This window comes from Cornus florida, unplaced genomic scaffold (genome assembly GCF_030987335.1).
Source record: "Cornus florida cultivar Cherokee Brave unplaced genomic scaffold, ASM3098733v1 CherokeeBrave_3.0.0_Hap2_Chr09, whole genome shotgun sequence".
Classification (NCBI taxonomy): Eukaryota; Viridiplantae; Streptophyta; class Magnoliopsida; order Cornales; family Cornaceae; genus Cornus; species Cornus florida.
The window spans coordinates 66,748,510-66,820,598 of record NW_026775579.1 but is presented as its reverse complement, the minus strand read 5'-3'; the positions used below and the strand labels follow the sequence as shown (position 1 = coordinate 66,820,598).

General features: G+C 33.8%; 3 protein-coding genes across 8 annotated transcripts in view; 2 read left to right on the top strand and 1 right to left on the bottom strand.

The window, feature by feature from the left end:
* LOC132274196 (uncharacterized WD repeat-containing protein C2A9.03) overlaps nucleotides 1–5,950 on the top strand; it is an 8,310-nt gene extending 2,360 nt beyond the window's left edge. For 2 of the 6 annotated variants that reach the window (XM_059775408.1, XM_059775407.1), the window contains exons 5-10: nucleotides 4,057–4,191; nucleotides 4,284–4,394; nucleotides 4,552–4,643; nucleotides 4,742–4,847; nucleotides 4,951–5,037; nucleotides 5,124–5,950. In XM_059775408.1, the coding sequence (XP_059631391.1) occupies nucleotides 4,057–4,191; nucleotides 4,284–4,394; nucleotides 4,552–4,643; nucleotides 4,742–4,847; nucleotides 4,951–5,037; nucleotides 5,124–5,537 (945 nt within the window). In that variant the 3' untranslated portion in view covers nucleotides 5,538–5,950. Of the gene's footprint in view, nucleotides 1–2; nucleotides 2,058–4,056; nucleotides 4,192–4,283; nucleotides 4,395–4,551; nucleotides 4,644–4,741; nucleotides 4,848–4,950; nucleotides 5,038–5,123 lie in introns of those variants that run through there. The other 4 variants (XM_059775409.1, XM_059775412.1, XM_059775411.1 and 1 more) reach the window with 4 other exon arrangements.
* Nucleotides 5,951–15,844: 9,894 nt separating this feature from the next.
* LOC132274195 (ethylene-responsive transcription factor RAP2-4) lies at nucleotides 15,845–17,844 on the top strand. The gene has a single exon (XM_059775405.1). It carries the CDS (start codon nucleotides 16,481–16,483, stop codon nucleotides 17,573–17,575), a length of 1,095 nt encoding a protein of 364 aa, XP_059631388.1. The 5' UTR covers nucleotides 15,845–16,480; the 3' UTR covers nucleotides 17,576–17,844.
* A 6,273-nt stretch (nucleotides 17,845–24,117) lies between these two features.
* LOC132274194 (uncharacterized) lies at nucleotides 24,118–38,697 on the bottom strand. Its single transcript, XM_059775404.1, has 13 exons — nucleotides 38,284–38,697; nucleotides 33,831–33,904; nucleotides 33,292–33,375; nucleotides 32,668–32,748; nucleotides 32,001–32,081; nucleotides 29,630–29,722; nucleotides 27,367–27,546; nucleotides 27,126–27,193; nucleotides 26,947–26,998; nucleotides 26,505–26,558; nucleotides 26,313–26,405; nucleotides 25,953–26,019; nucleotides 24,118–24,523 (listed from the first exon to the last, which is right to left on the bottom strand). Exons 1-13 carry the CDS (start codon nucleotides 38,423–38,425, stop codon nucleotides 24,432–24,434), a joined length of 1,161 nt encoding a protein of 386 aa, XP_059631387.1. The 5' UTR covers nucleotides 38,426–38,697; the 3' UTR covers nucleotides 24,118–24,431.
* Between the last annotated feature and the right edge of the window lie 33,392 nt (nucleotides 38,698–72,089).

The following is a 72,089-nucleotide window of genomic DNA, read 5'->3' as shown; positions in this document are numbered from 1 at the left end:
AACTCACATCTGATTTCAAATCTTAGTTTCCATTAAGAAAACTGCTTTGACTGTTACATAAACGTCGAAGCGCATCTCATTTGTTTTTAATTTCTTATATCTTTCATATGAATGAGAACAAAACAGATACATACGTCATATAATACTATTTTTCTTTTATGATTTAGACTGATAGATAGAGTGACAGTATTAGGAATCACCAATATACATCGATGAATGACCTTGCAAGGCTAACGTTTATTGAGGAGATCATTTCAAAGTGAGATTTTGTTTTGTCAAGTAAATCTAATAATGTCCATAAGGACTCATTTGTCTCCCCTATTCCCTGCAGTCTTTTTCTTCTTTTTTTATTTTCTTCGAAATTTTCAAATGGAGTTTTTGAGTAATTAATTGCGATTTAAGCTAAAGATTCTATAGAATTTTGTTGAATTATGCATCTAGTTCTTTTCCAGCTTTTCACATGGATCACAAATTACATTAATAGCTTTATCTTGGATATCAATTCCACTTGCATTCTCATTTTATAGTTTTCTAAAGTTCTGACTCCTGGTGTTAAGGAGTAGTTTTTTCTTTCAGAAATTTGGAGTTGGTTGTATGCATTCAAACTGTTGCAGCTCATATGCGTGTATTATTAATGTTTTATGAATATAGAGATTTTTGACTATACCTGAGTGCCCTAATCAATCTGCGGAAGGTATGAAGTTCATATATTCTGTCTTTATGTTAGGTCTTGAAAAGTTGATGTAATTAGTTATTTAACTACTATTTAGGTCTCAGCGGGATTCCAGATCGAATTGTGTCATGATGGTGATACTTGAACTTTTCTGGAAGCATCAAAACTGCTTTGTCAATAAGATTTAGCTGCTCTGTTAATTCATCGCAAATATATTTTTCTTGTTGCCCGGTTCAAGTAGAATTGAACTGGGTCTTGTATTCACTGTATCCTTTTTGTGCAGATTAGATACACTGGCCCAAGTGTCGCATGAATTTTAATAAAATTAGAACAACTTTATTTGGGAGGTACAGTCTTGAATTTGTGCGAGTTGGTTTGCAACACCTGAATTTTCTTTCTGATGCTAAGTTATGGGATCAAAGCTTTATGGTGAGGATGTAACTTGGTTATCCTGTGATCTACTACTTGTTAATGATGTAGATGTAGCACTTTCTGGAATTTTTTGAAATATTCATTTAAGAAATTATTTCTATTTCTGCTAGCAAACATATATAGATAGATGTATTTGTGTGTGTGGCGAATTGTTGTTACATCTACTAGAGAACATATAAAAAAAGTCAGTATACAAGTATCACAGTTCTGTAATATCTTCTTGGTTAGGCATATCTTTATAAATTAAGACTACTAAGTATTTGTATGTTAAATGTCTTCTGTTTTTCTCTCTCTCTTCCGGTTTGTGTGAGACTGCGCACATTTTTTATGCCCAAGGGAGAGCTTAACTATTAGTTTTTCAGTGAAAAGTTGAAAACATTAGTTTATATGTGCACATATGTGCAATTATGTCAACACATCAACTTTTAAAAGCGACAACCATAAAGTATGAATGTTCAAAATGTTTTTGACTGGTAGTATTAATCATTTTGTTCCAGCATTAGAGAACTATTTGTATGTGCCATGTAGATTCATGTTGAGTGCATTTTCACCCCGGAGTCTCCTGCTCGTCTTGAACTTAAAAATAGTGTAATATCAATTTAGCTTCGAGTATTTAGGAGTATGAAATTCTGGTGTTCTCCATGTTTTCATTTTTACCAATAAGAAATTTAGGTTCCTGTTTATTGTATCCCTAATGTTGTGCTGGTCATTGTAGGTCAAAAGCTAATCTTGTGGTTTGAATTATTTGTTTTACTACTCTCAGTGATGGTGCAAACATTTATCTGTTCATTGGAAGCTTCAATTTTGATAATGTTTTTCGTTTTAATTTTTTAAGTAGCTTTTGACCTAAACAATATGGCATGCGGGACTGCTATTTTATCTTTATTTCAGCTTTGAAAACAGGGTGGCAGAAATGTCTGAGCAGCTGGCGCAATAAGGCCTAACTCATATGGTATGGTAGGAAAATATCTGAATATTTAAGTGGCGTCTCAAGAAATTCCTGTATTTAGTATTTGATGTGCCCTGGTCATGGAGCTAACTAGAACTATCTTTATGTATGTTGGTTTATAGACCTAATAGTTTGATGCATTCGCGCGCATACAATTGTAGTATAGCTTAGATCCTCATCTTAATTTGTTTTTGGCATGTTTGGATTACAAAATCCCATAATCTCCTTTAGCCTATGATCTACTTTTAGTATCATTTTTTACATTCTCTCTAAAGTTACACAGAGCTTAATTTAATATGCCTCATATTTGTAAATATGCGTTACCATGCTTTTACTTTGAAAATGGATTATCTGCTATATGTTACAAGAGATCCTTCATTTTTTGTTTGAAAATTTTCTCTTAAATTCTAGTGATCTGATGTTTCACTTGAATTGTGGGACGTGGGCCATTTAACTTCTTGTACATAGTGAGAAAGAGGTGTTGTGGTTTGACAAAAGGATGATCTAACTTTCACCTTACAATTTACATCATTTGTGTGATTAGTGATGAATCAAAAGGTGGTTCAAAAATTTTCTATGGTATGAGAGGATTTGACAATTCAGGATGATCTAACTTTCACCTGACAATTTAGGATTTGACAAATTGTGTGATTAGTGATGATCTCATTTTCCTTGCTTCCTTGTATTCATTTGTCACCTATAATCAATTTTATTTATTTATTATTTCCTAGGTTTGTCAGATTCCCCGAGTATGAAATTTTGAGTATCTAGAATCTGACTATCTAATATTGAATACTTGGAACTTACAAACATGGCTTGCTTTCAAGCTCCAGTATTGGTTTGTCAACAAATTCAGCCAACACACTCTAGGATGGTCTCTGTAAATTTGCTGTTGCTGCACTAAGTTTTTGCCCATTTTGTAGGTTGTAGCCTTTGTTAAATCCTGTGGCTAAAGCAAAACTAACCCAGGCATATTCTAAATAGTTTTTTGTCTCTTAAAACTAACCTATTTGTTGGGTGCATGACTTCATCTTTCTTCTAAAAATCAACTTTCACTTCCACTTCATGTTTAATTGTCTAATAGGTGAATTTTTTTATTTTGTGTTAACAATTTTGCAATTTTTTATTTTATTTTTTATTTTATCATTTTTTATTTGTTTTGAATCTCTTAGTTGAATATAATTTACTTCAATTAATGATTGAATAGATATGTGATTTGTCCTATATTTGGCGGTGTTACTAATTATGGCTCATACATGGTTTCACTGTATAAATCTTTGAAATTTTCCCTTTTTTTTTTTTCTTCACTAATAACGTCTCCAGTGTAATAGCAATTTGCTGGTCAAAAAAGCTGCATATTTGTACTGTACTAATCCATTTTCATGACTAGACCATTAACAAACTTTTATGTCACCAGCAGGCCATATTCAAGTTAGTTACTACCAAATGGGCTGCATTTGATTGGATTATTTTGAGTGTCTTTTTTAACCTTAAGTGATGAACTACACATTGAAATACCACAGCTTTGTTTCGTATAAGAGGCATGGGCATTGGTTTTATTAGATCTTGTTGTTGTTTGTGTGGATTGTCAAGTTGTGATAGGGAATTAACAAATGGGGTTGATGTATTAACTTGTCAGGAGTTGTTCGAGGAGAGTTCACTGATTAGATTGGTAGTTTGGTCTTTTGAAGTTTTTGGTGGTTCCATCAATATTGAGCTTAGAGTTTTTTATTGATGACAATTAATTAATTGTCAACTGAACGGAAATCTAAATCAACTAGATCTTGAGGATCTTCATTAAAGTGTTTCAAGTATGAACAAGGAGAAATTTTGTGTTGCAAGGTTCTTGTTGGAATAGGTGCTTTTGGTCTTTCCTTATTTGAAGGAAATGAGTTCCCCTACTATGTTGATTTCTTTCCCGTTTGTATCCCCTATTTTGTTGAATGATTAAATATCATTTGGTAATATGTCTATGGACTGGTGGCTTTTTTTCCTTTTGCAGCTAAGAAATCTCCTATGGGCAACTTCAAAACATGATGTGTACCTTATGCAAAATTACTCGGTAGTGCACTGGTCGTCCCTTCTCAAAAGGGGCAAAGAAATACTTAATGTTGCCAAACCAGTTGTACCTACTTCTGTGAGTATCAACTTAGCTTGCCATCCTGACTTTTCTTGTTACTTCTCTTTTAGTACTTTGAAGCAGATTACTGACTGACCATTTTTCTGCAGAAATATCCTGGATCTTTGGCTCAGATACTCCCCAGGGTGCAGATAAGCACCATGACTGTTAAAGACAATCTTATGGTGGCAGGTGGTTTTCAGGGGGAGCTTGTATGCAAGGTACTGCAGTGGCATTGGGTCAGTAGCCCAGGTGGTATAACCTCTCCTCCCCAAAGGGGGAGGCGAGGTTCGATCCCCATAAGTGGGCATTTGTGGATGTGTGTGAGAACTTTTTTACTGCCCGGAATTTTATAATTTATGACCTGTCCTTGTGCAGTATCTAAACCAGTCTGGAGTTGCCTTCAGCACCAAAATAACCACGGGTGTAAATGCTATAACTAATGCAGTGGACGTTTACCGTAATCCAAGGTAAGAGTTTAATGTTAACTGAGAGCATGTACTATTGAAAACGATCGCTTTTCATGCGAGGTAACTAATGTGTCAGCTACATACCAAATTCCTTGCAGTGGTTCAATGAGGGTTATGAGTGCAAACAATGATGCTCAAGTCAGGGTTTTTGATACTGAGAATTTTGCTCGTCTCAGCTGTTACTCCTTTCCTTGGTCTGTAAATGTGAGTAAATTGTTGCAGGATTATTTTTGATAAATCATTTCTCGACAATGTCCCTTGTTTTATCAAATTTCTGATCTGTATAAATTTGTTGATCTTGCTGCAGAACACCTCGGTGAGTCCTGATGGCAAGTTAATAGCTGTTCTTGGGGACAGTACAGAGTGCTTGTTGGTCGATGCTCAATCTGGGAAGGTTTGTCACTGCTTCAGCTACCACTGGCTTGGTTCTTTAAAAACTATGCAACCTTGCTCAATTCTGATGCAAGGACTCTTGTGCAGGTCATAAGTAGTCTGAAGGGACACCTGGACTATTCATTTGCTTCAGATTGGCACCCAAATGGCCAAATTTTAGCAACCGGGAACCAGGACACTACTTGTAGACTGTGGGATATAAGGAACCTCTCGGAGTCTGCTGCTGTACTAAAGGGAAGGATGGGTGCAATCAGAGCCGTAAGGTTTTCATCAGATGGCCGCTTTATGGCCATGGCTGAGCCGGCGGACTTTGTTCATATCTTTGACACGTCGTCTGATTATGCCAAGGCGCAGGAGATTGATCTCTTCGGGGAGATTGCTGGAATCTCCTTCAGCCCTGACACTGAAGCTCTGTTTGTTGGGGTTGCAGATCGAAGGTATGGCAGCTTACTAGAGTATAACAGGAGGCATTATAACCGTTACATGGACTCTATCCTCTAGTGAACCAGAGAGTACTACTGCACTTGCTGGGATAGTTAGATGTTTGTGTATGCCGAGTATCTTGCTTGTGTTTAAGCTTTGGAGTTGATGCGACCTGTCAAAAATGGGTTCTAGATTTTTGAGGTGTGACCTAATACCGCCTTCCGAAGCCGGTGGAGTGGCGAGGAACAAAGTGGTGGCCTTGGTGGGAAATTTTGCCTATGTGAAGTTGTCTCCCTTTGTTTTGTCAAGTGGTTCTTTCATTATAATACTGTACTTATCAAGGGTTTTTTTTGTAAGTCCCGTCTCTCTCCATATGTATGCTGGATTAATATTTGGGTAGAGATTGTAATATATTAGTGTCTATAAATTTTTGGACTCCAGTCTACTTGTATATGCAAAACATGTTGAATGCCAGATAATAGTGGTTTATATATTCCATCGCAACAAAGTTGTAGACTTGAAGTACAGCAATTGGGGGTGCTTAAATCTTTTTATTTGGCTGCTTATGCAATTTGAGGTGTCCGAGAAATTATTAGATGGTCTGGTAGTTAAATTCACTCTCTCTTTGGATTGAAAAAGTGGCGAATGTATTATATATATTATTAAAAAAAAAAAAAAAAAATTAAACTCACTCTTAGGATTGTTATACCCTAGATTTTGAGTTACCATTTTTAAGTGTTATTTTAAGCTATTAGAATTATAATTTAGCGATTTATGTAATTAAGTAAAGTCTTTGTTGGTCTAAAAGAAGAGTCCATTTTATCATTTATTCTTGATAAGATGTGTTGGTGAATTGTTATATAAGTATAGATGTATATATTATATTGAATACCAACTTTGAGTTAAAAAAAGGATAGAAGTTATCATTACGAGCATTTGCCTAAGGAAAAGTTTTACTTCTGGCCATGGAAAGAAAGATAAGGAAGAAAGAAATATATATATATATATATATATATATATATATCTTAACTGGATTATTATAAATCTTGAAAAGCTAATTCGGATGTTTTTAATAAATGATAGTAAAATTATTCTTGATGATGGTTATGGTTATATTAGTATAGTTGTGCAATTGCTGTCCAAATTTATTTGGGTACTATTAAGAGAACTATTTATTTTAATGATTAAATAAAGTTAATCACGGAACTTATAATCATGAATTTTAGTTAGAATTGTTAAGATTGGGTATGTTATTATTATATTTGTAAATTGATTATTAAGTGATGCTTAATTTACACTGTTTCCATTCAAGGAAATTAACAACGAGTTAGTGTTATTGCTATGATTATGGGTTTAAATATAGGAGCATTCATTTATATATATATAGAGAGAGAGAGAGAGAGAGAGAGAGAGGTGACATGCATGTGGATGTATAATTATAGTGTCATTGAAATTGTTACATATTTATGATTTGTTAAGTATATATATGAATCCTATGTTATTATAGTTGAAACAATGGGATCGAGATTGGAATAGTGTGATAAACAGTGGTTGATTGAAAGTTGTTTTCGCTTACAATGATATAATTAATTATTATATATATTTTTTGTTGTATTTTTAAAGTTAGAGAAATTGAAGAAAAATATTATTAATATTTCAAAAATTATGATATTTTCCAAAAAAATTAGATTTAAATGTTATGAGCCTAATTGTGTTAATGTTTATGCGTATTGTAGTAGTCCAGAATTTATCTTATTGATATGGAGAACGTGCCAATTAGTATATGTTATGATGTGAGATCGTGTGATTATGGTGTTGTTTGGGAGCAATGTCATAGACGAGTTGTGGACTCATAGTATGAAAAATCAAGAGCAACATTAGTGATGGATTATTAAATGTTAAAAATATTTAATAGATTAGATCATTTAATGATTGGTATTATTTAGAATGGTAGTATGGACCAACCCCAAGGATGATTTTGTTTGGTGTGGTCAGGAATCTGTCTATTTAAGAGTGCACTACATCTTTGTTATGGCCATGGGTTTAAAAAAATGCTTAACTATTATGTAGACGTGATTCGAGACTATTCAAGTGAGTAGACGTACGAACTCAGTCACATATGTGTTTTCGAAATTATATGGATCACACCATTTAGAGAGGAGCCAGGGCCTCAGGTGAGGAAACGAAGGGGAGCCAAGGGTTCAAGTGAGGATCGAAGGGGAGCCAGGTGCTCATGAGAGGAAACGAAACAAGTTATGAAAGTGAATGATAATCAAGATAATTTTGCCGAATGATGATTGTGTTTAGTATTTCTTGTTGGACTTGTTAACTCACTTCTTTAATATTTTCAGGTACTCGTTGATTAAATACGAGATGGAGACATGTAAAAAAGTGGTCACTGGTAGCGATTCACACCTTGTTGATTATTTTATTATTTCCCAAAAAAAAAAAAAATTATTTATTTTTTTATTTATTGCCTTATGACATTTCGAATGAAATATGTATTTTTATTATAAAAAAAAAAAGTTTAATGTAATGATCGCATCAGTTCTAGTACAAGATTTTTATTTTTATTTTTTATTGTAGTGAAAATTTTTGGGTGCGACACTCTTAACATTAACTTTCATTCACAAGTGTGAAATGGATTTGGACCGTCTAATTTTCTCCAAGGTGAGTGGTTGATTAGACGGGGCTAAAGACAAAAATAAAGAGAGAAGCAGTCAAATTTATGACTAATTCAAGGGTTGCTTGGTGGAGTGGGAAATGAATAGGAGAGAAAAAGGGAAGAGTTTTCTCTTTATGTCTATCATTAGTCATCGCCATATCCTTTTCACTTTTTATTAATTAATTATCCAATTTTTTTCATTTTTGACTATGTCTTAATGTCCTTGTCTATATTTAGCATGAAGAAGTGAATTATTATTATTTTAATAATAATAATATTATTATTATTTATAAAATAGCATGAAGAAAAGGTTCATTTCTTTCTTCAAGTATTTCTCTTCCAACTTTGTTACCCTGACTTGTATATTGCTTAGTAATATCATATTTTCTTTCAAAATGAAGTTTAAATTTTTCCAAAAACGTTGTTGGAGTTATTTTCCATTGATCTTCCCTTCTTTTGAGTATTATAGGGTTATCATTGAATGTTGATTACACAATTGATCTTAGCAAAAAAAAAAAAAAAATTCCTTTTCAATGACAGTGCAAGAACAACTGGAATACAAGTAAAGTCAATTTGGAATTCATGCAAAATGTTGATGAAAAAGCCAAAATATTAAAGATCTTGAAATCAATTGCAATGTCCCACATATAGTGACATGAACCAAACTACTTTTAAGCTCAAAATAATTGAAACCCTAGAAAAATTCAATCGAAATCAATATCATGAAAGTGACTGCATTCACACCCCCCTTTCAGCCTCAAAATAATTGAACCCTAGAAAAAAAAATTCATTTCCCTTGAAATTCCAACAACAATAAAAAAAAGTGGGCACAACCAAACACAAAGTCCTTTAATTAATTTTGAGATGTTACCTACCAACAAAACAAACATGTACTATACACACAGTTTCACATGTCCACCATGAAAATTTTCAAAAATTACTTGTATTTGTGTCCAAGGACACTCACATGGGCTCTGAAGATGCTCCAAACCCTAATAATGTATTCTATATTTATTGGGTTGCAATGCCTCATGTGACTTGTCTAGCAACACCTAGGGCACACAAATATCTAATTAATGGAACACCCTTTTAAGCATATAAAAATCATGAAGTAGGAAGAACATAAGTGTAATAGAGACAATATAGAGATATTTCTCTAGAAATAACTAAGCATATTTTCTTAATAACATAGAGAAACAATTAAGGATTAGGTCTCATCAGTGATTAGAAATGAATTTGGGTTTGACTCGAACTTGTGACAAACTTTTCCCTTTTTCAATCGACACGAATTTGTCACGGATTACTTATTTTTATCACTATTATCGTAAATGTAATCACTAATTTCGAGCTTAGAATTAAATTGGGTTGCTTTTGTATTTTAAAAATGTATTATTATTATTTTTATTAGCTCAATATGTTTTAAAATTTGCTTTGAAACTCTTTTTTTAAAAAAAAAAAAAAAATTTAATCGCAAATTATCTTTTGTGTCCTGAAAGTGCCCGGAACACGTTTTATTATGTTTATGCGTGTTAGATTAGAAAAAAAAAACGTTTAAATTTCAAGACACTGACTAGTATTCAGATGAGTCCCACTAGCGCTCAATAGGTGTGTGGCGCTTTCACGTACGTTTAGATAAGTTTCTGTGTTTCCTAATGAGTGAGAGAGAATAAAATGTACACAAGAACCGGACAAAGAATGCAAAACCAAAACTTTATCCTACTGCAAAATGAAAACACTTTACTTTCTGGAAGAAAAAAAAATGAAAACACTTTGATATGTATCTCTCTTCATATGCAATTTAATTATTGAGGGAATATATATATATATATATATATATTTATGTGCAATTTAATTAAATTTAGAAAGATCTAGTACATATGATACAAGCCATGGCGTACTGAAAATCACTAGTCACCAAAATGGCTATTGATGTTGGAGAAGGGTCATTTATCATGCTCTAAGGTACACGTTTTGGCCATGAAAATAATGTATGTACCAAAGGGTTGGTTGGCCAACTTGGGTGATATTTTGATTGATTGATTTTAATTCCACTCATGTACAAAACTTGTTGATTCAACCACTCATCAAATAAAAAATTAAAAAAAAAAACACAATTGTCTTTGCTTTCACGACTTTCTAATGCATTGCCTAATTTTTACACTAAAGTAAATGTCTTCTTTGGGGTAATTTATTTTTATTTCAATACAAATCATTGAAAGTTGAAACAACTCTGAGTCGAAAATAATGATGTCGGGTTATATATGATGATGATTAACAATATGAACACGTAATTAATAAGAGGGCATGAGAAATATAAATTATGGACAACATTAGCGCTAAAAAGAAAAAAGTGAAAGAACAATAATTATGATGATTCGTTTGGAAGTAAATTTTGAAATAAGTTGGTTCATGATTCTAATTTCAGAATATACATGGCGATTGATTATATCAAATATACACTCACATGTTATATATAAGTAAAGCATTCGCTATTATTTGTAATGCAAAAAATGATAGTTTGAAAGGCCTTTTCACCATTGAAATTTCTCTACATGTAAGTGTATATTTAAAATAAAATCATTTAGAAGAATTAAAAGAGAAAAAATTATGCTATGTTTGAGAGTACTTAATGGACGTTTTGAAACTGCAAGAAATATGATTTAAATTTTTAATTAAATTTCTTCTGAATTTAATTTTTAATTAATTTTTTTCTAATTTCAAATTTAATGATGCAATACTCCGAAACACAATATTAATGTATTTAGTTGGCAGAAAAAGAAACGATTTTTTTTTTTTTTTCATCTCGTCTTGTGAATGATTTTCATCAGCTTCATATTGCACTAACAAAGATTTGATATCCTCAATCCCCACATAGAGAGAAAAAAGACATGAACTAAGTTGACTAATTGCATCCACAAGACCTTTAGCATCACATTCAAAAATCACATTTGGGTAACCCCATTCAATCGCAAAGGCACATGCTTGACGAATGACCAACGCTTCAGCTAACGATGGATGAGAGAGTTTATTATAATTATTTCATGTTATTCCATAAATCAATAAAATTGTTTCTCTTGTACTGACCATGTATCTAGACTTTGTATCAAGCTTGCAAATTGCAACGCAGCCCTCCGTGACTTCTTCATGTGGTCCTTTTGGGGTTCTGGATTCCGCCCGACATCCGCAGCAGTCAATACTAATACCACAGAGAAAAAACAATATTTTATATATTTATGTATATAATAATATGTATTACTATATTATTCTCTTCATTCAATTAAGCTGTGTGTGAATGAAAAAATAAATAGTTCATTATTTATACTAAAATTCTTCAAAAAGATGTTACTAGTGGTGTAGCTGAGGCGCTTGTTGGTCAACAACAATTAAACATGAAGAGACAATTGATTTAGGGTAGTAATATTTGCGCACCACAAAAAAATTTAAACGTTGCCATTTATATTTCTACCTAATTAAACGACAAAAATACATTTTTAAATTTCGTTGTTTTCTTCTTCCTCAGGTCTAATAGTTTAGAGAGGGCGGAGAGGTTGAAAATTTACTAAATTTTAAAGAGATACAAACTAAATTCAATATATTTCTTTAAAAAAAAAAAAAAATGGGGATCAATTGAAAATTTAAATTTTTTTTGGAATAATACATACAAAATAATTAATATTTAGGGATATAAATAGAGTGAAAGAAAGTTTGGGATCATCTCTCTACTGTCCACCCTTGGCTCCATCCCGACTATAGACAGGGTGGCTCCATCCCGACTATAGACTAATTTTCTTGGCAGTGCATGGATTTTTCTCAAGAGTGCTTATTGGATCTCAATCTCAAATGTATCATGTATGTATACGGGTTTATTCTGTTTTATTGATAGATATGCACATGAATATACGATTAAGAAAAACTTTTGTTCAGTTTCCTCCAATATCTGAAATTGCATTACAAACATACTGACTGCCAAAAAGGTTCCCTCCTCTCCAAATTAGCTTCCTTTGGACGGAATATTGTCAAAATTTTATAAATCAAAGTCATGCAAGCGTTCACACCATCAATATGAAAAACTAGTATTTAAATCATACACATTGAATGAATAAAGAATAAGGATTATACTTTTATGAACTTATAATTACAATGGAAGTTTTTCATACACCTTAATTTTGAGATTTAATTTGTAACTCACTTAAGTTTGCTATTGAGATATAAACTATTAAGGATTTGATGAGTTACACCAAGAGGCTATTTAAAAAATAATAATAATTTATCAGTGAAGGTGGTGAAAGAGAAAATCAAAAGATCAGTTTCTAGTAGTGCCAGGAAAAGGAAAAAATATAAAATGATATTTGTGTCCTTTTAATTAATTAAAAATATAAATGGAATTTGTAAGTATTTTTGTTGAGTATTAATATTATTGTTAAAAGTTTCAGCAAATCACACTATCAATCATTCTGTTTTTATTATTTTAATCTATTTGAAACACGTTAAAACTTTGAACGTGAAAAGTCAATAATATCTTCTTACATCATAACAATATATTATATTATACTTTATACACGAGAAGAGAAAATTTTAATTTTAATTTCAAATCAAAATAATAATCCCTAATAGCTAAATGGTCTATTTATATCTAATTTGTTCCAAATGTAAAAAATAATGTAAAATTAGAATAAATTTAATTTAAAATTTATACTAAATTTTTTGGGTGCATAAATTTAAAATTGTGCCGACAAAAAATTCATAAATGAAATTGTAACAATCTGAAATGAAGTCAAATTTAACTTATGTAATAAATAAGAGTGAGCCAACAACGCGGAAGATTTATTGAAAAGCAATAGTAGCGTTGAAGAGGGAAAGCGCGTGGGTCCCCCATATTCTTCAGTGTCCGGCGCCGCAAATTAAATGGCATGTCTCACGCGGACTCCACCTCCACTTCAGTCCCATGTGAATCTCCTCTCTTTCTCGATCACACTACCAAATCCTTTCACGCTTCTTATCCACTCTTCTTCTACGTTATTCTTCACTAATCTTCTACGTTATTTAATTCAATAATACAACAGTTAATAATATTATAATAATTTTAAATCAATAATAATACAATAAATACATAGAATATGTTAATGTTAATAAGTTAATAAGTTGTATAAGTGTTATATTATTCTTGTATTTGTAATCTATTGTTTTGTTTTAAAAGTAAAGAAAATATTGAAGAATGGATGGGACATATGGAAAAAAGGGAAACTATATTGCTACCTTAATTTAATATTCCCAATTTAATATTTTCTCTGTTTCGTCCATCCCATGACATATATTATGGGAGAGATGGAGTAAATATTTTATTTTTAATTTTATGAAATTGAGTAATATTACATTTATCAATTCAATTGCACACCAAAGCAAATTATACAAATAAAGCGAATCAAATTTACTTACCCATATATCTCACAATTAGTACTACTTTATATTCAATATTATGGCAAAAACTTTATCATGGTTTATTATTATAACTATTTTATTTTTAATAGATTTAAAACTTAATCGTGATTTCTTTTCTATTTTTGAAAATTCAACACAATATTATCTTTAATAGAGTTTGAACACTTAATCTGACTTTTGACGCAAAAAAAATATATATATATTACATTAACTTAATTGTGATTCATTTAAGAATTTAATTTAATTTATCATTCATGTCCAACCTATCTATCATCATTAGCAGCTCATAATAAATTATAAGTTATAAGATTTGAACAATTAAAAAAGCACGATATACTTAAAATGTGGTTACAAAAACATCTGACGACTTTCATTATCAGTGTATTGCACGCCATTCATTTAGAATCATAACCTAAGTGCCATCATGTTCCTAATTAATTTATTAATCCTGTTTAATAATCTAATTAAGTTAGATCGTGTAAGGGATTGGAATTAAAAACAAAAAAAAGCCAATTAGCTAAGGTCTCAATCTAAATGATGGATGTGGGAAGAAGATAACAAATTAAAAGTTAAGGTGTCAATGATGAATGTTGAAGGAAGAGGATAAGAATTGCAGCTAGTGCTATGAAATTGTTTTTATTGTCACACTAGTCCTCTTTTCTAGACTCTTCTATTGGTTTGTGGTCCCTGTCAAGATTAAAAGTTTTATCAAATATGGAGCATTATATTATTTTTCTCGATGATGATCAAAACTCTAATTAACTTTTAATTACAAACCCTATCTGAAATGGTCATGTCTAATAATCATATTATAATCATTAAACTTAAAATAGAGGAGGAAGAAGTTCGGAAGCCTTCAATTTGTCACAACCACTCAACTGCCGTCGCTGCACTATATAATCTTATCTTGTGAGATTAAAGTTCAAACATTTTAATTATTCTTTAATTATAGTATGCACTATACATATAAATATATATATATATATATATATATATATATATATAGTGCGCGCGCACGTCTATATAATAATAAAAATAAAAAGTATTAATTTAGAAACAATACAACCTGATAATTTTTTATAAGGATATGATTAGTTTGGATAGAATAATGGAAAAATTACATATAAATGGAATCAAAGTTCCATATTTATTTAGAGGCTGAGTCAAAGTTTCATATTTCTCTAAAATGGATTGATGAGGTGGCACATGGTTTTTTACTGTTTAGAAATTGTGGTGCCTAAAATACCCTTCCGCGAAGGTACTACTTTTTCTTCAAAAATACTACTTTTTTGAACTGAAGGTACTACTTTTTGGTGTCCAGGTACCATGTTTTTTAAACACCCGCGAAGGTACTACTTTTTCTCCAAAGGTACTACTTTTTTAAACTGAAGGTACTACTTTTTTGTTAGGGAAGGGCATTTTAGGCACCACAATTTTCTAAACAGTAAAAAACCATGTGCCACCTCAGTAATCCATTTTAAAGTAATATGGAACTTTGACTCAGTTTCTAAGTAAATATGGAATTTTAACTCCATTTATATGTAATTTTCTATAGAATAAATCTCTATTATAAAATTACGTCCTCGAAAAAGAGGGGAGACATTCGAAATCAGAAGGATTTAAAATATAAAAAAAAATTACGTATGTATGAATGAGATTGTGAGTATATTTTTTTGTTAATGTTAAAGAAAATAATAATAATAAATAAATAAATAAATGTTTTTGAAGAAAAAAGTTCAATTAGGGTGAAGATTCCTCTGTCTAAGAAATTAAAAAAAAATAAAGCAAAAAAGTATATATAAGGAAATTTGCAATTATAAGGAATTTATTTTTTATACGAGACTTCCAAGTTCTAAACCTTTGGATATGAATATGAATATGAATATGAATATGAATATGAAGATAAAAATAAAAAATATATTTTTATGTAACAATAAACTAACCCTTTTCACCGTAGAAATGCTGAAAAACAATCCGAGTGTGAACACATAAAAAATAGTCAAAAGCTTGCGGACAACCTAAGTCATGACGGATCCATTGCTACGGACACCTGGCAGTACCCAATTGATAGATGTCTATTACAAAAGACACGCGTAAGGACCTTAATGGCTAAAATTCATTGATACACGGAATATGACGTCACCAACAAAATAAAGTGACCGGGTAAGTTGATAATCCAAGAATTAAACTAACAAGTGAGAGGTTAGACAGAGAAAGTAGTGATTAACAAAAGTTAAACCAGGGGCCCCAAACCCCTATATAATGCAACCCAACCCACCTGCCTCCAGATATAGGTGAGGCTGTGAGAAAAACACACACAAGCACACACAAAAAGACACAGAGTGATTATTTGCGAGTGAGAGATCCGAGAGTCCATACACACTGATTTCTTCTTGATTTGCTCTTTTTCCCCCCTCTGTGACATCCCGCTTCTTCTGTATCCCTTTCTGTAAATCATCTGTCTTTCAAAGTTTACTGATTTTTTGGGTTTGTATTTTTGGGTGATTTTTTTAAATGAACAACAAAAAACAAACTTAGAAACGATTTCAAATTTTCAAGAGAGCCAGGTGTTTTCAGAACAGAGATCCAGTTTTTTAAATTTTTGTATATTCACTTCTTTTAATTAATCATTTTTTGTTAGTTGTTTTCATTTTGTATTTGTTTTTCAAATCAGAGGGTATTTTTTGTTGTCCCTCAAGTGTAGTGTTTTTTTTTCTCAGATCTAGAACTCAAGAGTTAGGTTTCTTTATTTCAAAAACCTCTTTTGATTTAGAAATTAAAGTAAAATAGTTGTTTTAGATTAAAATTTTATTTTCTGGGTTTTATTTGTTTTTATTTGAATATCTCACCTGTTCTTTAATTTTGGTAAGAAACAGGTCTGTTTGATATTTGTTTTATTGTTTTGATTGAAAAAAGAATGTTGGCTACAATGGATATGTGGAGTAATAGCACAGCATCTTTTCAGTCAGACCCTTTTATGGGTGGTGAGCTCATGGAAGCACTAGAGCCTTTTATGAAAAGTGCTTCCCCAACTTCAACACCTTCTTCCTCTTTAACAACCAACCAAACACTGTCTTACCCTTCTTCTAGCCCTTCTGCTGCTTCTACCTCCAATTCTTTTCCCTACAATTCTTGCTTTTTTTCTACCCAGCCCATGGAATACCCAGATGATTGCTCCACGTCCACAACCCATATGTTTTACCAAGGGTTGTCGACCCATGACCCATTGGGTCTCGAGCAACCGGGCTCTATTGGGCTGAACCACGTAACCCCATCTCAGATCCAGCAGATCCAACACCAGATCCGTGTCCAACCCCAACAAAATCCGACCCAGGCTCCTTTCTGGCCTCAAGATCATCAACATCAGCAGAGTTCGACCCTGAATTTCCTCAGCCCGAAGCCCGTCCCCATGAAGCAAGTGGGTTGTCCACCGAAGCCCACCAAGCTCTACAGAGGGGTGAGGCAGAGGCACTGGGGGAAGTGGGTCGCGGAGATCCGTTTACCCAAGAACCGAACCCGGCTCTGGCTCGGCACCTTCGACACCGCGGAGGAGGCGGCGCTGGCCTACGACAAGGCCGCCTACAAGCTGAGGGGCGACGGCGCGAGGCTCAATTTCCAGAATCTCCGCCACAATGGGTCCCACATCGGCGGCGATTTCGGCGAGTACAAGCCTCTACACTCCTACGTTGACGCCAAGCTCCAAGCCATTTGTAAGAGCTTGGCTGAGGGTAAGAGTATTGATGCTAAGAAGAAGCCCAAATCGCGGTCCTCGGCAAAGGCGGCGGCGGCGACGGAGCCGGACACGGTGGCTACAGCAGTGGCGGCGGAGGATGACGGGAAAGTGGAGACAGGATCACCGGCTACCGTGAGTGACGGGTCGGGTGGATCTTCTCCCTTATCGGATCTGACGTTTTCGGGTTTTGCAGAAGAGGATCCAGCATGGGAGGGGTCTTCGGAGAATTTCATGTTGCAAAAGTACCCCTCTTATGAGATTGATTGGTCTTCCATATAATCTAGTGTAGGTTTATATGTGTTGTAGTAGTTATATATATTAGTGTCTAATTGGTGTCTGCAATGGAATTTTTGACAATTGCAGAGCTACTACTATGTTTAGAGTAATTTGATGTATGTATGTAATCAGAGTAGTCGTCCGACATGGTCAGCTGGTTTTTTCTTTGCTAGACCAGGGGATGTAGATTTAATGATGTAATTTATTTATGTTAATGTTACCTATATTCTATTCGTATTACTATTTACCATTTGCTTTGTGATTTTGCTTAATTTTGGGTTTTGGTTATAATGCACTTTTTAAAAAAGAAAAAAGAAAAAAAGAATTGTTAATTTGATGTGGGGTCCTGTATGTTAAAAATGTTGGTGGTCCAGATTTTGGGGATAATGAAAATCGGGGATTCTGAACGGTTTAGAATCTCTTACCACTTGTATTGCGCAATGTATCTGGACATTTTTTGGTTTTTAAAGTTGAATTGTCGGTGCTTTGGATTAGATTGAAATACAATTCGGTAACTAGGATGTTCAGATTTTGACCCTCAAAAGGTGTAAAAATATTTGTATTTGGATTTAAATGACTTCTTATTTGATTGGAGGGGAGATAAATTTATATAGAAAGATTTTTTTATAATTTTAACGGGGCAATAGATATAAAAGGGATTTTTTTTTAAATAATTTTAAAGGGGGCAATAGGTATAAATGTAAAAAAATATATATATATAAATTTAAAGATATAAAATATAATAATAAAAAAATTCAGTGGGATACCTCAACATATTTGAAATTTGAGTAGTTTCTTTTATTATCTGGTTGACATTAATAATATATGATTGGACTTGAAGTAAACATTCATGCTCATCCTTTTGAACGCATGAGGCATTCATGTTGAACATCGATTATCGATACTCAATTATATGACGAGTTCGTAACTAAAAATTAAGTTATATTATTTTGGAGTGTCACTTTTACTATACTTTCTTAATGCTTGAGCAAAAGTTTTTAATATTTCCAACACTAAGTTTTTATTCTAATTATAATGTAGAGTAGTCATGTAATATAAATGCATTTTAAAGTGCTAATCTTTTCTTTTAAAAAAATTGACATTGTATTTATGAATTACATAAATGTAATATAATAATTATTTAATTAAAATAAAAAAAATTATAATGACAAATTAATTAAATAACTCTATATATAAGATGTAAATACCATTACAATAGTGGCAGAACTAATGCAACTATTACTATAAAAATTTAAAATGAATTAGTTCTATAATATTCTTGCTCAATAGATGTATCATTATGGTTATCATCATGCCTACCTTACTCAATTAATGTATATATATAACATTTTATATTTGTGTATAGTTGTGTTTACATATACCTGCATCATGTCAAATGGTAAGATCCCTTTGTCACCTCATAATAAAATGACAACTTCTTTAAAGATGTGTTATTAGGTGCTCTATTTATTTATTTTCATTGAGACCAAACTTAACAGTTTAATATTTATTTTTAACTAAGAAAAATAATATGTAGTTCATCGGTTATCATTATACTGTCAATTATCACTATGATGTTAATTTTACTTACATAAATGCAATTAAAGTACAATTAGTTAATTTCAATTTCAGTAAACTTTCACATAATTGTAATCTTCAGTTTAGATTACTATTTATGTATATTAACATATTAGGTGCTCTATTTATTTATTTATTTATTTTCATTGAGGCCAAACTTAAACTTGTACAGTTTAATATTCATTTTTAATTAAGAAAAATAATATGTAGTTCAACAGTTATAGTTATAATATCAACTATCGTGATAATGTTAATTTTATTTATATAAATGTAACTAAATGAGTACGTTTGAACGATCCCTTAAGTACAATTAGATACGTTTAATTTCAATAAACTTTCACATAATTGTAATCTAAATTTGGATAGAGTTAATCAAACTATGAATATATATATTTAGAAATCGGACATGTTTAGAGTATAATTCAAACATTTGATAACTAAGGATACAATTTTATTGGACTCTTTTCCGTGATTGACCCGACACATCCATGTGAACACCCTAAATCCGCCTTTTCAGGGTCAAGTCAATGATCTTTCCACATGGGGTTCTGTACTTGTCCACATGGGCACAACCCTTTACCCACTATCATGTGGGTATATTTACGCACACTATGTTGAAGAGTCCGCCTTTTGTATGAATGCACAATGCAGGAGTACAACAATTTTTTATTTAATTTTTTTTTTTTAATATATATATATAATTGATGATCGAGCACATTCAGTGTGGTGATCTTATAGGCGGGTGTTCGTCGGCAAGTGTGGGGCATTGACATGCTATCATGCTGACAAGCTACGGGTATACAATCACACATTGCCTACTAGATATGAAAAAGGAAAGTATTATATATATGTAGATTGATAACTCCAAATAATATGAGACTTTTTATGATAAAACATAGGGGCAAATTAAACTATGTGGGTTTGGACTTAAAATGAACAATATCATGGGATGAAATGAGCCAGTACAAATAATTTTAGTGTCCGTCCCAATCAAAAGTGTAGCTAATGAGAACGTTATCCCCTGTGGACGAGGGTGGGCCATTACGAATAGAACAGGAGGGTGGGAGACATTTTCGTTGTATTTTTGGTCATTAAGAGAGCTTTTTGGTTAAAAAAAAAAAAAAATCAAAAAAATCCACATGTAACACATTTTAGATATTGGTGCATGTGGGAAAGTTGTGGGGTGAATTGAGGGAAAAGGTTCAAAAATACACAAATGAAAAATTAGCAGATGAAACTAAGATTGCCTCTAAAGATGGGTTGCCAAAAATACCCAAAAAATGTGAAACTTGTGATAAACGTACAAGCAATTGATTACCTCACTTGAAGCAATTATTGTTGGGTCCACAGAGTTTTATTTCCTGTAATTTGTTTTGGTCTAGAGCTATATCCAGTTTGGAAGTTAACTGTAAATTAATTAAATTGCCTTGTATGCAACTATATAGATGTGTCTCTATAGGTCTAAAGTTTGTAGAAAATATTCGGCATCCAATACATCTACATAGTTTGAGAATTATTAAGTGGTCTAGTACAATTGGTATTCGAGTCTCCTATCCTCCCTCCCTCCCTCTAGTTTGTCAAAAAAAAAATTAAATAAATAAATAATGAGTTGACTTTGTATTTTCTGCATAAAATTGAGATTCTAATGCTAATGTGAAGCATGTTAAGAAGAGATTAAAAAATGAGCAAATGAAATAAGAACATAAATTATATTTTAGCGGAACAAACATTTTTCTTTGAACAATTTGTCCAACACACTAACTATATCACGTTGTGGATGTGATAAGAAAAAAAAGGAGTACAGTCATATCAATGAGGATCTAACCAGAATGCACATTACATTGTAGAATTCCCCCAATAATTTCTGATGTTGTCTTCTGTGTTATGGTCCTATGTATTATGTTGTTTGTTTGTATGCTTCTGTGGAACATGTGTTTGTTAAATGATACGTGCATGGACGGTACCTGCTCGCAGGGACGGAGCCAGAAAATTTTTTTAGGTGGGGCACAGTAAACCATATCATATATTTATACGTACATATATATAAGTCAATATTTATAAGTATATATATGTAGAAAGAGATAATGATATTTTTGGAATGAAATTAATTTATAGATATAGAATATAAAGATTTAGGAAACAATTTAGGATAAAATAATATGAAACATATATAGAATTTTAGGGAGAATGAGAAAATTCAGAGGGGGGGTCCATATTTTTATTAAAAATATATATATATTATTATAAAATATATATATAGAATATAAGAGAGGGAGAAAATCTAAGGGGGGCACGTGTCCCTCTTGGTCCTTAGTTGGCTCCGTCCCTGCCTACTCGTGAGTTGTGTGTGTGTTGGGGGCGGGGTGGGGTGGGGTGGAATCCGATTCTTTCTTGTGTTGTTTAAATCGCTTCCACAACAAATATATTACATGGTAATTACAAGAATAACATATATATATATATATATATATATATATATATATATATTTTGGATATCTGTCATACTACAATGTGTAGTAATGTGTTACACGAACAATTTAAATCATCATAGAACCAAGGCACGTGATTCCCTAAACAATCGTGTTCGGGAGTTAGGTAGCAATGCATTCACCCATTCATAACCACCTCCACCGCTACTGACTTCCACTGCCTTCCACCACCACTATCACCACCACCTTCCACCTCTGTCACCTCTATTGCCATCTTCCACCACCATCACCTCCACTACCTTTCATCACTGCCACCTTTTACCACTCCCGCCATTATCACTGCCTTCTGCCACTACTGCCATCGCCTTCCAACACTACCACCGCTAACCACCGTTGCCATTTCTTTTTAAAAAATTATAAAAGAATGTTAGTTTGTCAATTTAAATTATTTATCACTAATAAGGGTATTTTAGATAATTTAATTTAAAATTCATTATTTTTTAAACATTAGTCCATTATTGCAGATTTCATATTTGTAACTAAACAACAGAATGAGAATAATCATTCTATTCTATTTTTATTCTCATTTCATTACCACTCGCAGTGCGGTCCATTTCACAACATCAAAACCTTCAGCAATTTGAGAATTTAAAACTTTAATATTTAAATTTGTATCTTTGTGTAAGTTGACCTAAGCCTGTCAAATTAGGCCATATGTCAAACTACATACCTTCATATATGCCAGGTGTTTCTCGAGAAATGGTGTCGCTTTAATTCCAACTTGTTATATTAATTCCAATGTGATCAAGCAAAAGATAGCACTAGTTCAAATCTTGTGTTCATTTTGAAACTTTTTCCAAATCAAAAGAAAATCAAGCACAATTTTTTTTTTCCTGGGGTAAAATCAAGCACTTTTCCTTTCCCACTTGGATCATATTTTGAACAAATATATACCTATCATATCAAAAAATATATGTATCACTGTCAAATCTCCTCGGACAAGGACTTTTAGGCGAAACCACCTTACCTTTCTTTGTTCTTGATCTTTCTTGTCAAACATGTTAGGCACCAGTTCACACGGAAATGGCCAAAAGAAAGATAGAGACCCTGGGAAAAAAACGTTTGGGGTATTCTGATGGAGGAAGAAAACACTTTAACGTGTTTGTTTAATTCCCTTTCCACACAATTCCTTCTAAAGCATCCAATCAGGAGTAAAAAGACGCATAAATAGGAATTCTAAAGATTTAAAAGTTTCCACTGAGTTGAAAAAACATACTAGGTACTCAAGTGGGAGGTATAGAGATCTTTCTGTCAATTTCAGAGAAAGAATAATATATCTTTAAGCAATGGATTCTGCTCCACGCATTAGCTTCACAATTAAGGGTCTGCTTGATTCAATTTTCGGAAAACGGAAAATCAGAATACTGTACAAAAATGAGAATTGTTTTCAGAAAACTCAATTAAAAATTATTTGTTTTCTGAAGTGACAAATCAAGCAGATGCTAAATTTCAGACTTTGGGTTCGAATCGATTCGAAATTGATATCAAAATATCTAAATAAAATAGAAAGGGAGTTTTCAAATGATTCTGGAGATCAAGATAGTGCAGCTTGGCAATGTCTGTCTCCCAACTTGTTTACGTATGCAATGACAACACATTCATCTTCCCCACCAAACAAAACAGTCGACAAACATATCAAATTGAAACAAAAGAACATTGATCAAGTAGTCTAAAGTAGTTGGACAAACACACATCTTTCACAAAAATCATAAGTTTTCTAGGTGAGGGAGACGGAGGATTCAAAGGAAAAGAAAACTAAAATTTGGAGTGTGATGAACAAATCCTCCCTACACTATATAAAAATATATTGTATAAAACTTTCCAATAGAACCAAAAGCAAAATCAAAAGAATCATGAAACCCAATGCCATTTAACAGTGTTTGACAATCAATTTAATGAATTGCTAACATTGGCAATCTGTTTCCTGTATATATATATATATAAATCAATAACAAAATTATAGAGCACAATCACTAAAAGCAAGGAAACATTAAGGAAAATCAAACAGATCCTGTATATAAATAAATCAATAACAAAAATATAAAGCACAATCACTAAAAGCAAGGAAACATTTAAGGAAAGTCATACAGAATATAACATGATCCACTTAACCATCTCCAAGAATAGTGCAAATGCTACATATCAATAGCTGCTACTCATGTTAGTGCATATGTTCTACAAATAGATATAGATGTGAAATGATGTGGGAATGGCCTGAAAATCTCGAGAAAATACGATATATAGGTACTTTTAGGCAGTATGAGGCCTCATCTATTTGGTTCTAGGTATAGGTGCCATTCATACCAAAGATATGAACCTAAATTCTTTTAACTCATTTTCTAATAGTACTTCGTAGAAATACCTAAATAACGAAGTACTAAAAAATGCAGAATTAACTTGCATATTTAGAAACTCCGCAGTGGTAACCACAAAATTTACTGGTGTTGCCGACAGTTCTCTCTAAGAAATTTCCAGGGGTTTTCAGACGAAAAATGGGAAGGCCCTTTATATATTCTAAATATATATCCACATCAATATAGCAAATACAGATGACTGACAAATATTTGTAAATAAGGTAACTTAAAAGTATTAAAATGAACTATAAAATTAATCTAATTCATCGATGAAACAGAACATGACAAAAATTTAGAGGCCGTTCAAAGGCGGCTGTCAACCCTGCAGGGAGAGTCCATTCCACAGTTTCCTTCTCTGGAATTGGTTCTGTCCAGTAAATCATTTTTCTGGCAAGCCAACCAAAATACAGCAGCAGCGTATGTTGAATTGGTTAAATATTAACTAAATTTACCAATTTCCATCTTCTTCTTAATTGCCCTTTGACCATGGTATATGAACGAATCTAATATCCCCGACACAGTGAAAACACCTGAAATTGCCAGAATAAAATTTTCTTACACCAATGCAAACACTAGAAGGAACTCAGTTATCTATGGTAGAGAAAATCAGTGATGAGGTTTTTGAACTTTCAACAAATCCATATACGTCAAAGGAGAAGACAAAATTATATTCAAAGATTTCAATAAACCACAAATACGGTATGCTTATATTTAAAATGTACAAGTTCACTTATTTAATCAAGTTCACTGATATAATCAGGCTTCGAAGAAAGGGAATGTGGCATTCAGGCAATGCTAGTATGCCATGGCATCCCACATGCTAAGCAATGTGCCATTCACCCCTGAAGATACACATGCACAGGACATACCATGAAGAACAAAAAACAAACCAAAAATGTCCTCCCGTAAGTCACAAAGATCAGGAGCAAGAAAGCGGCAAAATAAAAAATTTAGACAGAGGGGGAGTCCCTTCAGAGCACTTCAACGCTTGTATGCTATTATTTACATAGCTAGATATAGTATATGCATGTTTAAAACAATTTCAATATTTGTATATATGCTGCTAAAGGCAATTACTTGGTGAAATAATATAATATAATCTCATAAATTATTTCTTCTATGTTAGGAGATACATAATATTAGCAATAAGTTAAAATACAAAAAATTATACTATATATATTAAAGGAATGCAAGTAAAAAATCTATACATTTTTGTTTAGATTCTTAAAGAGATGTTAAGAATTTTATAAACAAAAGATTTACTTCAAGGAATTCAAAAAAGAGTAAGCATCTTAACTAGAGAAAAAAAGACCACCAAAAGTTGTAGCCTCGTGGTACTTCCTCACCTTGCAAAGTAAAAAGTCGAGGGTTTAAGTCCCCATAGGGACCAAATGGTTGTATGAGTTTCAACTATTATATATACACACACTAAACACTTTCAGACTATTACATTCTTTTACGAACTAGTTTGGATATCTATTATAATTACCGACAACACGGCAAGGATTATTATCCTTGCTTAATGTTATAATCATTTTTAATTCAGCACCTTTCTGGCAGTTTTTATTTTGTACTAGGTACATTTTGTTTCATTGTTATATATAATAAATGTTACACATGGTTGTCTATCATTCAAGGAATGAGAAACTGTTATAAATTCAAAGAATTGAATTCACAAATTGTGCAACTTGAGTCCTCCCCCACCATTTTTTCCTTCCTTTCTGGTGGTGGTGAACTGCAAGCAGAGATCATTTGATTTAATGATTATGAGAAGTATGACAAAACTTGTTCTCAAAGGGAAAGATGGCCTAAATCTCTTTATTATAATCAACAAATGGAATACAAAGGGACTAGGAAATTTGTAGAAATAATAAAACAATATAAGACTGATCACAAAAGGCACAACCAGATTGTTTTCTATTTTTCATTTTATTGGAGAGAGAGAGAGAGAGGTCTTACCTCCAATTATAGCACAAACATTAGTAAGGAAGTGTAAGAATGAAACATGTTCCTCTGAGAAAGTCACCTGGGGAAAAAAGAAATGGTATAAAATAAGTATGATTATGCATTCCCAAGTTATGAAATAGCTATTTGTCAAAGATACAAAGAAAAATTATCAGCTTTAACCAATTGAATTTATAAGCATTTCTCATCATTAAATGAAGTAGCAAAAGAGAAACAAAAATCCTTTAAGAAACAATTTGTTGAAATGCATCAGATAGGAAAACATAACCAGTCAGACCAACATCAACAAAATTTTAAAGACTCGCAAGTTTAATAAGATATGGAACTTATGAGAAAAAATGACAAGGAACCCACCTTGATTGGTGAAAGGTCGTAAAAGAAGAAAACTCCAGGGAGGGACTGAAGGCGACCCACTTCTCCACTCCTAAAATGTTCAGTTACAGAAAACTGCACAGAACAAACGCTCGTGCATCTCATGTCATGTTTAAGAAAAATTAAGACAGGCCAAAGTGTGACAACTATGACGTTATGACGTGATAACCGAACCTGATTTGACTGGATAGTGTGTCCATTAACATCTGTGTATACAGTAGGTACCACCTGCAGAATACATAGTGAATTTTGTAAACATCAACAAGATCAGAGATTAAGGGTAAATCTTTAGTTCCATTCTCATTTCAGAACTGCAATTAGATAATGCATTGGTTTACAGGAAATGTTGCAGATAGTCTCATGCTCATGGGTCAAGCCATTCCCTTCCACCTAGCTACACAAAAGCATTTAAAATGTGCTTCATGCTTTTGTCATTCAAACCACTGGACCCTAAAACCTCCCACAAAAACTAATACATATACACACCTCTTCAAGCTGTACAAAAGATATACATTATCTTAGAGATAATATGATGCCTATGATTGCATTAGCAGATAAGAACATGCATAGGGAAAGTAAGAGAAAATTACTACAGGCATTCATCAAGAGTACCAACCTTGAGAAAATATTGATACATCCCACTTGGTGGTAGCTGTGTCCACTGCACACTGCAAATTGAAGCAATAAGAAATAAGATGTAAAAATATATATTTATATATGTACATATATAATCGCAAACAACTGAGGAGAAAGCTTAGCACTGAATGATTTGAGTCAAAATAGAAAAGAAAATACCCATCAAGGGGATTAACAACACCAGGGAAATAGTCTCCGAAAGTTAATCTATTGATCGAGTGACTCATCTGTATCACATAAATATTAGTTACTTAAAGGGCCTCTTCAAGACATCAGGAAAAGAAAAGGGAAATTAAAGAGATGGTCAAGAGTTTCATTTGTTAGAAAATCATACTATAATGCTACTACTGAATATTTTATGTCCACAGCCAGAAGAGAAGGCAGCAAAATCATATCTTACATTGAAACTATCCTTCTGAAATGCTAGTATGTCGTGCACATGAACATTTGATTGTTGAAAACTTTTCCCGGGCGCAAAATGAAAATTTCCAGCCACCTTATTAACTTCTAAAAACCCATATAAATTACATCCTTCACCTTCTTCTTCTTTAATCTTTTGTAGAAAACCTTCTCTTTTGCACTGAATGAACATGCCAAATCAATAAAAAAGTTGATAACATAATAAATACAAATCATGATGAAACGTTGCAAATATATGACCAACAAAAGCAAGAGATAAATCATACTCAGTCCATTTTATATAAGAACGAATAGCAGAAACATCATCTTCAAAACTGGTACAGCCAAGAATTAGCAAACCAAAACATAAAGTTCAATATAATAACAACAAAATTCATCAAAGTAGTCTATGCTTTAAGTCCAAAGCCAATTAGATGGCGATAGGTAATAAATAAAGAGGGCAAAGTTGTCATCGCATTGAGTGAAGCTCACGTTACACATGCAGATGTTCACATGCATTATATTACGTTTGTTTGATCATAAAAATAAATAAATAAAATAAATTTCTTTTTAACTTAAAACTTATCCCTTTTGGGTGTAGCTTAGCCTTTGCAGGGAACACCATGCATTACGCCTTTTCCTTAAGGAGAGGGGGTAAAAAAAACTGATAGCATAGAAATCATAAATTGGTGAGCTTTGATTTATAGTTCTTGCATATATATATATGTTACACAGAGAGAGAGAGAGAATATAACCAACGGGCCAGTAGCCTATCGGTATCAGGCCCTTACTTCCCAAAGGGAGGTCAGGGGTTCAAGCCTCAGTGTAGGCATGTGTGTCTGAGTACCAACTAAGAAAAAAATAATAATAAAAGAAATAACATACAATAAAAAAATTCTTAAATTTTGAAATCAAATTTTAAGATCCTGGTCCACGTAGACTTCCAATTTTAATGTTATATGACCAGGCATTCACCACTATTTGTTGCTCGTGTGCTTATAGCACATTTAAGCAGACAATAAGACCAACCTCAATTACTTAAACTGTATTTTTATTGTTCATATACGTTGGTGCAAGTATATTCCATAGAGTCATATGTCATCTTCCCTAAATATGACCAACTTGAGAAATAGAAGAACACACAATCCCTCCAGTTAGGAAAACATAAAGACAATAAGCTCAGCTCATCGTGCAGTAACTTATTATGGTTCATCGTACAAAATACAAATCTACTCTTAGGCAGTGCAAATTAGACACTGTTTGGTTTATGAGTCATCTGTTGGCAAATTCCAACCCAAACTTGTGTTGGGAGAATACCATGATAGGAGTGATTTAAGCCTTGATCTATGGGATTGATTTTAGAAATCCTCCATCAATGTATTTTCCTTATTTATCACTTGTATTCTTTCACCTATAAATAGAGGTGGTCATTGTAAAAAAAAACTGAGAGAGAATATAACTTTGGCCTTTGTGTGCCATGGATGTAGGCCATAGTGGTAGAACCACGTATACCCTTGTGTTGTTTCATTCTTAATTTCTCCTTTCAATCTTATTTTTTTATAAACAACTTGGATTGTAATAAGTTGTTCAGGGTCTTGTTTAATGAAGGTTAAGTATTCTTTTTATTTGCAAAAGGAGTCTAGATTTACAGAATGTGTAACACTAGTAAAACAGGAACATTTAAAAAAACAATAAAAACGACGACAAAACATTAGCTGACCTGGTCAATCAAATCCGGATTTGACACTGCCCAACCTTCTCTTAGGCAGTGCAAATTAGACACTGTTAGGTTTATGAATCATGTGTTGGCAAATTCCTACTCAAACTTTTGTTGGGAGAATACCATGATATGAGTGATTTAAGCCTTGATAGAATATTGATAGGAGTGATTTATGGGATTGATTTTAGAAATCCTCCATCAATGTATTTTCCATATTTATCACTTGTATTCTTTCACTTGTAAATAAAGGTGGTCATTGTAAACAAAACTAATAGAGTATAACTTTGGGCTTTGTGTGCGATGGATGTAGGCCATAGTGGCCGAACCACATATATCCTTGTGTTGTTTCATTCTTAATTTCTCTTTTCAATCTTTTATTTTTTTATGAACAACTTGGATTGTAACAAGTTGTTCAGGGTCTTGTTTAATGAAGGTTTAAGTATTCTTTTTATTTGCAAAACGGGTCTAAATTAACATAATGTGTTAACACTAGTCAAACAGGGACATTAAAAAAAAAAATAGAAACAATAAAACATTAGCTGACCTGGTCAAGCAAATCTGGATTTGACACTGCCCAACCTTTCTTTCGATATGCTTCACGAACTTCCTCACATGTGTTACAACAATCATCATCTGACTGCAAAATACAAGGAAAGGGAGGAATTCGTAAGCAAAAGTAGAATGATACCTCATTCCCTGAATAAGTTGAATCAGCAAAGCAGAATAATATAATGGATACTGCAAGAAGAGGAATAAGAAAAAATAAACTTGATCACAGATGCTTACTAATTAAATTAACAAGAATTGCACATACAGAAACAAAATAAACAAGGAGTGTTATCAACCTATCATAACATGGAGGAAAATTGAAGTTATTAAGTGCAGCAAGAGTAAATTCTTTTTATAACTTTTTTCGATCTTTAACAATAAGTGACCTCTAATGGTTATAGATCAACATGCCAACCACTCAAATGAAGAAGAAGAAGCTGAAGAATAAACAAGGAAATAGAATTGATCCTCAAGTTCCCAGGAATGTGGATCTTTAGGTATGTGAAATCAGAATGGGAACCTGGTACATCAAATAGTCTAAATGCGGTAGGCATTTTCAAATGCAAGAGTACCTTTTTCAGTCAGTGATGAATAATCATGCATACTATGGTTACAAGTGCACAAATAATATATTTATTTCCAAAATTTTGTTATACAGGATACAATTATGCAAGGTATCCCAAACATGGTAAGTAACTGAACTCATTGGCTCCGCATCCACTGAAAGTCCACAACTTTCGTCCTCATCAGCAATTGGTACTCCCTTCGTACAGAATCTCAATTCCTTCTTAATGTCGAAAATAAGTTAAGAAATAGAAAAGTGTCCTATGGTATATGGATTGTTAAATTTAATGTTCTAACATGATAATATACCATGTTCTGTAACATTCATTCTGAAACAGAAATCACTTGGGTATTAGCGTCTTCTGGTAATTGCAATCGCTCCTATTTTATCAATTTCCAGTAGATTATGAAGCCGCCAATGAAATCAGATAGATCAGGAGTGCTGCGTCTGAAAATAATGACTATTTTATCCCTTTTATTTTTATTTTTTTTTTGCATATCTGAGTCTGAAAATAATGATATGTAAAAATACTCTAAATTCGGATAACATCTCAGGCAAAATTTCTTGTCTAAAATCAAAAAAATTATGACATCAGACAGCACTAGTAATTACAATTCTGGTTCTTATTTTGATGTCTACTTATATATATTGTACATTTTAAAGATGAGTTATGAAGGATGTGTAGGATGCAAAAAATTAACAAATGGAAGGTTAATAAGTTCTTATGCGCATGGTGCTAGGTAAGGAACTAGGGATAGTTATAACCCTTCATTATGTTAATCCTTTTGAACAAAAGTTCCTTCTCTCATAAGCTTAGGCTTTCTTATTAGTTTATTAAGTTGCCAAAAGTACCCTTTTTGGCTTAGAAATAGAATAATCATTTAAAATTATAAAAGAAAACAGTGAGGAGCGCCTGACCGATAGGACGAGGCGCAACCGAGGCATGCGCCTAGTAAAGATCAGTCAGCCTGGGATGACAACAAGCGCTAGACCTGTGCCTCAAGCCTAGAAGATGGGCAGCCTTTAACAACACTGCCCATTAATTTCCTTGCAACAATACAATAAAGAAGATGATTATTTCCTTCCACTGTTACACAGACAATACTGATTAACAAATTTCCACTCTACAATACTGATTAACAATATGGTGGTTGGTGAAACATTTATTCCACATTATTGTCCGCGCAAAGCCACTTCAAAAGGTGGACAACAACTGCAATTCCCAGTAGAATCTATGTCCAGCATATGCTACACAGTAGACACTCCATAGCATCGACACAACCCAAGGATTTTTTTTTTATTGTTCAAGTTCCGCATAACAAGATTCAAGCCAAAACACAGTAGGCGAAAGTAGAGCACAATGACCTTGATAATAAATACACACTAGATTTATATTTTCTTTTCGTGAAATGAACTCTCAAAAAAAAAAAAAACCAACGGGCCAGTGGCCTAGCGGTATCAGTCTCTTACTTCCCAAAGGGAGGTCAGGGGTTCAAGTCTCAGAAGAGACAAGTATGTGTGAGAACCAACTAGTAAAAAAAAAAAAATTTGAACTCTCAAAAACCCATTACAGCACTAAAGCAGCAACAGGTCACTGAATCTTTAAGTTATTCAGCAACGGGTCACTGAATCTGTAAGTTATTCAAAAGTAAACAAGTGTCCTTCAGAAATTAATCGACACAAGAACCAGCAGAAGCCATCCAGCTCAACAAATAAAAAGATTTGGCCCCATGTTACATGTCAACTTTCTCTTTTATATATCTGACAATGCATCAAACTAGAATGTTTAAGAGAAGCATACCGCTTCTGCACCATAACAAGAACCACAGTATGTCTCATTGTGTTCAAGCCTCCCACCATGCCTTTGTAAAGGCTGATCAATCTGTCAGTTATAAGACATAATCAGTAAGATGAAAGATTCATAAATATCAAAGGTGACATATGGTTTTCAGGTCAAATTGTAGACGATGCATTTTTGCACATTAACTGCAATAATAGAGTGTATAAGCAAGATAAAACTGACCATAGCTGCAGCTCTGGTGGCCAAGAAGGGAGAAATTTAATAATTCAACATCACATTAGAACTAATCTAAAGCAGTCCAGCGAATAAACAATGCCACAGCAAAACAAGACCAAAAAGTTCTTTTTTAACATACTGTTGGACCAAAAGACATCCACTTTTCTGCCATCAGCACTTTTTTCATGTTCATGGAACTACAGAAATAGAGAGTGCTAATGTGGTCATATCTTATGTTGAGTGATAAGACTTCTTATATGCCAAAGCCATTGCAGCACATTGGTGCAATGCGTGCAATGCATATAGGAAGAGACGGATTCCTCCAACCCCCCACCCCCCCCCCACAAAACAATAAATAAAATAAAATAAAAACACACACACAAGCAGAGGACTCAAATCAGTATAGATATGTTAACAAATGTTGAACTTCAAGATCCATTTTATTACTAACCTTGGGAGAACCGATGGTATCCTGCCTTGCTTCTATTACATTACCATGAGCATCAATTCGTTTTTTGATAATGTCATGTTTCTGCAAGCAGAAATAGAATTAAATGTCACTCAACTTAATGGAGGTACAAGATCCAGATGTATTACGGTTGCCATTGGTACACATATTCCACCAGTCTTCTATGGGTACCTTATTAAATTCACCTTATTCTTGCCATTTACATTATTCTTCCTAGTTTGTTTGCTAGGTGAGTGGAACAGTAAAAATGCCTGGTGAGTATTGGAGTCATATATTCAAATATATTAAGCCAAGACTCAATGCAGTAAACCCAATTTGTCACATATTGGGAGCAAGATTATATGACAAGAAAGGTCACCAATGACAACTTCAATAATGAAAAAACTATATTATAGCATATAGTTTTTTGAAAGAGGGAAGATCTGCATGGCAAGATTAGAGCGAATTGGAAGACAACTAAGTTATAACTATATGCACACACACACACACACATATATATTATAAAAATAACTACATGCACATATATAGGAGAGGGAGATGATGACGTGTACAAAATGAGATTAGCAGCATTATCGTTGGCAATATAATGTCCTTGCAAATACATACAACATCAAGATGTTGCTCTCCGCTGATATCCATGGCATCCAGACTGAGTATGGAACAAGGAAGGGCAGGAAAAGTTACATCAAACTGCACTTCAAATACAACAGAAGAAATGCATCAATTAGCTAAATGAACAATTCATATAAATTGTTTAGATACTTCTCACAGAAGAAATCATCGTAAATACAACATGTACAACACCTTGATGATGAGATTACAGCAGCATAAAACCTAGGATTTACATATATAAATGTTGTTGAACGCCAACCAAAAGACGTGTGAATTGTTTCAAAAAATTAAAATATTCAAAATTCAAAATCATGAGCTCCTAAAAGGTATTTAAAATTCCAAAACCACAATTCTAAAATGGTTGCTGTAGTCTTTTTTTATTATTATTATTTTGCAAAGCTGACATCTAAAGAGAGGGTAAAAACTCATATCAAGATCTATTGATCAGTCAATAGACATTAGAAGAGCAAAGCGGTGACCTATAATCAAGAAAGTAATATTAAAATTTTCTACAAATAAGAGAACAATGTTACATTGATGCGAAGGGTTTCTCCTCTTGAAGTATCTACTACTAGCTTTGTCTCAGTTACAGCATGGAGATACAATCCTGAAAAAATATATATATATATGTAAGATCATGGATAGGAACAAATCAACAATTAAGTAAAAGCAACATTCACTTAATTAACTTTTTAAAAAAAAAAAAAAAAAATTCACTTAATTAAGTTAAAACAGTTTGAATAATTATTATTGGATAAATTAAATTAATAGTTCTATTAATTAATAAATTTGGTGCCTTTCAAGATAATTTTATTATTATTTGAACATTAATTTATTATTATTAGATAGTCGACTGTATATGTGATTTATCAAACTGCAGGAAAAAAGTCCACAAAATCTTCACAAACTTCTACCAATTACACAGCAATGAAATCCAGAACAAGATAGAATTGCTTTAAAATTAAGTTCTTTCAACCTCCACGCCTCCAACCACCATAAAGGATTATTTTTCACGTAAATATTATTCAACAATTCATTTAAGATGAAATCATGGCAAACCAAATAGATTTCCGCTATGATAAAGGGACTGTTTTATCATCTTCAACATGAACTAAAATCAGCACCACGAGCCTCTACATGTAATAGAATGGAAGGTTTCCTACTTTTGAGATAGATGGAAATCTAAAACTTTACTACATTCCATTAATTTAAATTCTAATGTAGTATTTTTTTTTTTTTTTTTTGATAAGTAAAAAATTCTAATTTAGTATTGTCCTTAAAATATAATGTATTTAATTGTAAAGGACGTGTCTACATACCACACCCAACTTTTGGATACATTTCAAGTTAAATCCCCTCAGAGACCTTCAGAAACAAATTTCTCGTCTAAAGGATCAAGGCTGGAAAGGAAGCTTCCCGTCTTTTGGTGGGAGAGAGGCCTTGCTGAAAGCGGTCCTCATGGTGGTGCCTGCATATGCCATGGCCTGTTTTATATTTCCCAAGAAGCTTTGTTATTTTCTCCAAAAGATTGTGTTGAATTTTTGGTGGGCTAGTTGGGGAGATCAGACTAAAAACTCATTGGGTGGCTTGAGACAAGCTGATGTGATCTAAAAAGGACAAGGGCTGGGCTTTCGTATTTGGAGGCATTCAATGGGGTATTCATGGAGGTCCCACATGGAAACACACACACAACATCCACACCCATTACACATACCCGAATCCATTTGATATTGGATTATAACAAATAGTAGGAAATAGATTGTCTGCATCCTCTTCATTGTTAATCACAATAATCAACATTTCAAATTTCTAAGTCCTTTTCAAGTAATTGACCCTTAAAAAATTAAGAAACTCAAAACTCCCGAAACGATATCGCTCTTCTTTTTTTTTTCCGCCAAGGACCGCAACGATGTTGTTCCATCACGGCATAAGCTAGGATTTCCCTTATGGGGATCATAATGATCATCATGTGTCACGTGGTCTACGACTCTACGTACTTATGATTTTACGATTTATTTTATTTTCTATTATTACTGATTTTTTTTCTTCAAGATTTAATTATTGGTAGTAGAGTTTGATGAGGGTCCAAACATTCTTAATTGTCATTAAATTCAAACTCAGGAAAACTCATCAAAGCACTCATAAACCAGAACCCCTTCAACCTTACTGTTCCACCATCCATCCAAAACCACCACCATAGCAACCACAACCCCTAAAACCCTCAACCCACTATGTTCTCAAAAACCAATCAGTCCAAAACCATTCAACAAACTCAAACCAACCAAAACCCCTGACACAACCTATACCATCAACTTTCACCACACTGCTTTGAAACTCTTTTTATACTAACTTTGGAGGCTTTCACTTCAGAATGGAGTCTAATATCTTTCACATTCATCGGGGTTCGTAGTTTTCATGGTTTGGCTATTTTTGGTAGGTGTTTCATCGAGGATTCAATTCCATTATACCACCTATCACGGATTGTATGGAAAAAGAGGAGTTCAAAAAGACTGAAACTGCAGCATGAGCCTTTAAGGAGATTGAACAAAAAATGGCCGAGGCACTTGTTTTACAAGATCCTATCTTGACTAGAGTCTTCGAGGTTGCTTGTGATGGTATGGAGTTGGAATTGGTGGTGTCCTAAGTCAAGAGGATCATCCCATTGCATCTTTCAGTGAAAATCTTAATGAAGCTAAACATAAATACTCTACTTACGAGAAAGAGTTTTACTTTGTCGTACAGGTACTCCGTCATTAACAATATTATTTGTTACTTCAAGAATTTGTTTCGTACTCCAATCACCAAGCCTTGAGGTACCTTCCGGCTCAAAGAAAATTGAGTGTCAGCCATACAAAATGGGTTGTTATTCTGCAAGAGTGGACTTTTGTGCTCAATCATCATGCTAGTATTGATAATAAGACAGCGAATGCTCTCAATCAAATTGTAGTCGTTCTTCAATTTATGAGTGAGTACTACAAGATTTGAGAGGAGGATGAAGGCTAGGTATTTCACTTGTCCTGATTCTGGTGAAATCTTCAACTTGTTCAGGATGATAACCGTCGAGAATATATTGACTTTGTTATCCATTACCATTATCTATTTTGTGAGTCTAGGCTAGGCATTCCTCGCATATTTGTTAGAGATGTTTTAGTCTAGGAATTACATGTAGGTTGACTTACTTATCAAAAAAAATGTAGGCTGAAGCTGAATTGCTGGTCCCTTTGGTAGATATATAAACAGTTATACTAGTAGAGGATAGATTTTAACCATGATGATTAAACTAGGCCTGGTGTTGCCCAATCCAAAGCTAGCATGGGCTACCAGCTTGTAAGAAAGTGATCAAGATATCCACAATTGTTGGAGGTGTCTATGTAGTAGGAAAATAAAAATAAAGATAATAATAATAATAATAATTTTCTTTTTAAAAGTTATCCAAAGCTAAGCAAGTTTTTTCTTTTTATTATTATTTAAAAAAAAGGGAGGTGTCTATGTAGCAGGAAATTGTGTACTGTCGTATATAACTAAATTAGACACAAACAAGATATGATGAAAGGGGTTTAATAGGGGAGGGCATGTCTCCTGCCTAAAATCCTCTCTTTATACTGGTCTACCAAGAAGACCAATTTGTGTTGCTACTTGAACCATCTTGAAAGTTCACACCACTATAACTATATGTTCTTCAGTAAAATCACTAATGTGCACTGCTGCAAGTACGAAAAGTTCCCATATATTAAACCTAAATTTCGCATGTAACCACAAACAACTTCCAAAACACCAAAGACAACAAAAGGCTTCAACAAAAAAGGCAAACTTCCGAACACATTCAGAAACCAAGTTCCTTGAATGTAATGAAACCCTTGCCCTATGTTTCACAGCCCAAAATGTTTTTCCATAATTAAACTTCCATCGAAATTTTTCTTACAAAATTGTCACCTCAGTCCAACTACAGTGTTCACCACTTAGATGATACTAGTTTTCAGTAGACAAAATAAAGAAAACCTTTGCACATCATACTTTCCACCTCCTATCCAGCTGACTAAGAGTCCAAGACTAAATCTCATCATCATCATCCTTTCCTTAATCCCATGTGAATGGGGTCGGTCACATGAATTCTCTTTTTTCACACTATTCTATTACATGCCATCTCTCCTCTAATATTATACTTTTTAAAATCATTTCTAATGATTTCATCCCATTTTAATTTCAGGAGCCCTATCTGCCACTACCCTCTAAGCAAATTAACCTCCCTATTCTCACCAGTGCATCTATAGGTCTTCTATGTATGTGTCCATACCACTTAAGTCTATTCTTTCTAATCTTATCACTAATAGGTGTCACACTTGATTTCTCTTTCACATATTGGTTTGTAACCCTATCTCTTCTAGTCTGTCACTCCTATCATCCATCTTAACGCCCTCATTTCCCTCACATGAAATCGTTGTTCAAGCCTCTTTTTTAAAGCCCAACACTCTGCGCCGTGTAAAATAGTAGGCCTAATGATTGTTTTATAAAATCTTCCTTCAGTTTATATGGCATTCGTTTATCACACAAAATGCCACTAGTTTGCCTCCATTTTGTCTAATTTGCACCAATTCAACTAGTTATATCACCATCTGTCTCACCATCCTTCTGACCCTTAAATTAACCTCGGCCTGAACATTACTCTCAAACGGCATAATCACTCAAACTAATGAACCCAAAAAAAATTCCCTAAGCATGCTTCTACTGACATCGCATACCAAGACAAATCACAAAATTGTCACGAAACTGAATTAAACATACAGATAACGAATAATAGCAATTCTCAAATACGAAAACAAAAAAGGTAAAAATCAAATAATCGAAGTCAAACAGATCAAAGGTGCATATAAAAATATATTAATTCAGATCCAATAGAACATCAGAACAGAAAATCAACCAGCCCTAATATACGCATATATATGTATATATTTGTAGAGAGAGAAAGTGGGTGGGTAAGAGACATACTGAGCTCAGTGATGAAAAGCAGGAGCATGAAGATGGAGGAGGTGAGGGTGATGAGTCCGCCGGAGAGCGTTCTGCTGTAGAAATCCTCATTGATCTTAGGGTAAGCGTCCAAATTCCGAAGCTTGTTGATGAAATTGTCCATTTTGCCTCCCTCCGATAGCTAAGATTGTTGGTCTCCTTCAATCTAAGCGAAGAAAGCAGCAGTGTAGGCTTAAACTCGCGTTGATAATGGTTGACCTATCTGATTATTTTGACGAGTTCTGAATATATATTTGTGTATATATATATATAGGCATGCACATCCCAGCCAGGTCTTTACTTCTTCTCTGCAATCTGATTCCGAAGAATCCAAATACGATAATGAGGAGAAGACAGATTCGCCGGAGGAGATCTACTGATTGTTATGCATACGTTTATATCTGTTCATTTGGACTTCCTTTTATGCCCTCGTATTTACATTTATTTTTTAAATACCACTTGCATAATTATGAATTAATTATTATAAATGTAGGATGAAGAGATCATTTGGGATTCTCTACTGTTAGAAAGTAAATTTTAAAAATTTCGGTGAAATGTGTTTGGTGACAAAATGCGCGTTTACTTGAAGCTACAAATTATAACTTAAAAAACTGTATTTTTTTTTTATAATTATATTGTTTTAGACAATTTAATTCTCTTTACTTTTTTTAAATACAATTTTGTCCATAGTATTAAAAGAATATACAAATATTATGCAAACCAAATTGTGTTGTCTAAAATTGGAAATTCAGTATCAAACCTATATATTAGACATTCAGTATCCTTCCTTTTAAGAAACCTATATATTAGAAATTCAAGTTATATTAAAAGTTTAGTTTAGTATGAGTTTAGTTCCATAATCATCCAATTTTTTTCATTTATCCAAAATCTATAATTATATTATTTCTTGTCCATATTTTTTTAGATCAACTTCCTAAATAGGGTAATTATTGCTTTTGATTAGAGTTGCCTTAGTAAATTTTTGAATTTCACTCTTAGGTTAACTTTATTTAAAATTAAACTCATAAAAAGCTACAATTAGTATAATCACGAAAAAATCAAGCTATAATTAGTAAAACTAAACTTCAATCTTGAATCTTATACAATTTGAATTTCATAAATATGAGTGATGATGTTCTTCATATTTTATTTTATTTTTGGGCAAACTACAATGACCTTCCTTAAGGTTTGGACTAATTGCAACTAAACCTGAGGTTTGTCATTTTGTCGCAATGTGACCCCCTGAGGTTTTCTCCATTTTGCAATGAACTCCCCTCCGTACAAAAAATAATATTTTTTATTAAAAAATTAGTTTGAAGTGACTAAAATACCCATCAATAACGTAAAAAGACGCTATTACCCTTGTAATGTAAACAAATGACAATAAAATTTATGTTAAATAGACCAAACTACCCTTAAACCACTCAACATTGTCTCTCTCTCTCTCGGCCTCCTTCACCACTTCATTTCCACCATCACTTCTGCTAAATCCATATGTAACACCCAAATTAAATAATGTATTTTGTGTGCAAAATTCACACACACACACACACACACATAATGCATATATGTTAACAAATTCATACAAATTCATCTGTATTCTCTCTCCTCTCCACCCACTGCCGCCACCATCTCGCTCCTCTCCACCTCATCTTCTCCACCCACCACCGTCACAAGCACCATCTCTCTTCTCTCCACCTCATTTTCCACCCTTCACTGCCGCCATGGCCATGATATTTTGTTGATCGGTATATATTCTTTTGGTGGTTTATTTTCTGGGTTTGGCTTTTTATGTTATGATATCGTTCTCTATCAATTTTTTATTTTTATTTTTTTCAATTTCTTACTTTGTTTTTGCAGTACTTTGAATTTCAAACCCTAATTTCTTTTACCTAACAATCTATAGATTGAAGCTAATCACAACCATAATTTTGAGACTGATCTGGTTTGGTTTTCTCTCTGTCGCCGGCTCCGGCATCTTCACCAATCACCATCTCCAGAAAATAAGCTCGTACCGTCAGTACGGTGGGTGTCCAAATCAATCAGCATCCCTCACCTTTTTGTTCTTCTCTTTCGCCGTACACTAGGTGTCCAATTCCGGCGACGGGGTGCGATACCAGGTTCGGGATTCTTCTCCAGCCACAGTCGATTGGGTCTGTCGGGTGTCGCAGGTAGCATTCTTCTCCGGGCACGGTTTGTTGGTCGCTGTATTGCATCGCTTGCGGGTTCGGTGCTGGAATTATGTTCTTCTCCGGCCGTGGGTTGCTGCGCCATCGACGGTTGGTGCGGTTGTCATCTTCTTTTCTTCCGGTGAAATGAGTGTCAAAATCCGGCTGGTTTGTGGGTTACGGTCAAATTCCGGCGCCATGGTTTGAGTCCAATTCCGATTGGGATTCGTCTCCGGCGGGGTTTGTTGGGTCTTGTTGGTCTCGGTGGCAACCATCGTTGCAGAGTATGCGTTTGTATATATACATATATGTGTATATATATGTTCTTATATATATATATATATATATATATATATATATTGATTAAGTATAGCAATTATTGGGGGTAAAAGAGTCATTTGATATACTCAAATATTTGACATTTTTAATAATATAATAATGAGAGTAAATAAGTAAATTTATACCAAATTCTGACATGGGGAGGTCTTTGCAAAAATTTGACAAACCTCAAGTTTAATTGCAATTATGTCAAACCTCATAGGAGATCATTGTAGTTTGCCATTTTTTTTTTTTTTCTCTTTGGTAAGCAAGAATTAATATTATATAGAACTAAAACAAAATATACGGAGGATAGGGATACTATTAGTAAATTTGGTAGTAAAAGTTCTTTTAAGTAACATTGTTACCAAACAAATTTTAAAATGTTTTAAATATAAAAAACGCTTTATAAAATATATTATCAAACATATAACATGTTTTTTTACCAACAACAATTTTATAACAACTAAAAACGCTTTTATGGTTTTAAAAGCAATCCCAAATGGGCACGAATTGGCAATACTTAATACGACACCCTAACGCTAATTTGAATTTAACTTAATCGAATTTGATTTATAATCGTTTATTAAACATGTTATATTCATATTTTGACCCATTAAATACTACTTGCATAATTATATTTCACAAGATAGATGAATTTGAATTTATTTGATTTAGTTGTGTTTGAGTCATAATCTTATTTGACTCAAACTCATACGTTTATTAAACCTGATATATTCATCATTTGACCCATTAATCTATGTATAATCCACTAGACCTTAAAGGTATTGATTAAATTTATAATATTAATGTTTGAAATAACCTTAATAGCATAAATTTATAACTAAACATAACTTATCGTGTCGTCACAATTTTTACTCTCTTATTAAACAAGTTACATAATCGTGTCATGTTACCCAATTAATAATTGAATCACATTTAAAATTATTTGATATAAAATAGTAATTATGTGAATTTATATAGTATGGTACACATATCAATGACGCGACATTAATACGCAACGGAGATATGAATTTCCTACTTTTCTGTACCGTATATTTGCAACGCTTTGTAAACACGAGAAATGGCAATGGGGACTCCACATCCCACATCCTCATTCAAAATGGAATAGCAATATGAAAATCAACATAAAAGAATCGAAAATTTTAATTATTATATTTGATAAGAAATTCAATTAATATAATTTTAATAAAATACTAAGGTATCATGGTAATTTCGTAACACAACCTAAAACTTGTGAGTTTCTACTCCCTCACCCCTGGTCCACCAGAACTCTATTAGACATCCCAAATTCAGTGGACATGACGGGACTTGATGGAGTGAGTCATTTTGCCATTCCTTCGAAGTAGTATATATATATATATATATATGTCTGTGTGTATATATATAATATCTTCCAACCACAAGCCAAATATTTCATCATGTATTGGTAATATGTGTAGGTTTTCAAAAAGAATCAGGAATGGCGTTACTATCAGAGGAGTCAAATGAATCCTACTGTATAGGTCGGCTACACTAAATTGAATTGCACCGTAATCATGGTTTGTGGGATTTGTCATTTAAAATGGGGTTAAGTGCAAAAAAAAAATTCTTTTACTATTGGTATAGTGTAAAACAGTCCATGTATGGTATAAACCCCCTATACTTTCAATTTGGTTCAATTAACCCCCGATTCGTATAAAAAGACATTAATACCTTCTCTAATATAAATGGAATAATAATAAATAAAAAAATTAAGCGATGTAAAATTACTATTTTAGATAAGAGGTAATTACAATGACACCCCCTGAAGTTTGTCATAATGACAACAATATACAAGTTAGTATTTTTTTTAACAATGACACCCCCCGTCAAAATTTTCAACCAAACAAGTCCTTAAAAGGTTGGAAAATACGATATTGCCCTTTAACATATAATTCATTTTAATAATAAAAAATCTCAACTTGTAAAATATTGTCCACACTTATTAGGGTTTTCAAGCCCAGTTGTCCACCCCTTCTCTTCCCCTCTTTCTGTCACCACTCTCTGTCTTCAACCATAATCACGACCACCATCTCTTTCACCTAACCCATGGCCACCATCTCATTGGATTACTTCACCTCTTGCCACCACTACTCATCACAGCCACTGTAACACCCCCACATTTTCCACGCATAAGTTGATCAGGCTTATACACGAAAAACGAGGGATATCAAAAACAATTGGCAATATACAAGCATGGAATACAAAATGATGGAAATAAAAGAATTTAGACAGGAAAGAAACATTAAATAATACAACATCCATCCATCCTTTATTTAATACAGTACTTCATTACAACTTGGAAATCCTACGTCAGGGATCCCTAAATATAACCCTGAGAGTTCAACGTCAAAAGTAAATAAAAACTGAAACTGAAGTATTACATAAAACTTCTACCCTGAACTGGATCGTAAGAATAGATGAGTTCGGATGGTGGTCCCACACTGCTAACCTCAGCCTTGAAACGGATACTGACCGTATCCTGAAATAACAACAATGGTGGGTCAACCCCACGAGCAAGTCCTCTCTACTATGACCCAAATCAGAGAATCAAATAAATTAATCATTAGGAATCGGTTGAGTACTATAGCTGTATACATCCTAAGGGAACTATCCTATGTATAACATGACCTCAACCAGAATAGACGGTGATCACTTAGACTCACACTAGGTGGTCAAGTGTCGCCTTTCCCTACCCGGGAAATCAGCTATTATACATGGTGCACGATACTGACATCACAGACTATAACGAACTACACAGTGATAACACCTCTCAAGGTACTGATGAATATACTAAGCATACAAATTAGGCAACACATGCCAATAATATTACTAAATAGACTGAGCATGTCCATTAGGCAACACATGCCAATAATATTAAACCACATACCCCGACAGCCACACATCTGTCTATAGCAACGAATGCATAAGGTATAAATGAGTCTAAACTTATTAGCCAGCTCACATGGTTCTATATGGCAACACATCCATACAATATAAATGCGACATAATAAACAATCCATTTATTCCCTGAAATGCACACAGCATATAATCATGGTTTATATATCAATTAACAGTATAAACATCCCATAAGATATCATGGATAATTTATCTGACTAAAATCCTGGCCTTATTTAATTTAACAGTAATGTTTGATACCATTTAATACGATAATAACACTATTTATATTTAACAATGTCGTTAAATAAATCACATTAGTATCCGTACTGTGAACGAGCCAATAAATGCTTAGAAAAGATTAATCGGTCATAAGAATAAGTAACGGGTGTTAAAATAATAATTTCGTGGCCCGTTAAACCCGTAAATACCAACATAGTACCTAAAAATCCAAGTTTAAGGTTCTGGAATTTACAAAACAGGCCCTAGGGGTATTCTGGTAATTTCCAGCAGCTGTAGGGACCCCACACGCGCCCTCACGCGCCTCCCAGAGCCTCCCCACGCGCAGCCCAACCTTCCCCACTCTCCTACGCGCCTCCACGCGCGCGCACGCGCTCCCACGCGCGTCTGGAGCGTTCCACGCGCGCGCACGCGCTGCCACGCGCGCACTAAGGGTACCTTGCTGACGCGGCGTGTGCTGGTTGGTCGGTTGTACCGTTTCTATGTGGGCGCGCTACACTGGATTGATCCACTTACCTTCCCTCCATCCTACGCTCACGGATCCGAGTGTACCGCGGTAACATGGACCGCGGTGCACCGGATCAATCGCTGCTGATTAATGGTCCAGATGCGCGCGTATACCCTCCTAAGGTGCGCCGCATCACACCGGATCACTCCGGTCATCTCCCCCACTGCCTGCGACCGAAAAACTCGCCGGAAGGTCGCCGGAAATTGCAGAAAAGCCCCGGAAAAATCTAGAAAATTCTAGAAAAATCCCTAAAGCTTTATTTAATTATTTTCAGCTATATTTTAATTACATAGGCTAAATAAATAAATAACTAACCTCTTTAATAATTAAAACACATTATTTTAATAAACTAAAAATAATTTATTGAAACTCCTAGCATGGTTTCTAGTCTCTAAAAACCCGAAATAAATTAAATGAATAATTTATGGATTCAAAGGGGAAAAGTAGATAATAACTTGCCTTTTTGGATTTAAAATAAATCCGCCGGTCTGCGCGTAGTCGGGTAAAATCGCCTACACCGGTCCAAGCTTCTTTCTCTCTCTCTTTTCCTTTCACTCTTATAAAATAGCTCACTAGAATTTATACTTTGCTTCTAACTCCCTTTCTTTTCTTCTAAGGTAAGCTAGTTAATTTATATACAAAATATATAATATAAATATTACAAATATCTAATTTTTTTCATCTACTAACCATCTTCCCAACCATAAGGCTTCAATTCCACCTATAAACATTGATGCAATCCTATCCTAATCTCTAATTTCATCATGACATTGGTTTAATACTATTATTATTATAACTATTATTATTATTATTACTAATATTATTATTAATAAACTTTTATAATTATTATTATTATATTATTAAACTATTTATTATTATTATTATTATTAAACTAATATAATTATTATTATTACAAAATAATACATTATATCATCATAATACTATATAACACAAATATAATACTTTAATTAACTAATATTGATTAATATAAGCATAACCAACAAATAAAATTATTAATAATAATACATGCATAATTAAATGAATAAATTTACTATTTTAACATACACAATTAATTTACATGTACCATTAAATGAACTTAATATAACAATGCAGTATGCACAATAATAGGTAAAGGAATCCACACACAATTGAATTTAAATAACTAAACTCTTTAATAAATTACGGAGTATTACATTCTCCCCCCCTAATAACGGAATTTCGTCCCCGAAATTCACTACATACCTGTATTAAAAAGCTCTGGATACTTGGCACGGATAATATCTTCCCGTTCCCAAGTAGACTCTGTAGCATTATGATGACTCCACTGTACACGTACTAATGGAATAGTCTTCGTGCGCAGTATCTGATTCCTACGATCGAGAATACAGTAAGGTTGTTCCAAATAAGTTGCATCGGGTTGCAACTCAATCTCACCCACATCAATGTGTTGATATCGATCTTCTTCCCGTAGAAATTTTCGCAACATAGATACATGAAAAACATTATGTACCCTATGAAGATTATCTGGTAGAGCCAGACGATAAGCTACTACCCCAATCCGATCTGTAATCATAAAAGGACCCACAAAACGAGGCGATAACTTACCCTTTGACCCAAACCGCATTACTCCCTTCAGGGGAGAAACCTTAAGCAAAACCTGATCACCAACCTTAAACTCCAAAGCACGAGTTCGACGGTCAGCATAACTTTTCTGTCTGCTTTGAGCTGTACGCATCCGATCCCTAATGATAGCGATCTTTTCTGACGTGTCCTTAATAAATTCAGGACCCAAAAAGTTGTTCTCACCAACTCCAAGCCAACAGACAGGAGACCTACACGGTCTACCGTACAAAGCCTCAAATGGTGCCATACCAATAGTTTTCTGATAACTATTGTTATAAGCAAACTCTGAAAGCGGCAAATATTCCTCCCAATTGCCCTTAAAATCAAGAACACATGCCCGCAACATGTCTTCTAGAATCTGATTAACTCGCTCAGTCTGTCCATCTGTTTGAGGATGATAAGCAGTGCTAAGATATAGTTCTGTACCCAAAGCCTGCTGAAAGCTCCTCCAAAATCCTGATACAAACTTCGGATCTCTATCTGATACGATGGACAATGGTACACCATGAAGTTTCACCATTTCTGCAATATACAGCTTAGCATACTGTTCTGACGTAAAGTTTGACCGAACAGGCAGAAAGTGAGCGGACTTGGTCAATCTATCAACAATGACCCAAATAGAGTTGTGATTATGCTGTGAAGTAGGTAATCCCTCTATAAAGTCCATGGAAATACTCTCCCATTTCCACTCTGGTATGGGAAGTGGCTGTAACGATCCTGGCGGTCTCTGATGATCAATCTTAATCATCTGACAGGTGCTACATTTAGAGACAAAGATAGCTATATCTCTTTTCATGTCGGCCCACCAAAACTGGCGTTTCATGTCCTGATACATCTTGTCCCCCCTGGATGTACAGAGAACTGAGAAGTGTGTGTCTCTCTCATCACAACATTTCTCAAATTATCAGCTGAAGGCACAATTAAACGTCCCTTGTACCTCAATCCTCCATCAGTCCCTATAGAATAAAAAGGAACATCTCCGGAGGTTAACTCCGAAACCCGATCAATACACTGTTGATCTGAGAGTTGCGCTTGAATGACCTGATGAATGATAGAAGGAGTTACTACCACACATGCCATAAAAGCGTTTGCTAACTCATCAACAGTCTTCAAAGCATCCCACTCTGTTGCAAACAAAGCTGAAAGGCTGACATAGGGTCGGCGACTGAGTGCGTCTGCTACAACATTCGCCTTCCCTGGATGATACTGTATAGAGAAGTGATAGTCTTTCACGAACTCCAACCATCTGCGCTGTCTCATATTCAGTTCCCTCTGTGTGAACAAATACTGTAGACTTTTATGATCGCTAAACAATCGAAAAGTCTCCCCCAAAAGATAATGTCTCCAAATACGCAAGGCAAAAACCACTGCTGCGAGTTCTAGATCGTGAGTCGGGTAATTAAGCTCATGAGGCTTAAGCTTCCTAGACCCATAAGAAACTGGTCGCTCTTCTTGCATCAACACACAACCCAAACCCTTCAGAGAAGCGTCGGTAAATACTAAATACTCGATTCCACTCTGAGGTGTGGCTAAGACAGGTGCAGAAGTTAACTTACTCTTCAATTCAGCAAAAGCAGTCTGACAAGAATCATCCCATACAAATGGTACATTCTTCTTAGTCAGATGAGTAAGTGGACCCGCAATTTTGGAAAATCCCTGGATGAACCTGCGATAATACCCCGCCAATCCCAGAAAACTGCGAATCTCTGTCGGTGAGGTAGGCTGTCCCCACTCCATAACGGCCGCAACCTTGGCTGGATCTACTGCTAACCCTTCTTCTGACACTACATGTCCCAGAAATTTGACCTCTTTCTGCCAAAATTCACACTTCTCAAACTTCGCAAACAACTGATGTTCTCGAAGTGTCTGCAATACTGTGCGTAAATGTCTGGCATGGTCCTTCTCCGACTTAGAGTAAACCAGAATATCATCAATGAAAACAATGACAAACTGATCTAAGTATTCTCTGAATACTCTATTCATCAAGTCCATAAAGACAGCTGGAGCGTTCGTTAAACCGAAAGGCATAACACAAAACTCATAAGATCCGTACCTCGTGAGAAATGCTGTCTTTGGAACATCTTGTTCTCTGACTCGTAGCTGATGATAACCAGACCTCAAATTGATCTTTGAGAAGTAAGTAGCTCCCTTCAACTGATCAAACAGGTCATCAATTCTGGGCAACGGGTACTTGTTGCGAATAGTGACCTTGTTCAGTTCTCTGTAATCAATACAAAGACGAAGAGATCCATCCTTCTTCTTTACAAACAGTACTGGTGCTCCCCATGGTGAAGTACTCCTGCGAATAAATCCCTGGCTGAGCAACTGCTGAATTTGATCTTTCAACTCTCGCATCTCCACCGGTGCCATTCTGTACGGCGCCTTAGCAATAGGCGTAGTGCCTGGAGCTAAATCAATAACGAAGTCTATCTCTCGACTCGGTGGCAAGCCTGGAATTTCCTGGAATACGTCCTGGAATTCCTGTACTACCGGGATGCTGTCAAGAGATACCGCCGTCGCTTCCTGTGAGTCCTCCTCAAGAACGAATAAATAAGTGCTAGGCCCTCTATCAAGTTGTGGTACAACAAGAAGATACATCTCCTGTCCTGGTATAGCAAATACAATAGACTTTCCGTAACAGTTAACCTGAGCATGGTACTGAGATAACCAGTCCATCCCAAGTATAACATCATACGAATGCATATCTAACACTAACAAATTTGCAAGAAATCGAAGCCGGCCCATATCTACAAGGATGTCACCGCTATACTCTCGTAAAATTGCGCCGACTCCCAATGGTGTATAAATAGTAAGAGGTTGGTCACATAACTGAGTCGTCATACCAGATAAGATAACAAAAGATCTAGACACAAAAGAATGTGATGCACCAGTGTCAAACAGTATACGAGCAGTTCTACCATGTATAGAAAACATACCCTCAATAGCCTGAGGAGCCTGCGCATTATGTGGCATGAAGTTATAAACTCTGCCATGATGCAACTGCTGTGGAGGTTGTCCCGGAGGAAATGGTGGTGCTGGAAGTGCCGGAAAATTCTGAACTTGCCCACGTGGCATCGGTGGGGCCGGTAGAGGTAATGGCTGATTAGGTCTCGGCTGCCCATACTGTCCCTGCTTAGCTTTGGGACACATCTTGGCCGGATGCCCAATTTCTCTACAGTGATAACAACGTCCCGTAAAAGGAACTGCCTGCCTTCTCTGTTGATTTCCCGACCACTTTTCCTGTCCGGTCTGAGGTATCCCACCTTGTCTACCCTGATTAGGGACTCCATCCCTCTGCACATCTGGGTTTCCTTTGTTTTTCTTCCAAGGTTGATGTCCTTGAAATCTGCCCCGATCATTGGACTTGGCACCACTGCTGCTTCCCTTCTCCACTGTCTGGTAGTCTCGGTTAGTCCGCTTATCTCCCTTGGACTTCCGGTAATCACTCCTCATCTGGCAGTGCTGTAAGGCGGCATTAACCACCTGGATATAAGTAGTATATGCAGGACTACCTATGATCACCACTTTAATCGGCCATATCAACCCCTTCACAAAGCGGTCTCGCTTCTTTTCTTCCGTATTGACCTCCTCTGGTGCAAATAATGACAAAGTAATGAACTTCTGTTCATACTCAGCCACAGTCATATCCTCCTGTTGCAGATCCAGAAATTCAGTCTTCATCGCTGATCTTACTGACATAGGAAAATACTTGTCGTCAAAGCGAGTCTGAAATTCAGCATAAGTCAATCTGGTCCTGTCTTCGACAATAGAAATAAACTCCCACCACTGCAATGCATTGCCTATCAGCATAAACGTAGCCAGCATCTGTTTCTGCACTTCGGTACAGATTACCATCCGAAGATGACGCTCGCTCTCCTGTTTCCACCGATATGCTAACAAGACATCTGTGGACCCCGCAAATGTCGGTGGATTTCCCCGGATGAACGAGTGACGAACTTTGTCCCATGACATTGGCTGTGCCACTGGTTCAGGAACAGGTACTATCGGAGGAGGTTGCTGGTTTCGTAGAGCAGATGCTACTCCTGCTGCTACAGCTCGTGCAATGATATCAGCAACTTGAGGGGAAAATTCCTGATTCTCATTTTGAGTTGGGGAAATACTGCGATGACGGTTCGCATTCCTTGTCCCACGCCGAGATATCCTTCTTTTAAATTCAGAAAAATCTAACGTCAGTACATTATAATGGACCGACTAAAAGAATACAAAGAACCCTAATACTTAGACTCTAATTATCAGAATACACAACGCGGAAGTATAGTAATCACAGATCCCTAAGACACTCGAACCTGGAATGCTCTGATACCAACTGTAACACCCCCACATTTTCCACGCATAAGTTGATCAGGCTTATACACGAAAAATGAGGGATATTAAAAACAATTGGCAATATACAAGCATGGAATACAAAATGATGGAAATAAAAGAATTTAGACAGGAAAGAAACATTAAATAATACAACATCCATCCATCCTTTATTTAATACAGTACTTCATTACAACTTGGAAATCCTACGTCAGGGATCCCTAAATATAACCCTGAGAGTTCAACGTCAAAAGTAAATAAAAACTGAAACTGAAGTATTACATAAAAATTCTACCCTGAACTGGATCGTAAGAGTAGATGAGTTCGGATGGTGGTCCCACACTGCTAACCTCAGCCTTGAAACGGATACTGACCGTATCCTGAAATAACAACAATGGTGGGTCAACCCCACGAGCAAGTCCTCTCTACTATGACCCAAATCAGAGAATCAAATAAATTAATCATTAGGAATCGGTTGAGTACTATAGCTGTATACATCCTAAGGGAACTATCCCATGTATAACATGACCTCAACCAGAATAGACGGTGATCACTTAGACTCACACTAGGTGGTCAAGTGTCGCCTTTCCCTACCCGGGAAATCAGCTATTATACATGGTGCACGATACTGACATCACAGATTATAACGAACTACACAGTGATAACACCTCTCAAGGTACTGATGAATATACTGAGCATACAAATTAGGCAACACATGCCAATAATATTACTAAATAGACTGAGCATGTCCATTAGGCAACACATGCCAATAATATTAAACCACATACCCCGACAGCCACACATCTGTCTATAGCAACGAATGCATAAGGTATAAATGAGTCTAAACTTATTAGCCAGCTCACATGGTTCTATATGGCAACACATCCATACAATATAAATGCGACATAATAAACAGTCCATTTATTCCCTGAAATGCACACAGCATATAATCATGGTTTATATATCAATTAACAGTATAAACATCCCATAAGATATCATGGATAATTTATCTGACTAAAATCCTGGCCTTATTTAATTTAACAGTAATGTTTGATACCATTTAATACGATAATAACACTATTTATATTTAACAATGTCGTTAAATAAATCACATTAGTATCCGTACTGTGAACGAGCCAATAAATGCTTAGAAAAGATTAATCGGTCATAAGAATAAGTAACGGGTGTTAAAATAATAATTTCGTGGCCCGTTAAACCCGTAAATACCAACACAGTACCTAAAAATCCAAGTTTAAGGTTCTGGAATTTACAAAACAGGCCCTAGTGGTATTCTGGTAATTTCCAGCAGCTGTAGGGACCCCACACGCGCCCTCACGCGCCTCCCAGAGCCTCCCCACGCGCAGCCCAACCTTCCCCACTCTCCCACGCGCCTCCACGCGCGTCTGGCATCGGCCACGCGCGCGCACGCGCTCCCACGCGCGTCTGGAGCGTTCCACGCGCGCGCACGCGCTGCCACGCGCGCACTAAGGGTACCTTGCTGACGCGACGTGTGCTGGTTGGTCGGTTGTACCGTTTCTATGTGGGCGCGCTACACTGGATTGATCCACTTACCTTCCCTCCATCCTACGCTCACGGATCCGGGTGTACCGCGGTAACATGGACCGCGGTGCACCGGATCAATCGCTGCTGATTAATGGTCCAGATGCGCGCGTATACCCTCCTAAGGTGCGCCGCATCACACCGGATCACTCCGGTCATCTCCCCCACTGCCGGCGACCGAAAAACTCGCCGGAAGGTCGCCGAAAATTGCAGAAAAGCCCCGGAAAAATCTAGAAAATTCTAGAAAAATCCCTAAAGCTTTATTTAATTATTTTCAGCTATATTTTAATTACATAGGCTAAATAAATAAATAACTAACCTCTTTAATAATTAAAACACATTATTTTAATAAACTAAAAATAATTTATTGAAACTCCTAGCATGGTTTCTAGTCTCTAAAAACCCGAAATAAATTAAATGAATAATTTATGGATTCAAAGGGGAAAAGTAGATAATAACTTGCCTTTTTGGATTTAAAATAAATCCGCCGGTCTGCGCGTAGTCGGGTAAAATCGCCTACACCGGTCCAAGCTTCTTTCTCTCTCTCTTTTCCTTTCACTCTTATAAAATAGCTCACTAGAATTTATACTTTGCTTCTAACTCCCTTTCTTTTCTTCTAAGGTAAGCTAGTTAATTTATATACAAAATATATAATATAAATATTACAAATATCTAATTTTTTTCATCTACTAACCATCTTCCCAACCATAAGGCTTCAATTCCACCTATAAACATTGATGCAATCCTATCCTAATCTCTAATTTCATCATGACATTGGTTTAATACTATTATTATTATAACTATTATTATTATTATTACTAATATTATTATTAATAAACTTTTATAATTATTATTATTATATTATTAAACTATTTATTATTATTATTATTATTAAACTAATATAATTATTATTATTACAAAATAATACATTATATCATCATAATACTATATAACACAAATATAATACTTTAATTAACTAATATTGATTAATATAAGCATAACCAACAAATAAAATTATTAATAATAATACATGCATAATTAAATGAATAAATTTACTATTTTAACATACACAATTAATTTACATGTACCATTAAATGAACTTAATATAACAATGCAGTATGCACAATAATAGGTAAAGGAATCCACACACAATTGAATTTAAATAACTAAACTCTTTAATAAATTACGGGGTATTACAGCCACCCCCACAAAATCTAGGAAAAAATTCTTCTATCATTACCACGTGATTAATTGGTGAGACCGCCGCAACCAACATCACTCCCAGTTGCCCAGTTTGCCGCCTGCCGCTGCCATCATCATCTACAACCTCTTAACCGTCGAAAAAAAATCTCAACTTGTAAAATGACAATATTGTCCACACTTATTAGGGTTTTCAAGCCCAGTCGTCCACCCTTTCTCTTCCTCTCTTTCTGTCACCACTCTCTGTCTTCAACCATAATCACGACCACCATCTCTTTCACCCAACCCATGGCCACCATCTCATTGGATTACTTCACCTTTTGCCACCATTACTCATCACAGCCACCACCACAAAATCTAGGAAAAAATTCTTCTATCATTACCACGTGATTAATTGGTGAGACCGCCGCAACCAACATCACTCCCAGTTGCCCAGTTTGTCGCCTGCCGCTGCCATCATCATCTACAACCTCTTAACCGTCGACGAGTACCGATCCGTCGACGGTTCCAAGCGTAACACTGTGTATGCCACATCATTTTCTAATTGTTATTTGAATCTTTCACCGGATTCAATGGTAGCTGTTGGGTCTTGCCGGAACTGTTCTCACCGGTTAATAGATTACTGAAGTTTCTGGGCTCATACCAACGACACGCTGATGTGCTTTCTCATCTCTCACAATTTTATATATATATATATATATATATATATATATATATATATATATATATATCAATTTAGCAACAACTCTCAAATCTATGTTGCGGCTGTCACCAGTTAGATTTGTCTTCACCGAACCCAGATGTGTTCTAAAGCTCTCACTTGGCTATGTGGACAATCGTTAAAGTTATTGGGTTTTTTGGAACCCATGGTTAAGGTCACTGTAGCTCTGTGCTCTCATCGAATTAAATGGATCCTTAGTCCAGTAACAATGGAGACTTCAACTACGATCAATCCTCAATCCGATCAGGTTTCTTTTTAGCGACAATTGATACTACAGCTAGTCTGATTGATCTTTAATAACAGTTTCGGCTGACTTGGGTTCTCTATATGGGTCTCATGTTGCCAAAGAGAATAAAGATGAAGGGTTCCGTTATGTCTGTTTGATCTCTGGATCTAGTAATGTGGCGGCGCGGATGAAGTAGTGGTGAAGAAGGAAGGGTAAGGATAATTTGACCTATTTAAAAGGGTAGTTTAGTCCAAGAAAAATAAATTTTAAAGATTAAAAAATAATTAATTCCATATTTCAAATAGGTCAAGGGTATCAATGTCAATTCACCATGTGTATTGACTATTAGGGGTGTCTTTGTTAATTTTATTAAATTTGAGGGGGTGTTATTGTTAAAAATGGGTCAATTTGTTTATCGCTGTAAATAAGGTAAACCTCAGGGGATGTCGTTGTAATTAACCCTTTAGATAATTTATTTATTTATTTTTTTCGTTTGTAGGTCGTATTGGATATATGCATATCTATGAATATGTTTATGGAAAGATACAGTGAGGACGATGATTTGGTACCTCAAGGCCTGTGCCTTTCTCATCTCTCCCAAAGATAGGTTCATGTGCTGGAAAACCGCAAGATAAGTTCCTTTGCTTTTCACTTCAGACCAGGGCAGAGGTTAACAAGCAGGAATAAAGAAAGCTATGTAATTGATTAAAGCTGTGCAAGCAGGGTGGAGGTCAACAAGTTGTGTAATTGAATAAAGAAAGAACCCTGCCTCTAACTTTATCAGCTATGGAATAACTATCATACCCAAATAGCAGTCCCTTCGAGCACAGACCACCATCGCTGGACTAAACTTCTCCACCACTCGCCGTCACGTGCTCATAGGAGTAGATCTAAAGCATTCGTCACACGCACACGCGCCCCTTCTTCTCCGACATTTTTTTTTTCCTTTTTCTGATGAATCTCTACCTTCTCATATTCTTTTTATGGTAAATGACGTCTTCTTTTCATTATTTAAAGTTGAAATTGAAAGTTGTTCGCATTTTGGTCCCATGGATTTTCCCATCTCTTCACAATTTTTGTGGAACTAAAAAGCTTCATATTGCCCTAATATCTAACCAAGATTCAAACTTGCCCTCAAATTGTCATTCAAATCCCTCGAATTATTATAACTCAATGGGCCAACAACAATCCAAAGACGAATTGCCGATGGTGGTGGAGCGTAGGGATTTGAAATTGTCCTTCAATTCCTATAATTATCTCCAATGGCGTTGGGGATGGTGGTGGTGGTGGGTAGGAGAAAAGGGTAGAATAGGAAAAGAAAATAGCAAAATAGGGTTTATGAATTTATTTTATGTCAATTTTGATCAAAAAATTGTCAGATGGGTTTATTTGCACCTTTTTTTGAATTTTATGGACTGAAATACACATTTTCAAAAAAATAAGGAATATTTTTGCACAAACCCTATATAGCAGGGTTTTTTTTTACACTTAACCCTTTAAAATGTAATACTATTGATGATGTTTTAGGATGCGCCCTCGCCCTGTAGAGTATGTTCATGCTCATTTCACTGTAGCGGTCTTTCTGTTCATTAGAGTTGGAGTTTTTCCAAGAGGTTGTGTTACGCTGGAATGATTTCTTTGAAATCTCAAGTTAGTCATCTCTGTGAGTGGTTGGCTAGGATGGGTTCATGTTTCCGGCGGGGTGCTAGTTCGAGCATTTTGACCGGTGGCCAATAGACTGGCCAATATACGCCGATCTTCCTCTTTGATCCAGGTATTGTGATGGTCTTCCTTGTTTCCGTTTTCATTCTAACTTTATATATGTGTTGTTTTGTTTTCTCTCTAATCGCGGTGTTGTCTTGGGTTTTACTGAATCAATTAGTGGTAAGCGCGGTGGTTCCGCCTTTAAATTTGGGAATAAATTTAAGGTTTTGGCGAGTCGCACGGGAATCTGTTGTCTGTCTTTCATGCACGAATCGATCTTTTGCTTTAGTCAGTGATATGTATATTCCGGCAGCCATCGACCATGGGTCGTGGCTTGGTATTGTTGAAATGCTTTGTCACGCTAGTCACAGATGGGTTTCTGGTGCAGCCATGAGTCTGGTGGTGGCTCGTCGGTGGTATCTTGCTTCACACATCTTACTGACTTGTGTCGGCAACAGATTAAGGTTGGCATGCATTCGTTGCAAGGATTTTTGGTGGTTAGCCAATATCACAACTGAATTGATGTTGATGCAGATGATATCGATGATGATGGCTTGATGGAACACTGGCTGAACTATTTAATTTCGACTCCGGTGATATTCTACGTCTTCAAGATTTGTGCTGTACTATTTTGTATTGACAGAGGGCATCAAAGTCAAAGATTGGGTTAGGAGTTTGTGGCGTTGCCGTCATGAAAAGCCTTGTGTCAAATGGTGGGCCATGTGCACATGTGGCTTTGCGATTTGTTTCTGGCCTTAATCATCATTAGTCTTTTTGGTGTTGGAACTCACATGGAGCTTGTAACACACTTATTGTATTGTGTGGTAAGGGTTGTGAAACGTCTTCCATACACCTCTTTGTGTATGAGTTGGTAGTCGTTGTGTTGGTCTTTATTGTAAATGTCGTTTGGCTTTGCCAGGGTTTAAAATTCAAAAAAATAAAAAAATAAAAAAAAAAACTGAATTGCACAAACTCTTCAATAAAATATAAGGTAAATTGTATAAACCCTACTAAATAATTATTGTATTATTTTGGCAAGAAACACTCCTGAATTATTTGCCCTTAAAGACTAAGGTGTACTGTAATACTTAAAATGTCTGGGAGATTTCACTTATTATTGATGGTTGGACATTTCAAATACATATAGATATATATATTTCAATTTACAATTATAGCCTCACAGGCACACACCGCTTAAATCAATTGACTATGAAACAACCACATCCGGTAGCTGTGAGAATTTCAGTAATTTAATATTTTTATGTCCCTTTGATTTATTTGTAATTTCCATATTTAAGGGCAAATAAGTAACTTACAATACTACCAATGGGGTTGCCAAACAACATGTCTTTATTTACTAACTTTTTAATTTTTAGGAGTTTTTTTTTTTTTTGAATTGATAAGGGAGTGTTTAGAAATTAATAATATCAAGGGAGTGTCTCTTGTCAAATAAAAAAACACCTACTAAAAATTTTAAAAAAATTGTAAATAAGCCCATTATACATTTTATAGAATAATAAAAATGTAATTCCATTATATATTAATGTTATATTGTGTGTGAAACATTTTATATTTTTAGGTATGTTAAAGCCCATTATACATTTTATAGAATAATAAAAATGTAATTTCATAAGCACTATAAATTAGAAAATGTATTTCAGTAATAAGTTATGTTCTTTATTTTATATTAGGAGATATATAATATTAGTAATAATTAAAATACAAAAATTAGTATCTTTATTTTGTTTAACAAAATGCAACTTGAGAAATCTATATATTTATTTTAGATTCTTAAAGATATATTGGTTAAATTTTCATACATGAAATGATTACTTTAAAGAATTAAAAATAACAAAATATTAGGTAAATTTTGATAATTTTTATCCATAATAATTGTCACATGTAATAATCCATAATAGTTAAAAAAAAAAAAAAAAAAAATTTGTCCATAATACAATAAATGAAAAATCGTTGAAAATTCGAGGATTGACAAATTGAATTTCGCGAATTATGGATTAATTTGCTCTCAGATCGTCAATTTGTGCGCAGAGCGTGAGATTGACAACCCTTTAAAAGGATTGTGTGACTTAGCGAATAAATACTCAATCAATACGTGGGTGCAAGTACCCTGGTCAATATTAGTTTACTATTTTTTTACAATTAAGGAAAAATAGTGTATTTCATTGGCGTGGAGTATTACATAACTATTACTTTCGAGACAATAAACATTTTTCTTTCGGGCACTGTACTCTCATGACAATCTTTATTAGAGCTCTCATACTTCAAGTCGATGGTTGGGGTTCATTTATAAATATTACAGTATTTTTAGTCAAAATAAATTAAGATCAATTTTGTTTATATTACGTTTGTGAGCATTGAATTAATGCTTTGAATTTGAGATAAGAAGAAATTTAGTTAAATTTTTTTTTTTCAACAAGAGTAAGAAAGAATAAAAATTTCTTACAACAATACCAGTGAAACTTGGAAATGAATAATTTCGTGATCTACTACGATTTTAAGGGTTGGGCTTAACTTAAGCCCACCATTTTGGGTAATCTACTACGAGTACATGCCACAAAACCCGAGCCCATATTTTAAGTTGGGCCACTATATTAGTAGTTGATTAATGTGGGCTCAAGGGACAATCGACCTTGTGGAGCTACTAATGCAAAGTAGTCACAAACGCCATGGAGTTTGGACCAAAAAGGTTGAATTTGTTAATGCTTTGTTTAGGAGTATCGAATTTAGTTTAGATTTGAAATTAAATTTTTTTAGTTAAGTTGAAAACGGTTTAGTTAATTTTAATTAAATTTCTTCCGATTCCAAATCTAAGCTACGGTAATCAGTGCTCTTAGACACAACGCTGAAATAGCATGATGGAAAGATTAGAAACAATAGGACATACGCGAGAAGAAACAGAGACAAAAAGATAGATTATACTTTGTCGATCTCAAAATAAGTGTCCATCTTTAATTTTTATCGGTTCCAAAATAATTGTTTCATTTGAAAACCAGTATACTATTATTTATAATATTATTAATTTAACCTTATTGCATTAAACATATAAAAAGTAAACTATCACATTACTCATCACCGTGAGGATAATTTTGGTAATTCATTCACTACTAATACAATCATAATAATAAAAAAAAAATAAAAACCATCATCTTAAAAAATTAGTCACTAAAAAAGGGACAATTAAAATGGAAAAGAGGAAGTATGTTACTTCTCACAGTCACATATAAACAACTAAGATGTATTATACCAATACAACTTATCTCTTAATCAGAGAAATTTCTTTTTCTTGGCAAACAAATGGCTTTTATTAATTTCTCAAATGAATATGATTTACTTCTGCCCATATTTTTAGTGGGATATCTTTTGATTGAACTAATTGTGGATTAATGTTTGACAATAATTAACTTACTTAAATATTAAGATGACGTCCTACACTATGTCACACGTTTGACAATATATGATTAACCAATATATGAATCACACTATGGGTAATATATATAATATAATATATATATATATATATATACACACACACATATTGTGATGTCGCACATTATAGGGAGAAAAGTTACCGACACTTAAAAATGATTTTCCGCATATATGAATTGGACTTAAGTTGCCGACATATATTTTGTAGATGTTTGTGCGTGTGACGCAAAGCGGACTATATTTACGCAGTGTGAAGTAAGTTTTGATAGATGTGATAACTTGCAATAATGTTGTTGACACGCATCTTTGTAAATGCTTGTACGTATAATGCAAAACATACTATATTTACGCAATGTGAAAGTAGGTTTTGATAGATACGACAACTTGCAACACTTTTGTTACATTTTTCAACAACTTGCAAGGAGATAAATGGCATGCATGGTGGTAGAATGTCATGTGGACATCTTCTGAAAATAATGTAGAAATCTGAGATTGATTAGATATATTTGTGTGCCTTTTTTTGGTTGTAAATAGACCATATATAGATGGGCGAGGTCTTGATCTTCTTTTCATTTTTCATTTGAGTGCACCAACTTCTAGCTAGGAGTGATTGATTGTCCCAAAACCCATGCCAATTGCAGTGAATTGTTAATTGTGGGGACTAACATCACATTCTAATGATTTACAATTCCAACTTGGAACTTGGACTAACATCAAATATATATATATATATATATATATATATATATATATATATATTTGTTGCAGTTTATACAACGGAAATAATTGTCAATATATATATATATATATATATATATATATATATATATATTTGTTGCAGTTTATACAACGGAAATAATTGTCAAAAAGTTCCAAGTTGGAATTGTAAATCATTAGAATGTGATGTTAGTCCCCACAATTAACAATTCACTGCAATTGGGATTTGGGACAATATATATATATATATATATATATATATATATATATATATATAGAAAACTGCATGAAATATTGGAGGATGATTTAATATTGCTTCAATCCAGTATATCACGAGCGGACTAAATACATTGGAGTGGATTGTTATTTTGTTCGAGATCACGTGCAAGTCTATGTTATTTGTACTTTGTTTGTTCGGATCAAAAAATAGCATATATTTTTACCAAGGAACTTATATCACTGATTTTTCTTAATTGGTACAATATTATAATTATTTACTGTGTTGTTGTGATCTTTATTGAGAAATACTGAATAAGAAGAGTTAATTTGGACGCAAGTCCTATGGCTGAATCACGTAATATTATTGTGTTCTTGTTCTCTTTCTTATCTTATATTATTTTACAATTTTATTGATTTTTCACATCACTCAATTTTTTTTATTGCCAAATTACTAATAATTAAATAAATAAAAAACCTTGATGAGTGGTGAAAATGTTTTGTATCCATATGAATTGTATAGGTCTCACATAGTACAAAGAACTTCATAGTTTGTACTTCATTTTACAAAGGTGTTTTTTCTCAACCGTGAATCTATATCTTCTTCTTCCCTACTTTTCTTTCCTCTTAAATTCATCTCAGGTATGATCGTGTATGTCTTTCCTCTCTCACACACGCAAACACACACACTTAACTTTTACCGAGCACTAATTAAAATGTGGGAAGATGCAACGAGCCTATCATTTCTTCACAGAGTAATGTCACACCAACAAATAAAGAGGTAATGTCACACCAACGAACAAGCTATAATAAAGGTCTATGCAAACAAACTCACCTAGTCATCCTCTCCCCATGTCTTCCATTATGTACGTAAATATTTAATCATCATCATAATATTCATCGTACAAATGGTGTTTGTGCACGATCTATTCCTTGTAAATATTATCTACTTTACACACCGTTATTTTAAAATATAATTACATAATTAAAAGACATTCACATATAAATATTAACAACTCCTCTCTAAATAATGTAAAACATGTGTGACTCATAGGATTAATATCCTCAGTCCCATCACTTTCATTCTTTCAATGGTTATAGATATTATTCAACACTAATGATGAAAGTGATGGGAAATTATTATACCACGAATTATCAATTTGGTATAATAAGAAAAAGATTCCAATTTTAAATGAGAAAATGACATACTATACGCTCCATCATCTTTATACCCTAGTTTTTCTCTTACCTTGGTGGCTGACGGGAAGGACCTGTTGGGTTTTAAAATAAATAACACGTAGAAATTAAAATTGATCATAAATTAAAGAGAGATTTTAATATCATACTTGATTAAAAAATTAAACTTTTTGATACTTTTGATAATTCCTTATCGCTCTTTGAGAGATCTGAAATAGAGCGCTTTACCCCCTTCTGAAAGTTGTCGATACGATAGGACTGAATAAGGGTTTTAAAACCCTTATATATAACAACAATAGGGGGGATGACTTCTTTACAAACAAGCATATCTAAGTCTCCCTTCCTATCATGGAAACTTAGATATCAATGGTTAGAATTAAATCACACCAAATAAGTTGGAAAATCACAATCCAACGGTAAAAAACCATACTCCCAATTAGACCACCAAATTAGAAAGTACAACCCAATCCATCAAGTATCAATAATCACATTGCAATCCTATTTTAGAAAATGTAGTACATAGGACCATAAAATAATTTTTATTATTTAAATATATATATATAAATTCCAACAATCTCCCACTTGGTCCATGCACTTTAAATTTTATAAAATGACACTATGGATTGTAACACATTTTATAAAAGTCGAGTGGCCACTCATTTTTATTTAGAAAACACAATTATCGAAATTGATGGATTGAAACTTTAGAACACTCTCCTCCATAAATTTCCTCAATAGTGAATCATGAATGCGCAGACAAGTAATATATTAGTCTAAACAGTTCCATGGTCTCAAAACTGATTCCATCTAGGATTCAAGCAAATATAGTGGTTTTACTGTATTTCATGAGATGTGCAAACTGCATGAGGTCTAAACGTACACCTCACTATCCGTCCTGCTTCATACTATTGCGGTATGTCACCTGAACATATTACAGCAAACCACTAACCTTCTGTTCAGTATGAGGGTTTACCGATATGGAGCCAATCCCATATTTACCCCAAGCTATCCATCCTACTTCATACCATCGCGGTATGTCACCTGAACATATTACAGCAAACCGCCAACCTTCTGTTCAGTGTGAGGGTTTATCGATATGGAGCCAATCCCATATCTAGCCCAAGCTATCCTCATGGAGTGTGAAAAAACTCCCACAGGCAAAATTTAATATATATGTTTAGATTTACCAATGTGGTGTTAATCTCACAACTAATCCAAACAACCTCATGAGTGAAATACCACTCCCAGACAAATCTTATATTTGGATTTACCGATATGGCGTCAATCTCAATCTCATATCTAGCCCAAACAACCGTATGAGTGAATTATCACTCTCAGACAACCTTTAATAATTATTTTGGATTTATCGATGTGGTGCCAATCTTACATCTAACCCAAACAACCTCATGAGTGAAATATCACTCCAGCCAAACATAATGGCACGTACATAAACCATATATATCAAGATAATAATAATTATGCATCATAACTTTATTTTGGATGCAAATAACTGTCACCATAAGACGTAAACTAAAGGAAAAATAACTGTCACCACAAGGCGTAAAGAAACTAATTGCAATGTAGCACATATAAAAGAAATACCGGACATCATAACATAATGACTCTCGAACACCTATCCGAATCACGTGCTTAATTTATAAATACTTTATTATCTTTGGCTGAAGACCTTTAGTGAGAGGACATGTAACAATCTTTCTGTAACCATATGGGGAAATCTTAAAGGCACTTAAACCTTAACTTTCTCATGCTTGAAAATGAACTTTATGTCAATGGGTTTACTACGCTTGGTCACCATTAAAATTTTTCATATACTTAATTAATATAAGCCTTTTGAGAAAATCCAAATATTTCAGTAGCATGATCTATGTGGATTCTAAAACCAAGGACATACTTTGCATACCCATGTCCTTCATGTCAAAACTTCACATAAAATTCTGAATATCATGTATCATATGAATGTCATTGCTACCTTGCAAAATATCATCAACATATAGGACAAGGAAAACAAAATGACTCCCACTGAACTTGAGGTATATGCATTTATCCATAACATTCTCTTTGAACTTACAATTAGTAACCACTGTATCAAAATTTTGGATAATACTGCTTTAAAACTTACTTAATCCATAAATGAGTGGTAATGAAAGAATGACTCTTAAAAAATCCTTTAATTAAGCTGGAGAAAATCTCAAAGAAATCAACATTTAACTTTTGCTTAAGCACTTGGCCATTAATTTTTGTTTTATATCCACCAGACATCTCAAAATTACCAACTACAACATACTTCCAAGCTTTAGAAAATCTCCTAAGCTAAACTGGCTTAGGAACTAGATTGGAAACTGAAAGAAAGGTCTGCAAAGGAGAAATAACTAAAAGAGTAGGAATATGAGCTTTAACTGAAACCACTAAAGAAAGTAGAATGAAGCCTGGAATAAATAGAATAGATGCTGAAAATACCTTTCTACAAAAAGAAACTACAATATCTTAAACTCCCACTGGATTCACCACTCTCATTAAATATGCATGACATATTTCAATAATCTCCATAGGTCCACAGGACAGTAAAATCTCGAATTCTTTAATCTTTCAAGATGTCTAATAAAATAATCATTGATAATGTGAGTGTTAAGCTCCTTAATATCTGCATTATATAACTATGTCTTTATAAGATATCCCTACACTTTCTATTTTCTGCAACTTTATTCTGTTTAAGAAAACTAGGAATGGTGTATTGTGGCACAATGCCTTACTCTTTAAGTATGTATTGAAAATACTACTATTTGCACCCTCCTTATCATTCTCCTATTAAAACTCACCACCTTAGTCTGATCTTAAAACCATAATCTTTATACCAACTACTTTCAACTTTAGTCTAATAGATTTTACACACATCAAGTGCTTCAGACTTCTGGTGGATTAAGAACACAATCATACCTTAAGAACCAATCAATGAAGACAATGAAATACCTTTGCTGCAAACGAGCTACAATAAGAAATGGACCACAAATGTCGGTATAAATATAGTCTAAAAACCAAATGACCAACTAGCCTCAAAATTGCGTTTTTTAGCATTTGTCCTTTGACACAACCAACGCATAAAATTTATGGCCTAATAATCTCATTCTTGACCAAGCGTTCAAATCTCTTTTGAGAGACATTCCCCAATATCCTATGCATAACATAGATGAATCATCTCTGACCAAAACACGATTTTATTCGGATGGTATCGAGTCAATTGAAAAACAAGAAGCAAGTAGGATCACACCCGAATCCATCCACCATGTTTATACCTATATTTTTACCAAGTTAGGCTCAAATATTAATATGGCAATTTTCTTTCTTACTTTATTTTTCTTTTCACCACAATAACCTTTTTTTTTTTAATGTCTTTTTATTTCTATAGGATCAACATTTATCATTCCATGATCAATGTTTTGATTCTGTTTAGCCTTATTCACTTTCTTGCTGCCTAATTTCTTCATGAAACTATTCTTACTATCACCGCAAGATAAGCTGACTCAGTTTTAACACCCTTCAGTCGTTTCCATTCAATAACATAAAATGCTAACAGCTGGTTAATGCCACATTTAACTTCTTGTAAATTATAATTTACCTTGAAAAGCTGGAAAAACCTAAGCAGAGAATAGATCACCATGTGGATTAATTAACTTATTAGCAAATATGATTCTCTACTACCTCAGATCATTAACCAGCTTGCACATCTTATAGATGTACTCCCTCACTGAACCATTACCATCATATCTCACTAACATAATCCATGTTAGATAATAGTATTGTACTTACTTCTTAATACCCATTAACTCTTTCTTGATCAAATCAAGAAGTTCCTTGGCAATATCAAAACTAGAATACCACCCTGAATAGTATCACCAATAGAAGTATAAATTAATCTAATGGCATGGTAGTACCTGTAGTTCACTTAAAAAATGCAACAACTTTTCTACCTAAGAAGACAATGCACTGGGCATATGGGTTTCTTTCTAAAACAACAGACACGTAGTCCAAGAAATCCAATATAATATCAAAACATGTTTTCTAGGCAATATAATTTTAACTATTCAATGGTTCAATCCCTATGAGCTATTTTTAAATTGCGGAAGCGTCTGTAACCTGAATAAATATTATATTGAATAACACCACATAAACAACATATAAAATAATATGTCATACCTTTAGGGATTATTACTTTAATTCGTGCTTGGGGTTTTAAGCCGAATTTCTCAGGGTGTTTTTCTATGTGCAAAAACTATCCACCCTGCGGGAACAAATAAAATGCCATCTAAAATCACCTTGTGGTAGAATTTAGATTTTACTTTATCTCCCCAACCTGCGATAAAATCACACATAGACCTATTTGATTATACTTGAATTACTGCTAAACACTTCCACTACCTTTTGGCAAGATGGTTATTTAGTTATAATTCAAGAACTTTCAAATATTCTACTCACTTATCCCACACTAAGACATTGATCACCTTTTGGCAGAACAAACGCCCTTATGTAAGTAAGTGCACTGTAAGACCTCAATAAGACTAATGCCTTAAAAATTTAATAAAATAATAACCTTCATGAGCGTGTCACCTTTTGGCAGGCAGCACCCACTTTAGCTATTACATTTAAAACGGTCACTTTACCGGTCTTCCTAAACCCCAAGGAAAAACCTAAACTGAAGTTCCATTTATTTAAGTTAAACAATTTCTTTATAATGCATATAAACTAAACCCAAATATTATGGAACACTTAATTTCACCGTAATATAAATCGCTTTAACATAAATAATATTAAGCCTCCTCAACATATCAAGAAATTTCAGTGAACAATATAATAACATGCACATCAATTAAGATTTAAAAATCTCAATTCTATATATACTTTAATTAAAATAAAATAACTAAACCGTGATGCATGTATATTATATATCCGACAAACAATTTAAAGTACTTTGAATCTTTAAATTAATTAGGTTAATAATACTTACTTATGGCACGCAAGCTCTCATAAGTTTTCAACTTAAAATTGAACAAGTATCATTAATTACTCAATGTGACTAAATAGGCACACAACCTCATGTCCCACTCAAAGGTCACTGATACATGTAATATAATATGAATTAAAATTCTCAATATCACTGTACTTTAGTTTAAAAAAAAAAACAATCTTGATATATATACATCATACAAGCATATCCAAGTATATATAATTCAAAATTAATCAAAACTTTTGAATTTTACAATTGAAATTAATATAATAAAATAATAAATTTCAATAGTAAAACGCAATTTTAATTGTACATATACAATTGCACGCAAGAAGCATTAAATTAGCAAGTTATTAAATAATTTTATAATACTTAGTTTTTAAGAAAAGACAAAACTGTGACCTAGAGTTTATCTCTCAATAGTTTTGTTTTCATACCCTACAATCATATATATATATATATCACAAGATTGATGTATGTAATAATAAAATATTATTTTAATACACCAAAACTTACCTGATTCTTATTCCACCACATCCTCTAAATATATGAAGTAAACAGAATTTTAGTAAATCTGTTATGCCCTGAATTCCCTCTGAAACTGAAGCATATAACTTCTATTGACATGAAACAATCTAATATACTTATTGATTCTGATGTCTAAATAAGTTTCTTCAATATCAATTGGCTCTGTACAATTAGTATTCCAATTCAAGTAGTAGTGATAAATAGAGCTTGAACTTTTAGGTAATTTCTCTTCAACAAGGATATAGCACAGCCCAATTTAATTGTTCTGTCTCAAAGCGTCAATTATATTCATGTTCTATAGAGTCAGATTCAGGGGAGTGGAGCAAATTCATTAATTGTTGTTTTATTCCTCGTTCGGCGTGTAAACTTATAAAGGAGACAAACAGCTTAATTGCATAACAATTCATGCAAAACAAAATCTCGTTCATTGATTAAAGACAAAGTGATTAAATTGCATAACAAATTCATACAAAACTCTCATTTGGCGTGCATGCAATTTGATCACGAAACAAACTGATAGCAATTTGTGCATTACTTTATTTATTTAAAAAATATAAATCAATTACATATTTTAATTTCTACAAACCTTAACCTCGCTCTGATACCAATTGTTGGGTTTAAAAATAAATAACATGTAGAAATCAAAATTGATTATAAATTAAAGAGATGTTTTAATATCATACCTGATTAGAAAATTAAACTTTTTGATACTTTTGATAATTCCTTATCGCTCTTTGAGAGATCTGAAATAGAGCGCTTTACCCCCTTCTGAAAGTTGTCGATACGATAGGACTGAATAAGAGTTTTAAAACCCTTATATATAATAACAACAAGGGGGGACGACTTCTCTACAAACAAGCATATCTAAGTCTCCCTTCCTATTATGGAAACTTAGATATCAATGGTTAGAATTAAATCACACCAAATAAGTTGGAAAATCACAATCCAACGGTATAAAACCATACTCCCAATTAGACCACCAAATTGGAAAGTACAACATAATCCATCAAGTATCAATAATCACATTGCAATCCTATTTTAGAAAATGTAGTACATAGGACCATAAAATAATTTTTATTATTTAAATATATATATAAAAATTCTAACAGGACTCCCAAAGATTTTTTTTTTCTTTATAAAGAGATTTATAGTTTACTTGATTTGTAACTCTGAAAACAATTCTCAGAAATTCAGAATAGTTTTCAGAGAATTATAAAAGACTGTTATATAAAAATAGACCTTTTTATAATTGAGTTTTCAGAAAATTGAACCCAGCAGAATTTTCTATACAGTTTTCAGTTTTTCTAAAATAAAAAATTATGTTTTTATAGTTACAAACCAAGCAAACCCTTAAACTTTTTATTTCTTATTTTAAAAGAAGAAGATATATCATTAGACCGCATATCCCGATCATATCTTCATAATTGGTGCCCTAGGCACTAACAAAAAAATACAAAATAAACTTTAAGGTCATGATGATAAATGGAATCAATGTGTTACTTTCTCATAACTTTAGAAGATCCTAATAATTATGTTCAATGAATTCATCTAACCAAGCTTGAAACTCGATTTTTTCTTATAAAAAAAAACTCAAATGGTCCACCAACAAGATTATTTCAACTATATAATAATGTTAATCACTCCTAAATTAATCTTAATCAATTTGGCTGCATACAATACAACACTCTCTACCTTTTTGTTCCATAATCTTCTTATTAATTAAATTTTGAAGTGCTAAATCTGTTGGGTACAAATAGTAATTTATAATCTTATAGGCTAATTAACGAGCTATCACCCACCCTATCTATAACCACCATATATAGGTCTGCATATCACATATAATTGAATCATGATCATTTTGAAGCTTTGGTTGCAAATTATTTACAATTGTCGCTTTCCCAAAATAGAAAAAAGTTGCATGCACTATGGCAATGGGGTTAACCTAATGAATGATCCCACACATGGGATGTTTGGGACCATAAGCATGCGCTTACCATAGGGCCCTCCAACTAGGGTTTAGACAACTTGCTCCAATCCACACCCTACCAACATATATTCCACTTTCAATATACCTCCACAATTTCTCATGTCCCCTACAAACAACATCCACTCTAGGTTTATATATATATATATATATATGATAGATGAATTATATAACAACATACATTATATGTGTTATCATGTTCATATCGGTCATGATAAAGTTTTGTAAAGACTGTCAAGCTATTTATCGCGACTCTCTTTCTTTATTCCGATTTGGGACGACTAGGTAAAGAAATGTATGTCAAGTTATATATATATATATATATATATATATATATATAGAGAGAGAGAGAGAGAGAGAGAGAGAGAGAGCTGTTTAACTGCTTAATAGTATGTAAGGAATTTATACACGAATTAAATCTTACCGTTGGATATAAAAAAATAACTTCCTTTTTAACTATTAAATGAAATCCGATGATTACTACTTGAAACGTGCATATATTTTCTTTCACACTAGAGAGCGACTGAACATTTCTGTGTGTATGTACGTATATATATGTGTGTGTGTGATAGATGGAATACATAATCCAAGAAAAATCTGGAAAAAGAGGAAGAGGGGATATTCAGATAATTGGGAGGTGGGAGGGTGGGCAAAAGAGAGGAGTGGGGGGTGGTGGGCATAAGTGGGTGGAGCATTTGGAGGGGATGATTAAGTGGGGCCGGATGAATCATCACCAGGCAAAGATGACATGTCACATCCTGAGTGGAGGTGGGCCCAATGAGCGTCTGCGGTTTTTCTCATTCCTAGAAGGGAAGGAAGGGCCATCTTTAACCGAAAGCTAAATATCCAGTCATTGTGGCAGTTTTTTCAGTTATTTAGAACCAAATATTCTTCATGCTGATTTGTGAACTTGAACTTTGCAAGATAAGATAGATCCCTCCCTCGTTACATTTAGCAGCATAATGAAGACTATTTTGATTTGGTTCCACACCAAGGAATATATTGCCCAAGTTGAATGAATTTATGCTAATTATAAGAGATTAATGGAATATAACTCCGTATCGTTATCGATCCTCAAATAATTGTATGCTAATTTGAACTTTTTTTTTTTTTTTTTTTTTTTTTTTTTTGGGTCAGATAAATATTTTGAGGATGAAAATGTTATGTTATTGAGTTAGAGATCATTTGATGTATTTCTTCGTCTTTGCATGTAGAGAGGGAAAGAAAAAATAATGAATTTTCAAACTTGATCGAAGTGAGAATTTGTGTTTTTTTAATTATATTATTTTTACAAAGATGTATTTAGAAAATAAAGTAATTTAGTATCATAATTTACAATTTTATCAAGTTTTGCTAGGGAAATAGTCCACTATTGAATTGGAATAATAGTGGATATGCGTTTGTATTGTGTGTGTGAGTATCTAAGTTAATAATTACCTATAAAATATTAATAATAATAGTAAACTATGTTTGATTGGTTAGTATTTTACATGTTTTTATTTAATATACCTTAAAAGGAATGCCTTTAGTAGGATGTTCACACATGCACACACAGCACAGAGAGAGAGAGAGAGAGAGAGAGAGAGAGTATCTGGTTTTTGGCCACGGAGTTTGGCTACATAAAATATTTCATCCGTCCCAAATCTAATTAACTTTTTAAGAGAATAAATTTTAATATTTTTTTTATTATATTAGTACTGAATAAATTATTAAAATAGTCTTTTAATTTTTAAAAATGACACATTTATTTTGAAACAATTAAAAATAAAAATGTCAATATTTATTTTGAAACGAGAGAATATAATTTAATTAAAATTTTGGCTCCTCATGCATGTGATAATGCCTTATTAGTACCATTTTAGGTGGTTCTCTTGGTAGTACTTGGGGGTGGCATACCTAGACACTTCAGAGTGATTATTATAATGATGATTCATAGTGTTTTTGGAAGAAGTTGGACCTGGCCACTACATATAATATAACCTACCTTAGTTGATTGAATTAATGGTCTTTTTCCATTTGAGGTTACAAAAGCTGAAGTCTCATATGCAGCCAAAAATGGAGTTCTCTTATTTTGGCCTACATTAGCTTTTTAATTGCTTTGAGCATTTCTACCATTTGTTTTCTTGTTTAATGCTGAATAAATTTAATTAGCGGCTAATATTATAATAAGTTGATTAGTGTATTCAATAATTTTGTGTTAGTTAATTTATATAATACTAGGATAAGAGTAGAATATTGGATTGCTGGATCGAAACCAGTATATCTTTTTTTTAGTAAAAGGTAAACCAGTATATCTTTGACTAATAAATTATCAACCAAAATCATAGGTATTTTTTATTATTCTTATTTTTGGCACTTTAGGAATATGTTAAGTTCTTCGTGTCAAATCCCATCACCAAATGGGCAATAATTCAGTTGGTTCAAGACTTGCTCCTTTTGGGAAGGTCGGGTGTGTTTGAGTCTTAGCAAAGGTATGAATGTAGGCCTGTCACATGGGGTATTATTGTTAAAAAGAAAAACTTGAGGGAGTGTGAATGTAATTAATATTAATTAATAAATTAAAATATAACAATATAGAGAAAACCAAAAATATCATAAATGTAATAAGAGTTCTTTGAAAAGTACACACAGGCGTGTATATAACATGATCATGCACTACTTACATATACTGCAAGTGTATGGATTAGTATTGTTGAGTTTTGCGGCTTGAATTTATTGTGAAGTGGGTTATGGAAGAAGTGATCATGTTTAAGTTATTTGGAACTAGTTCAACTTTTTCTTGAACTAATTAGACATGATTGCAACCCCCCAGTTGATCCGGCCAGTTCGAAAAAAGTTGAACCAGTTGGACGTGAAAGTCAGAAGACTGTTATTTTAGAGTTGAAGATTGATATGATAACTTACTGTAGGCAAGTTTGAGGAATATTTGTCCGATAAGGAATTAGGTTTAAATACTCTATAAATAAAGATTTGTTGAGAGGGGTAGAGAGAAAAGATGTATATGGTTTAAGGGTGAGTGTTATGAGAAGAGATGAGAGTATATGTAATTTCCGAGTGTATAGATGTACCTTCAAGACTGATGAGTGAAGTGAGTGGGGTTTTGACATCTGGTTGTACATTCTCTTTATTTGTTCATAATAGTGAAAAT

Bases quoted from the DNA above. Each gene is read 5' to 3' on its own strand.
- LOC132274195 (XM_059775405.1), top strand. From the start codon at position 16,481: ATGTTGGCTACAATGGATATGTGGAGTAATAGCACAGCATCTTTTCAG.
- LOC132274194 (XM_059775404.1), bottom strand. From the start codon at position 38,425: ATGGACAATTTCATCAACAAGCTTCGGAATTTGGACGCTTACCCTAAG. The intron at 33,905-38,283 runs GTATGTCTCTTA...ATATTTTTTCAG, and splicing joins GCTTTTCATCACTGAGCTCA to GATTGTATCTCCATGCTGTA. The intron at 26,406-26,504 runs GTTCGGTTATCA...TGTTCTGTGCAG, and splicing joins ACACTATCCAGTCAAATCAG to TTTTCTGTAACTGAACATTT.